The 69308-nt window shown below is 37.3% G+C and overlaps 1 protein-coding gene and 1 long non-coding RNA gene across 3 annotated transcripts; both read right to left on the bottom strand.

Moving 5' to 3' along the window:
- Positions 1 to 16332: 16332 nt before the first annotated feature.
- On the bottom strand, positions 16333 to 47811 carry sh3bp4a (SH3-domain binding protein 4a). Of its 2 annotated transcripts, none has more exons than XM_039682917.2 (5): positions 47683 to 47811; positions 34206 to 34402; positions 31744 to 34106; positions 18029 to 18217; positions 16333 to 17934 (listed from the first exon to the last, which is right to left on the bottom strand). In XM_039682917.2, exons 2-5 carry the CDS (start codon positions 34324 to 34326, stop codon positions 17710 to 17712), a joined length of 2898 nt encoding a protein of 965 aa, XP_039538851.2. In that variant the 5' UTR covers positions 34327 to 34402; positions 47683 to 47811; the 3' UTR covers positions 16333 to 17709. The 2 variants fall into 2 exon arrangements, with proteins under 2 accessions (XP_039538851.2, XP_039538852.2); XM_039682918.2 differs by having other exon boundaries at positions 34206 to 34399; positions 47683 to 47777.
- An 8077-nt stretch (positions 47812 to 55888) lies between these two features.
- LOC120466863 (uncharacterized) lies at positions 55889 to 58084 on the bottom strand. The gene is made up of 6 exons (XR_016169576.1): positions 57947 to 58084; positions 57404 to 57448; positions 57191 to 57246; positions 56780 to 56924; positions 56492 to 56562; positions 55889 to 56061 (listed from the first exon to the last, which is right to left on the bottom strand). It is a non-coding gene; the product is annotated as an uncharacterized LOC120466863 (long non-coding RNA).
- Positions 58085 to 69308: the final 11224 nt, after the last annotated feature.

Raw genomic sequence — 69308 nt, 5'->3', positions numbered from 1 at the left:
ATCAATGCGGACTCGATGCGCTGTGCGCTGTAACTCCATGTGGCTTTAAGCGCATCATTCTCCACTCGGGATGCGCATAAGCGTTTTGTGCCACACTGTACTGAGCCTTTCATATCATAATGCAATGACAGATTATTAATTGCCTTTCTTGTTCTGTTCTATCTATTATGTGTTGATAAAAGATAGGACAGAGCACTAAAAACCTCAAACAAAGCACTAAAAACTTAAGCTGTTTGCTGTGTAGTCTGAGAATGAGCTGTTTGATTTGCACCCTCTTCCTCTTCACTGTCCTCCATAAAAACCAGCTATCCAGGTCCATGTTGTTCTAGAAAGTTTGTATGTTGCTGCCTCATTTAACATCTCTGCTATACATTTAAAACATGTTGTCTCAATTTTATAGCAGCCATGGCTCTATCTAAAATAATTTATCTTTTTGATTTTTGTTATCTTGTTTTTCATGAATGTATTTTACAACAATACAAAGAGCAATGTGTATTTACCACTAATATAGTTTGTAATGGCTTTTTTTGTCATAGATTATAATCATATATTTTTTTGGATTTGTTATTTATCTTTATAATGAAGTTGTCTGTATTAAGTAGATTGTGTTTAACACACACAAGAGTGGCACCAAACACAGCTCTAAAAAAACTTGACACAATCCATCATTCAGCCATCCGTTTTGCCACTAATGCACCCTATCACACTCATCACTGCGACCTGTATAAACTGGTGGGTTGGCCCTCCCTTCATACCCGGCGGCTCCATCATTGGTTTCTCTTCATATATAAGACAATTCTGGGCAAGGCACCTCTCTATTTGTCATCCCTATTTCATGCCGCTCATAACACCTATCACACAAGATCAAGTAATTTGATTAAATTTAGTATCCCCCCTACTTCTACTACCTTTGGACATAATGCCTTCCGCTTTGCATCAGTACACGACTGGAACATACTACAAAATACCCTGAAACTTACATCTCTGATCCCAATCTCCACCTTTAAGCAAAACCTCGAAAATTACATAGTTGACTCTTGTTCCTGCTGACAATCATGAACCATATTTACACACTTATTTAAGCACTCTATTCGTTTTCTTTTTCCTCTTTGTTGTCTTTTTTATTTTTATTTAGCTGCTTGTTCTAAGTGTTATGTGTTTGACTATGTACAGCTGTACATTATGTTCTTAATTTTTCCTGTAGCCTCTTGGCCAGGTCATGTTTGTAAATGAGAAGTGGTTCTCAAACATTTTACCTGGATAAATAAAGGTTAAAAAAAAAGAAAAAAAAGAGTGATTTATCAGTTCAACACATAGTTATAGAAATTCTACTTTATCTAAAAAAAACCTGCACTTTATACACACACACACACACATACATAAATACATGTAAATAAAAATACAAAAAGAAACATCAAATGTGTTTTTAGTCAGAGTATTATTTTATACAGAAACAAATATTTGTAATTCAGAAAAGAATGAAGTTAGTGTTTTAAAATCTTAAGGAAAACAAATATATTGAAATATAGCACAAGAATTTTAAATTCATTCAGCTTCAATTACAAATACAATCTTACTTTTATTTAAAGCAAACTATACATTTAAAAGATGGGGGTTATATGCCTATTTTGTCATTTAAAAAAAATACAAAATTGTTATGCAAAAAGACAAGGACTTAGAGACAAGGACTTATAGGAAAAATCGCAGCCAGCCACACTGTGTGGTTCAAACATACATAAACACAGACAACAGCCCTCCCCTCCCCCTACACACACACGCACATGCACACACACACAAACACAGACAACAGCCCTCCCCTCCCCACACAGACACACACACCCACACACAGAGAGAGAGAGAGAGAGAGTGAATCGCAGGGGAAATAAATCCATTCAAACTACAATATCTGACTTTCTGTTGCTCAGAGCGAATGACTTTAAATTGGAAAGTTGATCGGCTTGACGAGAACAATATACGTGGAAAGTTTTGTAACTGTAGGTAAAATGAGCAAAGTTATAACACACTTTATGTGTCCTTTTTTAGTCATAAAATTCATTTCCTCGTCACGGCCAGACCGTTCGAGATATCAAAAATCCGTCCGGAATTGAGCATCCTCAATGTCTTGACTTCATGCACACCGAGTTTGGTTGTGATTGGTAAACACATGCGTTGTAATTTGATGTATTTCTCCTAGGAGAATTATTCAAACAACCCATAATTCCCAACTTCCTTCTTAAAACTTAGAGCACGAAAGTTGTTTGGCCTGATGTGATCTTTAATTGTACCGAGTTTCATATTAATTCATGCAAGTGTGTTTGATTTATGGACAAATTTTCGAATCCCAGTCCAGGGGGCGCTGTCGAGCCGCCCTGCCACGCCCGGTTACCAGCTTCAGCCCGGCCCTGATGGCCATGGGTTCTGACCCGTGTGCAAAGTTTCAAGAGTTTTAGAGGATGTTAAGGCCCCCGAAAATGCCAGAGAAGTTGCACACAGCAAATAAAGGGTTAAAATTAACCTGACAGGCGCCCCTCCTCTCACTCACACAGAGGGACACTGAGAGACTGGCAAAATTCTGAGATTTTCTCTACATTCAAACAAACATATCTGACTTTCTGTGGGTCCTAGCTAATGAGTGTCAATTAGAAAGTTGTCCGGCTCGAGGAGTACAATATACATACTGATTTTTGTAACTGTAGATAAAACTAACAACCCCACTTTTGTCAAAAGGTGGCGCTACTGAGCCCTCACCACACCCGTTTCTGAAACGTTGCACATGTCTACTGGCTAATAAATGTGATGTGTCTGTCGAGTTTCATGCAATTTGAAGCATGCTTAGAGTCTCAAAAGCATCCTAAAAGAATGGTAAAGTTTGATGCGTTGCCACGGCAACAGTTTCAAAGATATCAAGAATCCATTCACAGGTCTACATCTGCCGTATGTTTACATTATACAGATGAAGTTTGAAGCAAATCGGGTAAAAATAAAAGGGTGATATCAAAGCATTTTGAAAATGACACACTTCCTGCTACCAGTTGGTGGCGCTATAACTTTGACTCGCAATAGTCACATCCATGTGATCGTCCTCTTACAGCGAACACACTGCTGAAGTTTCATCAAGATCGGTTGATGTGTGCTGAAGTTATGATACACTTCCTGTTTCACGTTTCTCGCCATAATTTTGTTTCCTCGCCACGGCCAAACCGTTCCAGATATCAAAAATCCCCTCGCAAACTTTCATCCTCAATGTCTTGACTTCACGCTGACCGAGTTTCGTCGAATTTGGATCAAAGCTCTAGGAGGAGTATTAAAAATTCCATTGCGAGTGTTTTACGAACAACCCTCAATAGCCGACTTCCTGTTGGGCTGGGGTAAAAAGTAAAAGCGCGAGGTATAGATGAAACGATGAGATCAACATGTGTACCGAGTTTCATATTATTACATGCAAGCGTGTTTGATTTATGGACCAAGTGTTCGGACCCCGTTCCAGGGGGCGCTGTCGAGCCCCCCTGCCACGCCCGGGTACCAGCTTCAGCCCGGCCCTGATGGCCGCGGGTTCTGACCCGTGTGCAAAGTTTCAAGAGTTTTCGAGCATGTTAAGGGCCCCAAAAGTGCCCGAATAGTCGTTAGAAAAATAAAAGAAAAAAAAAAAAAAAAAATATAGCTGCGAGCAGCGATGGCGGGCCCAAGCCGGTGGCACCGCAACCGCGGCTCCTTTAGTTACCTAAAGGCACCGGGGTGGCGGTGCCAAAGGCTTTGGCCCTTTCATGATTAAATGTTAAAACGGCTTGCCATAGTCTGTCATTTTGACTAGTCACAATTATGTTACAGATATCTTAAATGATAATACAAACTATCCAAAATGTAATTACGACTAGACAGAAAGACATTGTTGATATCTAGAATGTTAATTTCCGGATAGGCAAACTTAGCTTTTAAATGTTAAAAGGGCTTGCCATACACGGACGTAGGCTCAGAGAGAGTCTCACCATATTCAAACCAAAATATCTGACTTCCTCTTGGTCTGAGCTAATGACTATGAATTAGAAAGTTGTCTGGCTTGAGGAGTACAATGTATATAACGATTTTTGTAACTGTAGATAAAAATAACAACCCCACTTTTGTCAAAAGGTGGCGCTATTTAGTCCCTGCACCATGCCCGTTTCTGAAACTTTGCACATGTCTACTGGCTAATAAATGTGATGTGTCTGTTGAGTTTCATGCAATTTCAAGCATGCTAAGAGTCTCAAAAGCATCCTAAAATAATTTCAAAGTTTGAAGCTTTGCCACGGCAACAGTTTAAAAGATATCAAGAATCCATTCACAGGTCTACATCTACCGTATGTTTACATTATACAGATGAAGTTTTTCATCTGTTTTTCATCGTTATACAGATGAAGTTTTTCATCTGTTTACATTATACAGATGAAGTTTTTAATTCATATTATTACATGCAAGCGTGTTTGATTTATGGACCAAGTTTTCGGACCCCGTTCCAGGGGGCGCTGTCTAGCCCCCCTGCCACGCCTAGGTACCATCTTCAGCCCAGGCCTGATGGCTGTGGGATATGACCTGTGTGCAAAGTTTCAAGAGTTTTCAAACCCGTTAAGGGCCTCAAAAGCCATTAAGAGTCTCAAAATCATCAAAAAAAAAGAATTTTAAAGTTTGATGCGTTGCCACGGCAACAGTATCAAAGATATCAAGAATCCATTCACAGGTCTTCATCTGCCATGTATTTACATTATACAGATGAAGTTTGAAGCAAATTGGGAAAAATAAGAGGTTGATTTCAAAGCATTTTGAAAGTGACACACTTCCTGCTGCCAGTTGGTGGCGCTATAACTTTGACTCAAAATAGTCACATCCATGTGATCATCCTCTTACAGCGAACACACTGATGAAGTTTTATCAAGATATCTTAATGTATGCTGAAGTTATAACACACTTCCTGTTTCACGTTTCTCGCCATAATTTCGTTTCCTCGCCACGGCCAAACCGTTTGAGATATCAAAAATCCCCTCACAAACTTTCATCCTCAATGTCTTGACTTCTTGCACACCGAGTTTGGTTGTGATTGGTAAACACATGCGTTGTAATTTGATGTATTTCTCCTAGGACAACTATTCAAACAACCCATAATTCTCAACTTCCATTTTAATTGTCGTAAAACTTAGAGCACGAAAGTTGTTTGGCCTGATGTGATCTATAATTGTACCGAGTTTAATATTAATTCACGCAAGTGTGTTTGATTTATGGACAAATGTTCGAATCCCAGTCCAGGGGGCGCTGTCGAGCCGCCCTGCCACGCCCGATGACCAGCTTCAGCCCGGCCCTGATGGCCATGGGTTCTGACCCGTGTGCAAAGTTTCAAGAGTTTTAGAGGATGTTAAGGCCCCCGAAAATGCCAGAGAAGTCGCACACAGCAAATAAAGGGTTAAAATTAACCTGACAGGCGCCCCTCCTCTCACTCACACAGAGAGACACTGAGAGACTGGCAAAATTCTAAGATTTTCTCTACATTCAAACAAAGATATCTGACTTTCTGTGGGTCCTAGCTAATGAGTGTCAATTAGAAAGTTGTCCGGCTCGAGGAGTACAATATACATACCGATTTTTGTAACTCTAGTTAAAACTAACAACCCCACTTTTGTCAAAAGGTGGTGCTACTGAGCCCTCACCACGCCCGTTTCTGAAACTTTGCACGTGTCTACTGGCTAATAAATGTGATGTGTCTGTCGAGTTTCATGCATTTTGAAGCATGCTAAGGGTCTCAAAAGCATCCTAAAAGCATCCTAAAAGAAGGTAAAGTTTGATGCGTCGCCACAGCAACAGTTTCAAAGATATCAAGAATCCATTCACAGGTCTACATCTGCCGTATGTTTACATTATACAAATGAAGTTTGAAGCAAATCGGGTAAAAATAAAAGGGTGATATCAAAGCATTTTGAAAGTGACACACTTCCTGCTGCCAGTTGGTGGCGCTATAACTTTGACTCACAATCGTCACATCCATGTGATCGTCCTCTTACAGTGAACACACTGCTGAAGTTTCATCAAGATCAGTTAATGTATGCTGAAGTTATAACACACTTCCTGTTTCATGTTTCTCGCCATAATTTCGTTTCCTCGCCACGGCCAAACCGTTCGAGATATCAAAAATCCCCTCGCAAACTTTCATCCTCAATGCCTTGACTACATGCTGACCGAGTTTCGTGCCGTGTGTTTGAATTCTCTAGGAGGAGTATTGCACATTCCATTGCGAGCGTTTTACAAACAAACCTCAATAGCCGACTTCCTGTTGGGCTGGGGTAAAAAGTAAGAGTGTGAGGTATAGATGAAACGATGAGATCAACATGTGTACCGAGTTTCATATTATTACATTCAAGCGTGTTTGATTTATGGACCAAGTGTTCGGACCCCGTTCCAGGGGGCGCTGTCTAGCCCCCCTGCCACACCCAGGTACCATCTTCAGCCCGGCTCTGATGGCTGTGGGATCTGACCTGTGTGCAAAGTTTCAAGAGTTTTCAAACCCGTTAAGGGCCCCAAAAGCCGCTAAGAGTCTCAAAATCATCAAAAAAAAGAATTTTAAAGTTTGATGCGTTGCCACGGCAACAGTATCAAAGATATCAAGAATCCATTCACAGGTCTTCATCTGCTATGTATTTACATTATACAGATTAAGTTTGAAGCAAATCGGGTAAAAATAAGAGGGTGATTTCAAAGCATTTTGAAAGTGACACACTTCCTGCTACCAGTTGGTGGCGCTATAACTTTGACTCACAATATTCACATCCATGTGATCGTCCTCTTACAGCAAACAAACTGCTGAAGTTTCATCAAGATCAGTTAATGTATGCTGAAGTTCTGACACACTTCCTGTTTCACGATTCTCGCCATAATTTCGTTTCCTCGCCACGGCCTAACCGTTCGAGATATCAAAAATCCCCTCGCAAACTTTCATCCTCAATGCCTTGACTTCATGCTGACCGAGTTTCGTGCCGTGTGTTTGAATTCTCTAGGAGGAGTACTTCAAATTCCATTGCGAGTGTTTTATGAACAACCCTAAATAACCGACTTCCTGTTGGGCTGGGGTAAAAAGTAATAGTTTGAGGTATATATGAACGATGAGATCAACATGTGCACCGAGTTTCATATTATTACATGCAAGCGTGTTTGATTTATGGACCAAGTTTTCGGACCCCGTTCCAGGGGGCGCTGTCTAGCCCCCCTGCCACGCCCGGGTACCATCTTCAGCCCGGCCCTGATGGCCGCGGATTCTGACCCGTGTGCAAAGTTTCAAGAGTTTTTGAGCATGTTAAGGGCCCCAAAAGTGCCCGAATAGTCGTATAAATAATAATAATAATAATAATAATAATAATCCTTAGGAAAACAATAGGGCCTTCGCCCTTTCAGGGCTTGGGCCCTAATAATCGGAAGGAAAACAATAGGGCCTTCGCCCTTTCAGGGCTTGGGCCCTAAATATCATAAAATTACTTATAAAATATCCAGAAGGCTAATAATAAATTAGAAACAGACTGAAATTTGAACAAGTGTTTTTGTTTCATAGCTGTTATTATAATGTTTAATCTAGCACAGCTGCAATGCTGTTTCGACCAATCCGCATCCAGGACTGGATCTACCCATTTCTGGAAAAAGGGTACAGCATTTGCCGCTGTGTTTTTATGTGTTTACTTTGCTCGGCATTTATGTCTTTATGATTCAAATCATTGTACTTTTTCCTCGTTAATTATGAATGTAATAAAACAATCTTGATTTTATAGTGCCCATTCAACTTTCTGCAAGCTGGTAATTAATTTAGCAATTTAAATATAGTGTTAATTGATTTTTCACAGTCAGCTCTATTGAAGTGCTTAGGGATGCAGAAAGCTGCAGACAGACTGGGAAGAGGTCAGACACAAAAACCGCAACACACACACACACACACACACACACACACACTCTCTCTCTCTCTCTAAAGGGCATGTACTCTTTAAATGCATTAAAACTCAAACCACAATCTTAGTCAGGTGTTGTAACAGGGTGGATGATATAAGCAAATCTTTGTCAATTTATGTTAAGTGCTATTATGAAAACTTGCCATAGAGATAGTTTTGAAATTAATTTTTGATATGTTTTAGCTTACCTCAAGGGCATCCAAGATAGGTGTCTTTGTGTCCACAGTATTTTCAATTTGGATATTTTTCGGTCAAACCGTTGTTGTCCGTCAGTCATATAATGGAGGTTTTAGGGGCTCCACCCTGGGTTCACCTCAGAGAGCATGCACAGAGAAGTCAAAATTAAACATGATTGAATTAGGCCCACTCGTAAATGTAAGTACACATTGATGGCCTAAGCCTGTAAAAAATAAGATACGCGGTTTGTGTGAGAAAACGAACAGTATTTATATCGTTTTTACCTCGTGCTGCCACAACGATGTCAAACCGTGTCTTTATCTGATCTGACGGGACACGACACGAGTCAGGCGCTGCGGTCTGCGCATGCGCCAGAAGTGATCGCTTGCGCGCCCACCTCACTCTTTGTTTATACAGAGATTTCGGAAGTTTTATCTTTCACTAAACATATTTAGATATACAGGAAATCGCAATGGAAGACGATTTCGGTATATCTAAATATGTTTAAAGAAGGTAAAACTTCCGAAATCTCCGTGTGAATATTGAGTGACGTAGGCCTACACACGCAAGCGATCACTTGTTTCGGCAAGCGATGACTTTCGGTTCAGTTGGACGTTGCACAACTGATTCATATCACTTGGACATGAATTTGATTGTGCGAGGTAAAACGATATAAATACTGTTTGTTTTCTCACACAAACCCGTTTCGTGTCTTAGGCCATCAATGTCAAATCATGTTTAATTTGGACTTCTCTGTGCATGCTCTGTGACGTGGACCCCTTTATATGACTGACAGACAAAGGTTGGACCGAAAAATGTCAAAATTGAAAATACTGCGGAAACAAAGACACCTACATCTTGGATGCCCTTGAGTTAAGCTAAAGCATATCAAAAATAATTTCAAAGTGAATTATCCCTTCAACAGAGGATTAGCATTTCTAATTTCTAATTTAAGATTTTGACCTGTTTCTGCCTCAGAGTAAAACAAGTAAAAGGTAATTGTGAGATATTTGTAACCAAACTCCATCGCACACCTGCAGGTGATAGGTGCGTCAGATAATAAGACCAGCTAGTCATTCAAGCAGATAAGGAACTCCCGCACACTATCATTACTTGCACTTTTTAATCAAGTTTATTCACACACAACGTTTCGGTCACACGACCTTCGTCAGGAGTATACAAAATGTTCTATAACATCTCTTTTTAAATGTGTACATGACCACTCCACAGAACTCCATCTGTAAACAATTAAGCTCATTAGGAGTACATAATTAGCCCCACATCACAGACAACTACAAATTGTAATAGATAACAAAATTAGTTAAAGTCACCCTGTAGACATAAAAAAAAAAAAAAAAAAAAAAAAAAAAACACACATAATTATCCAACAATATCAAGTTGTACTTCCAAACAATTGTAACAGTCGGGCTCCTTAGCCACTAAAACTCATAACAAATACATAATATATATATATATAAAAAAAAAAAAAAAAAAAAAAAAAAAAAAAAGAAAATACACTATAACATTACATTAAACAATGCTTCGTCATTCATACCCTTAGGTGATAAAGTTTGAAGAGTGTAGATCCAGAACAACTCACGTCTCTGTAGAAGTAATTCTATGTCGCCCCCTCTAGGTGGCAAAGTCACTTTCTCAATCCCACAAAACCGCAAAGAAGCAACATCGTGATTCAAAGTCACAAAATGTGCCGCAACTGGATAGTTCATATCTTTTCTTCTGATCGAACTTTTATGTTCGCTAATTCTTTGTTTCAATTGTCGTGACGTTTTCCCCACATAGCCGATACCACACGGACAACGAATCAAATAAACCACATGAGTGGAAACACAAGTGATCACAGATTTAATGCTATACTTTCTGCCAGTTCTAGGGTGACAGAAAAATGATGTTTTGAAAGTATTGTTACACTGGGCGCAATTACCACAACGATAGTTGCCCTTCTGTATAGGGCTTAGTAGGCTCTGAGATGTACGAGGACTAGTACTCTGAAAACGAGCATGTACTAAGCTGTCTTTTAAATTCCTAGCCCGTTTGTATACAATCAAAGGAGGATGTTTAAAGATATCACTCAACTCCGGGTCAGATGACAGCAAATGCCAGTGTTTTTTAAAAATTGATTTAATCATAAAGGACTTAGGTGAATGTGTTGTAATACAGGAAAAAGAGTACTTTTTAGATTTTTTTGTCTTCTTTCTTAACAGTTCAGAGCGTGTCTTTTTAAAGGCTGTATCGAATGCTTCCTCAACCCAATCTAAAGGGTAACCTCTGCTCAAAAAATTATTTTTCATGATTTTCGATTTCTCTACAAAATCGGAGTCAGAATGACAAATTCTCCTCAATCTGTAGAACTGACTCTTAGGCAGTCCTTTTTTCAGAAAAATAGGATGAAAACTGGTAGCGAGTAACAGTGTGTTACGATCAGTCTCTTTAGTAAACAGAGTAGTAATCAAACAACCTTCGTTCTTCTGTACCCACATATCAAGGAAGTGTACTTTAACAGAATTGATTTCAGAGGTGAATTCCAAATCATCAACCAAGTTGTTCAAAAATGTAACAAATTCTCGAGCTTCTTCGTGGTCACCCAAAAAAATACAAAATATGTCGTCGATGTATCTGTACCATTTGATGATCTGTGAATGAAAAGGATTCTTCTCTGTATTAAATATATAGCTTTCTTCAAAAAAACCCATAAATAGATTGGCATAGTTAGGGGCAAAGTTTGAGCCCATTGCTGTCCCACTTATCTGAAGAAAAAAATCATTATCAAAACTAAAATAATTATATTTCAAAAGGTAGGAAGCCATCTGGATAATAAAGTCCGAGGGAGGGCTAGAGTCCTCACGTAACGAAAGATAATGTCTAAGGGCAATAAGTCCTTTTTCATGCGAAATGTTAGTATATAAACTTGTTATGTCTAAAGTTAACAATACAGAGGCATCTGATAAATCATGTAACTCAGAGATCTTATTGATAAAATCGGTAGAGTCTCGAATGTAAGATGGTAACGAATGAACAAAAGGTTTTATAAAAAAATCAACGTACTGCGATAAAGGGGATAAGAGAGAATTGGTCTGTGCCACAATCGGACGACCTGGAGGGTCAATAAGTCTCTTATGAATTTTAGGAAGAGTGTAAAAAACTGGTCTAATCGGATGTTGACAATACAAGAATTTAAAATCCGATTGAGATATCCAACCCTCCGTTTTAGCATTTGTTAAAAATGACAATATCTCTAATCGATAGGTATTGGTAGGATCCCCAGGGAGTTTTTTATAAAACTTAATATTCTGTAATTGTGCAAGAATTTCATGTTGGTATTTTTCCGAATCTTGGACTACAATTGCCCCTCCTTTATCTGCTGGTTTTATAATGATACTTGGGTCACTTGTCAATTCGGTCAAAGCTTTTTTCTCATTCAATGAAAGATTATGGGAGATATTATTACTAGAAGAACAAGTTCCCATCACATCTTGTTCGACCAAACGACAAAAGGTATGAATGGTGTGATTAGACACATTAGGGCAGAAATTACTTTTAGGTCTAAAGGGTGTCCTAGATGCACCAGACTCTGATTTAGAGAAAAAGTACCGTAGTTTCATTTGTCTAAAACATTTGAACAGATCCACTTTTAGCCCAAAACAATTAACACCAACAGTAGGCACAAAAGATAGTCCTTTCGATAAAATCCCTATTTGGTCATCAGATAGTTCTTTTTGAGAAATATTGATTACCGTCTCTTTGAGTAGCTGCGGGTCCACGGTCGTGAACTTCTTTGAGGCTCTTGAACCTCTTCGACATTTCTTCTTTGCGGTCTCCGTGGATGGACTCGTCTGTCCAAAAAAGAGGTCGAAGTATGTGCACTTGAATCACTGTCGATGGTAAACTCACTTTCAGTAGAGTCACTCTGTCCATTAAAAAAGGGTGCTCCATTTCTCCTCGTCCGATTGCGAAAAGATGATCCACGGACTGGTGCGTTGGTCTCTCGGGTCGCGCTGTCTCTCATTTCAGGCACGGTAGCTGGTCTCTTATCCCATGGATAAACTTCATTCCGAAGGTAATCCTCTGTATCTCGTTTATACTTCTTCAGCTTAATATCTTTCAAGTAATCTCTGTATTTCTCAGTGGACGACTTGATGGAGGAAAGAAAGGAATCGAAGTCAATGTGGGAATTGGATTTAATCTTTTCTTCAAGTAGGACGATTTTTTCATGGGTTTCATGTACATCAGCAGATACTTGTTCCACAATCAGAAGCATCAAATCCATAGAACACTTATTAAGAATCTCGCTCCATCTCTTTAAAAGACTGTTTTTAAAGAGATGGAGCGAGATTCTTAATAAGTGTTCTATGGATTTGATGCTTCTGATTGTGGAACAAGTATCTGCTGATGTACATGAAACCCATGAAAAAATCGTCCTACTTGAAGAAAAGATTAAATCCAATTCCCACATTGACTTCGATTCCTTTCTTTCCTCCATCAAGTCGTCCACTGAGAAATACAGAGATTACTTGAAAGATATTAAGCTGAAGAAGTATAAACGAGATACAGAGGATTACCTTCGGAATGAAGTTTATCCATGGGATAAGAGACCAGCTACCGTGCCTGAAATGAGAGACAGCGCGACCCGAGAGACCAACGCACCAGTCCGTGGATCATCTTTTCGCAATCGGACGAGGAGAAATGGAGCACCCTTTTTTAATGGACAGAGTGACTCTACTGAAAGTGAGTTTACCATCGACAGTGATTCAAGTGCACATACTTCGACCTCTTTTTTGGACAGACGAGTCCATCCACGGAGACCGCAAAGAAGAAATGTCGAAGAGGTTCAAGAGCCTCAAAGAAGTTCACGACCGTGGACCCGCAGCTACTCAAAGAGACGGTAATCAATATTTCTCAAAAAGAACTATCTGATGACCAAATAGGGATTTTATCGAAAGGACTATCTTTTGTGCCTACTGTTGGTGTTAATTGTTTTGGGCTAAAAGTGGATCTGTTCAAATGTTTTAGACAAATGAAACTACGGTACTTTTTCTCTAAATCAGAGTCTGGTGCATCTAGGACACCCTTTAGACCTAAAAGTAATTTCTGCCCTAATGTGTCTAATCACACCATTCATACCTTTTGTCGTTTGGTCGAACAAGATGTGATGGGAACTTGTTCTTCTAGTAATAATATCTCCCATAATCTTTCATTGAATGAGAAAAAAGCTTTGACCGAATTGACAAGTGACCCAAGTATCATTATAAAACCAGCAGATAAAGGAGGGGCAATTGTAGTCCAAGATTCGGAAAAATACCAACATGAAATTCTTGCACAATTACAGAATATTAAGTTTTATAAAAAACTCCCTGGGGATCCTACCAATACCTATCGATTAGAGATATTGTCATTTTTAACAAATGCTAAAACGGAGGGTTGGATATCTCAATCGGATTTTAAATTCTTGTATTGTCAACATCCGATTAGACCAGTTTTTTACACTCTTCCTAAAATTCATAAGAGACTTATTGACCCTCCAGGTCGTCCGATTGTGGCACAGACCAATTCTCTCTTATCCCCTTTATCGCAGTACGTTGATTTTTTTATAAAACCTTTTGTTCATTCGTTACCATCTTACATTCGAGACTCTACCGATTTTATCAATAAGATCTCTGAGTTACATGATTTATCAGATGCCTCTGTATTGTTAACTTTAGACATAACAAGTTTATATACTAACATTTCGCATGAAAAAGGACTTATTGCCCTTAGACATTATCTTTCGTTACGTGAGGACTCTAGCCCTCCCTCGGACTTTATTATCCAGATGGCTTCCTACCTTTTGAAATATAATTATTTTAGTTTTGATAATGATTTTTTTCTTCAGATAAGTGGGACAGCAATGGGCTCAAACTTTGCCCCTAACTATGCCAATCTATTTATGGGTTTTTTTGAAGAAAGCTATATATTTAATACAGAGAAGAATCCTTTTCATTCACAGATCATCAAATGGTACAGATACATCGACGACATATTTTGTATTTTTTTGGGTGACCACGAAGAAGCTCGAGAATTTGTTACATTTTTGAACAACTTGGTTGATGATTTGGAATTCACCTCTGAAATCAATTCTGTTAAAGTACACTTCCTTGATATGTGGGTACAGAAGAACGAAGGTTGTTTGATTACTACTCTGTTTACTAAAGAGACTGATCGTAACACACTGTTACTCGCTACCAGTTTTCATCCTATTTTTCTGAAAAAAGGACTGCCTAAGAGTCAGTTCTACAGATTGAGGAGAATTTGTCATTCTGACTCCGATTTTGTAGAGAAATCGAAAATCATGAAAAATAATTTTTTGAGCAGAGGTTACCCTTTAGATTGGGTTGAGGAAGCATTCGATACAGCCTTTAAAAAGACACGCTCTGAACTGTTAAGAAAGAAGACAAAAAAATCTAAAAAGTACTCTTTTTCCTGTATTACAACACATTCACCTAAGTCCTTTATGATTAAATCAATTTTTAAAAAACACTGGCATTTGCTGTCATCTGACCCGGAGTTGAGTGATATCTTTAAACATCCTCCTTTGATTGTATACAAACGGGCTAGGAATTTAAAAGACAGCTTAGTACATGCTCGTTTTCAGAGTACTAGTCCTCGTACATCTCAGAGCCTACTAAGCCCTATACAGAAGGGCAACTATCGTTGTGGTAATTGCGCCCAGTGTAACAATACTTTCAAAACATCATTTTTCTGTCACCCTAGAACTGGCAGAAAGTATAGCATTAAATCTGTGATCACTTGTGTTTCCACTCATGTGGTTTATTTGATTCGTTGTCCGTGTGGTATCGGCTATGTGGGGAAAACGTCACGACAATTGAAACAAAGAATTAGCGAACATAAAAGTTCGATCAGAAGAAAAGATATGAACTATCCAGTTGCGGCACATTTTGTGACTTTGAATCACGATGTTGCTTCTTTGCGGTTTTGTGGGATTGAGAAAGTGACTTTGCCACCTAGAGGGGGCGACATAGAATTACTTCTACAGAGACGTGAGTTGTTCTGGATCTACACTCTTCAAACTTTATCACCTAAGGGTATGAATGACGAAGCATTGTTTAATGTAATGTTATAGTGTATTTTCTTTTTTTTTTTTTTTTTTTTTTTATATATATATTATGTATTTGTTATGAGTTTTAGTGGCTAAGGAGCCCGACTGTTACAATTGTTTGGAAGTACAACTTGATATTGTTGGATAATTATGTGTGTTTTTTTTTTTTTTTTTTTTTTTTTTTTATGTCTACAGGGTGACTTTAACTAATTTTGTTATCTATTACAATTTGTAGTTGTCTGTGATGTGGGGCTAATTATGTACTCCTAATGAGCTTAATTGTTTACAGATGGAGTTCTGTGGAGTGGTCATGTACACATTTAAAAAGAGATGTTATAGAACATTTTGTATACTCCTGACGAAGGTCGTGTGACCGAAACGTTGTGTGTGAATAAACTTGATTAAAAAGTGCAAGTAATGATAGTGTGCGGGAGTTCCTTATCTGCTTGAATTGTGAGATATTTAAAATAACTTCTCAATAGTTGATTTTGCTATTGTGATATATAATCAATAACAGGAAATGAAGTCACAATTGTGAGATATACTGTCGCAATTATGAGAAATTGTCACTATAACAAAATTTAGTCGCAATTGTGACAAATAGTCAAATTTATCAACCGTTTTATGAGCACTTAACGAGAAATAAATAGTTGCAATATTGCAAAATGATGTTGCAATTGTGTGATGTATAGTAGCAATAACAGGAAATAAGGTCATATTTGTGAGACATACTGTCGCTATTGGGATATAGATATGCAATGACAAAATTTAGTCAGAATTGTGACAAATAGTCGAATTTATAAACTGTTTTATGCATTAATGAGAAATAAAATCACAATTGAGTGATATTTGCAAGAACAAAATGATGTTGCAATTGTGATATATAGTCAATAACAGGAAATGAAGTCAGAATTATGAGAAACAGTTGCAATAATAAAAAAACTAAGTCAGTTTTATGAATAGTAACAAGAAGTAAAGTCCTTATTGTGAGGTAGTTTCAATATTGCAAAAACAAAACCAAAAAACTTTGCAATTGTGAGATATACTGTCCTAATCATAACAAAATTGACGCAATAACAAGATATGAAGTCATAATCGTCAATAAAGTTGTATCAAGAACCAGTTGTAATAACTATAAATGACAAATTTGCAGTTATGATAAATAGTCACAATAAAGAGGGAGCTGACAAACCTAACAACATTCTCTCATGTACAGCTGCTTTATTGAATCCATGGGAACAACATGGGACAGCATGTTTAATTTGCTTCGTGCTAAACATTTGGCTGCAACTAAGACAATGTGTGAATTATAGCTATTCAAACAGTCACTCTCAAAGAGCTAACACAAAAACAAGTTATAAATGTGACCGAATATATATATATATATATATATATATATATATATATATATATATATATATATATTGCATACACATTCACTTCTTTTCCCTACATGCTGTTAAAATAACCAGCACAAAATCTCCTTGACATGTGCAGGTCCGTGAAATGATTATTATTCAAAACAAATAAACCGGCAAACATAAAAATGTCTAAAATTGGAAAAATTGTATATCAGGTACAAAAAAATATAGAACACAAAAGAAAAAAAATCATCAGTCATAAATAAAATCACGCTATGATCTATTCATTTATTCATCTGACTGCATTTGTTTCTCGACAAAAACACTGAATGAATGACTCACGATTGAAACTAAAGCAACACTGCAATCCAATACCAAGTACATGATGCGATAGCTGGTCTCTCAAAAGCAAACTTTGCAAAAGCTTAAACAAGATCCAGTCTGAACCTTTCCTTTTTTTTCCCACAGTCTCTTCCCATCTCATTAACACACCATACGCTTCTTCCTCTCACGTAACCAGTTTGTGTTGTTTCATGTGTCTAGTAATACTAATCCGTCTTCTTCGTCGTATAGAGCTACCGATCAAATATGACGCAACAAATAAAGATTGTGGAAAAATTTTTTAAAAATCACAAATGTGGAAGGCTCGACCATTTGGCAACAAATTACAGAACTGCAAGACCAAGACAAACGTGGGTAAATGTGACATCACAAAATAGACCTTCGTTTTTAGTAACGAACCAAGATTAAATCGGCTTCTTTTTTTTTTCAGAAAAAAATCGTCCTTGAAAAATGTGATTGTATAAATTTCCTTTGTGCCATCCGATATAAAAAATATAGATATCGCAAAGAACAAAACTGATAAAAACAGCTTCAGAACTCTAAAAACAATTGCTACACTTAAAACACTCAGTGTTTTGGCTTCATTGGCTTTCCGCATGCCCTTATTTGGACGTGGGCGGGTACAGGACGTCCTCGCGGTTATTGGATTGAGGTAAACTCACAGCTGACGGTGAAATAGAAAAGTTTATATCCGTTAGAATTTAGCATTCTCCCGAGGTGATGTCGAAACAGAAATTCTGAGGTGTTGCTTTGTGAGGAGGTGGAGCTAAATGGCAAAGTCATCCTGAGGGGCGGGGCTAAAGGCGGAGCTTCGAAGCAATTCGAGGCAATTGACTAGGATAAGGGTGCCGGTGAGGTGTTTCCAGCGTTTGGTGATGGGATTCTTCATCCGGTCCAGCCCCATGTGCAGTTCGTGGATGACATCGCGGTAACTGTCGCCAATCTGAGCGGCCCACGTCAACAGGAAGTCGTAGGCTGGTTTCCACATGGCCTGAAATTATGAGATACATGTAAATGGCTATATCTTGCGATTGAACTCACAAATGTAAACTGTACTTTTCCATATTGAAAGGAGGTGTCCTTACTTCACTATCCACCATCCCGGTTTTGTCTCTGTGCGGAGCCTCATAGGCCTCCATTTGTTGTTTGGATACATGGGCGAGTTTTTCAGCAAGTTCCCTCCAGCGAGGAGCCACTTCCACTGCCGTCGTCAGCAACACAAAGTCCATGATGAGTCGGGCCACTAAACCCTGACAATCTATTTTCAGAAGAGCCTGGGAAAGAGAGAGAGAGAGATAAATGAAGAAACATTATATTAAAGACGTCCAATTATGTCGGTTTCAGGGTTTAATGTTGCTGCAAAGTTACAAAGCACAAAGTCACTCTATATCAGCAACCACTGTTTCTGAACTCCCTGAAACGCCTCGATTTTTCTTGAGTTTTCTTTTGGGAACGAACATGTCACGATATTCCTCATTTAAATAATTCCCATCCGAGATATACGCAAAAAAATCAAATAAAGGGGCAAGGCCTGGTTGAGTTGAGTTAGTTGGTTGAAACTCGCGGTTATGGAAAGGGGCGTGACATTTCTAAAACACTCTCGAAGCGGTTGACCAATCACAACACACTGGTCCAGCCGACCAATCAGATCACACCGCGCATTTTGGAAAGAGGGGCTTCATAGAGACAGTGTTACTGACAGCCTGGGAAGCTGCAATAATGTCAAATATGTGAAAAATAATGTTTTTTTGTTGTTGTTTTGGACATTCAAGCATAAAAGATCTAGTAGACCTCAAAACTAATGTCAAGGCTTTTTAAAAGGGCATAATAGGTCCTCTTTAATTTATGTACCATAATCAAAGTTATTAAAAAATCTAATTCTTTAGAAGTGTTTAAATGTCTAAAAATGTATAATTGAAACAGGCCAAAATTATAATCTTTATGACCTTCATACAGAGATTGAAATATGTATCTGCAATTTTGCAGTCACATTTTACCCTAAAGATTTGTGTTCTTTTAATTTAATGTTTCACAAGCAACACTAATAACATTAGTCCTGCCCTCTGGTCCTGCTTAAAATGTTCATAATATCTTATAATGACACCATAGAGTTTCATTAGAAGTAATTAGGACGTCTCTAGTTTATATAAGGTGATATTTTGAGTTCTGCAAAACATGACTAGAAATCTTTCTACACAATAATGTACTATTGACTCATAGGGCTGGCAGGTATGAGGTTATATATCATGTAATTGTCAATGTTGTTGTTTGTTTGTTTTTTACATTTTCCAGATTTGGCAATCATTTTATTTTATAAATAATTATATATTTTTGTTTGCGTTTAAATTTTTCTTCATTGAATTTGTCTTCAAATTCCCAATCAAGAGAGAAATTAAGAGATACCTTTCCAATTAGTTTTTTAAACGATTAAAAATAGGCATTAAAATATGGTTATGATAGAAATGTATTATAAGTTTTGATATATATAACAGGCATATATAATAACAATATACACTACTTTGGGTCTTTGGGATGGCAAGCTTTTTGAATGTTTTCAGAAGACATCTCTAATTTATTTCATGAAAAATATCAAATGAAAAAGTCTAATTTTAGTCTCACAGTATATTGCAAAATGTAATTTATTCTTGTAATGGCAAAGCTGGTCTTCAGTGTCACATGATCCTTCAGAAATCACACATATATATATATTTACTATATAAATAATAAGTGAAAATAAATGCCAAGCATATTCAAGCATTAAAAGAAACCACACAGCCAACAATCCCACAGACACACACATATACATAGTGTGAGAGATTAGACACTCTTCTCCATGACAGCCGTATTTCTAAATCCAATTGTGTGTGAGACATGATCCTCCCAGCACACAAACTATAGAGAGTGATCTGGCCTCCCTTAGAAGAGGAAATTAAACTAATGTGAAGTTAAATGCGTCTTAAAACAATGGCCAGGTGTGGCAGAACTACAACAGTGTAAACAGTCATAAAGACAGAATGGATAAGGTTAGACAAAAATGCAAGGTCGGGAATTTGTACTCTTCTCTATGCAGCCCTCCATGGATGAGTGACTGAAACCTTCATTGGACCCGACCGACCCCGTTTCCTGCCACACACACACACACACACACACACACACAAACAAACACACACAGCAATGTTTGGAATGAGACGGGACCCCTGGGGTCCAGCAGAATGGAGTGGTAATCCCCTCTCTCTTCCACGTTTGCTGCCGAAGAAGGGAAGAGAGGAAAGAAAAGCACGACTAGAGACGGGGGAGAATCTCAGTGAGACGATAACTTAAGATGTATACAATCATGAGTAATGTCGCACGTACCCCGTCTCCCTGTTGGCTAAATAAAGTCAATGACTTCCTTTTTATTGCTTGATGGAGAGACACTGTACATGTGTAAAGGAGACGAGGGAGGTGGAAACTTCCGGAACTGGGGAGTAACGCTTCAATAGCATGATAAAGCTGTGAGGAGACTTTAGATTTATTCCCCTGCAGAGCTGAGAGTTCTTTTGTTTAAAGGACGCATTAATATTCTCAATATGAAACAACTACAGAACGCTTTAGTAAATCTAAACCTAAAGGACAGACACTTTAGTTTGAGGGACAAAAAACAAGCGAATACCAACAAAAACTTTTTTTTAAATAATAACCACAAAATAAAAAAACTTTTTTTTTTTATAATAACCACAAAATAGTTAACTATATACTTCATAGTATAACTAAATTTTTATTAGTTTTTAGTATAACTAGATTTTTTCTTTCTAGTTTTTATATAACTAGATTTGTATCCAGAAATCCTGTAAATATATATTTATGTGTATATAATGCATCGAAGACTCACACTGACCTTTTATAAATATGATAATGAATGTGAAAATATTGAAAATATATTTTTTAAATAATTATAAAAAATATATATTTTTATATAATTAAATAAATAATAATTTTTTTATATTTTTTAAATAATTAAATCTATATACTCTGTGTGTATACATAATGTAAATTGTGTACAAATTAAATTATATATTAAACATGTAAATTTCGTTAGTTTTAATCTATTTTTTATATTTTTTACATTATATATATATATATATAACTAATCATATAAAAATGAAAATCTATAGAAAATTCTGAATGTTTATTATATAATGCAACAAAAATATATTCCATTGCAAGTGTGTGCGGTGTATGTACACACTTTGTTTTATTCAGAATAGATGGAGACTCATAAGAGATGCACATCTTGTAGTTATATGCTTGTATACATATATATTGCTTTGACAGTATCTCACGCCACAGGATGCAAATAGCCTTTTATATGAATGCGGTAATGCTTTTCTGAAAAAGCAATTTCCATCTATCCTCCCCCATCTTTCTTTCTCGCTTTCTTTTAGCACGCTTTAATTGATTGCGGGCCGATCCACGCCTGATCTTCCAGACAAACGCCCTCGCTGCGTTCCTGGCCAGATTCTCGTTTGGGATCTATTGAAAGCACTCAAGAGGTCTGCTGATTCCTGACATTTAGGATGAGATGGCAAAATGTCACAGTCATTAGAGGGAAAAATACGTTCAGCTGAACAGCCTGGGTAATTTTCTTTCTAGCCAAATGGCCCTGTAATTTATTCTTTTTGGAAGGCTCAACTCGTGTATATGTTCTCAAGAAATGCACAGAGTTGCATTCCTGCTCCTAACAACACCTCCAGCTAACCTTTAATGAAAGACTGATGAGTCTTTCAGCTATTAACTTGCAGAGATCTTAAATTTCCAGTTGTATTTGCATTTGCATTGTCTCTACAACATATAGTAAAACAGAATGCTTCAGAAGTAAGGGCTGGGTGTTTTTGATTTGCTAAAAAGAACCGATTCCTAAGAGTCATTGGTTGGGAATCAAAATGCACTGGCCTCACAGTACTGCACATTTGATAAGAGTCATTCGTTCAGGAATCAGACTAAACGGGTAGCGCTGTATGTTTTTTTTTTTATTAACTACACAAGAGTAATTCATTGGGGAGTATACTACACCGGAATCAAACTACATACATGGTGTATGTTTTAAATTCGCCCAAAATAATTGCCTCCTAAGAGTCGGACTACACCGGTTACGCTTTTATGCTTCGTTTCCACAGAGCGGTACAATATAGTTTAGTATGGAATGCATTTTTGTCGTTTCCACTGTCAGAAGTTGTGAATGAATTCCCAACTGTACCGTACCACTTTTTTGGGACTCTTCCGTTGGGGTACCTAGCACAGTAGTCCGGTATTAAGGGTGGAGCTAGACTCAATGCAGAACACTGATTGGTTGACTGAGAATCGTTACTTGCGCGTAATGACAACACAATTTTTAAAATACGCCATTTTTTTAAATACAGTTGAAACACAATACCGTTTGTTCTTGTAACAAAAAGCCACATGCCAAGAAGAAAGAACAAAATTTGCTGTATGTCCTCCATTGCTGTTTCCTATGTCACTTTCTTCATTGCGCGATAATGACATTGATCGCTACTTTCCGGCAAACACCACGCCTATCAAGTAAGATCAGGGTTTACCGTCTCGAATTGTACTGTACAGTACCGGTTTGTTAGCCTGGCAAGCCAGACCTACATCAAGATGTTAGGTCTGGGAACTCACAATTGGCATACCTCAATCCGAGGGGCGGGATAAAAGGTTGTCTTTCAATATCCCTCGGCACGCCATAGGATAACGCTAACTAACCAGAGCAACGAACGGCTGAGGCTGAGTGAGTCCCATGCGTTTTCCCACCAGCGGAGCTTTTGATATATTAAACTTTTGCCGTATCCGGTCGTCAAAACTCCGAACAAATCTTCCTTTTTTTAAGAATGACTTAAGTGACGTTCTCTTAACTCCAATTCATCCAGAGTCGCGGCCAAAGCCGAATCGAAAGACCGCTGTTCGCCAGAAGCATCTTGTTTGTTTTCAAGTCGCAGGGAAATCAACTATGGAAATCACGGCGCAGAACCGTCTGCCGTCATTGTGTTAAGCCCGCCCACCAACTCTATACGATGTGATTGGCCTGACCAGAGTTTGGTTTTTCCATTTCGAAAGCTAATGGAGAGTTGCTAGACCACACTGGCAGCAAAATAAGTTTTGCTGCCGCTAGGGTGCATCTAGATTTCTAGGTTACCGGTTTGTGGAAATGAGCCAAAACATGAGCAATTCAGTCATTAGTTTGGGAATCAAACTACAGTTGCGACTCTGTATATTATTGGTTCTGTAAAAAAGGATCTTGCTCATTGTGCTGTCAAAAAGTTGAAGCACATGGGACCATTTCTGGATCTGAACAGTAATGTGAAGGACTGTAGGTGGTATTTATTACTAGGGATGTCCCGATCCGATCCACGGCATCGGTATCGCGCCGATACCGGCCCAGAACGCTAGATCGGAGATCGGAGGGGAGAAAAAAATATGAGCGATATCCAGTTTAGCGGCGCAGCCTGTCACGTGATGATTGTTGTGTTTAAGCACACGCGCGCAGAGAATCACTCTCGCTGTTGCGCACGGATTCTAATGTAATCGGATGATTCCACCCACAAAAGCTGCATTTCAGTCTTTTCAGAAATTCATTGGCTATCAGAAAATAGCGTCATTTCATTCTCTATTGCAACTGGATAGATAAACTGTCACTCAAAGAGAGAGCGAAACTGGCGCGCGTAAAGTTTGAAGCGAAATTTACGCGCGTCAGAATCAAAATCCGTTGGCGGTCATTGTTTTTATGTCGACCGAGCATTCATCAAGAGAGTTACCGCTCTGTATTTACTCTGGATAGCAGAACAGCGGCGTGGGGATCATCGTCGCCGGATATTTGTGTCCACCGGACCCTTCGGAGCCGAACCGTTTGGCGAGTTTCACCATTTGCTCGCTCCAGGAGCTGCGCTGGATGACGGCCGCTGTCAGCGGTACTTCCGCCTGTCACGCGCCCAGTTTGATGACATGTTGTCCCGCATCTGAGCGAGGATCACCCTCGCCCGGCCCCTCATCCATCTAATCTAGCTGTCATTTATTTTTGTTTTGATGATAAATAGAGCCAGCCTTCAAAAGTTATTAACCTGTCCTGTGATTTTTTTTCTCTCTCTCACGTCCAGACACGAATTTATGCACATATGTTGATATATATAGCGCGCTATGTATGTTATGCGCGCAGTATGTCTCGCTCTAGATTCCGGGAGATTTGAACTAATTTGCGGGCATCAGGGAGACGCTATCAATATGCGGGAGACTCCCGGAACTTCCGGGAGACTTGGGATGTCTGTCTTTACAACATAATACTATTTCTAGATATGGAATGAATAACATTCAATACAAAATGAACATGTCTCCATATAGAAATAATGTTTTAAGTGATGAAACATTTGCTTTGTTGTGCATAATCCCACCATGCATTTAGTCATATTAACAAAATAATTTATTGAAGCATCCAGACACTTCACCACGTGAGCAAGCAGCTAGGCTCCTGATTGGTTAACGCGGCGCGAATTCACGCAAAGTTCAGATTTTTCAACTCGGGCGGCAGACGCGAATTCGCGTCAAACGCGTGAATGCACAACGCTCAATTCACGCCATTCGCGCCAACTTGACGCGCGAATGAGGCGTATTCGCGTCTTCCGCGCCGCGCTCCACGCCTCATTCGCGCCGCAGGAATTTTTCTTGCATTGACTTAACATTGAAATCATTCGCGCCTGACGCCCTATTCGCGTCCGGTGTGAACGTAGCATTAGTGCGTCGAAGTTGTGATAGCGCTGTCGGCTAACGCGAAATGCTACTATTTACATTCCATGGATGTTTATTCATATATACAATTGTTTTGGACTAAAAACTTCTTCAAATTGGATTGTATGGACGCTTTACAGTGAAACCAAACCATTTTTGTTGGAATGTGGACTAACAGATGGCTAATTGGTGAGTTTCTTCCAGTTTGTGTTGGTTTGTTTTGGCTGTTGGTGGTCTGACAAAGAGACAGATTGTGCCCGCTGTGTTGATTGTATCTTAAAATGGTTTACGTCGTTCGAATCACGAGTTTCTCAGCTTTCCAAAGATATGTATTATGTTTACTTTTGTGTTTGTTTTGTTTTGTCTTTCACAAAGTTAAACCTATAAACCACCCTGTGGGCCGTATACGGCACGTCGGACCACGAAAAAAAAAATATCGGACTAATATCGGTATCGGCAAAAGCCAAAGGTGCGGCATCGGTATCGGTATCGGAAGTGAAAAAGTGGTATCGGGACATCCCTATTTATTACCTAACCCTTGTCAAAGAACAACTGATAGAATTCCCACTATAAATGAGTCTCCAATGGTTCTTTACTCCAAGTCAGAAAGAAATGGATGGCTTTTAAATGGATGGTTTATTTATTGTTTTAATGTTTCTAGTCAGTCCAGGGTCGAGCGTCTATTTTCAGAGATGGTTTGGTGAACTGGCACTGTCTGTATACTTGTATTTATGTATTCACATCCTGAGCTTTTTCAAGTCTTTCCGAAATTAACTCTATACACAATGGGAAAAATGTTTGTTTTACTAACAAGACTATAAAGAGTATACACACACAGAGTACTCGAGCCCAAAGGTTAAAAAAAAAGAAAATAGGTACAAAACACCATGGAAGCATAATTGATTGGATGTTTTGGTTTAAAGGCCTGGGAAAAACAAATATGCAAATTCAATTAGATGTCTACTAAGCATAAATGGCTTCCTATCCGTCTTTCTGATTAAAATCTGACTTGAAAATGCAGAGCCTGAATTACAACATCACCTCGCTAGAATACATATCCAGATTCCAGACTCACAGGAATGTAAAGTCCCCACTGGAGTGCGGTTGGAATGTAACAAAAGCATTACAGATGCATCAAATTGGACCAGAATACCTCCTGAATTACCTGGTTAATAAGAAAATTATGAATCGTAAAGGAATGGGACCACAGGCATGATCAGAATTCTTCTGCCTAACCATTACAAAGGAATGTTCCGGAATTAGAACACACAACATTCCGTAGGCCAGCAGGCCACCTGTTCGGAATGTGACCATTTTAATGAGGTTAAAATGACTGATGCCGTTTGGAATTGAGTAAATATCAGAACTCTAAGTAAACTTATGAATAAACTGCCTTGTTGCCACTGCCACAACGTTATCAAAGTCAAACAATATCAGAGTGTAGATGCCAAGCTCAATACGGTGCTTCAATGTACAAACAAGAAGACAATTGGATTTGGGGAGGTGTAGTTATGTAGGCAAATATCTGAGGTAAAATTCAAAGGTTTGTCAATACAAAGAGTACACGTTTTTTAATGCTTTTTCGAATATTATTACCTTTCGTGTAGTGTGTGATATAGCGGTTTGTAAATGTAAAAGTTCTGCAAAGGTTTAAAGATCAAAATTCACGACTAGCGATTTGATTAGCATATTCTGTCATGGTAATCTATAAAATCGCTCGTGTTCTCGGGGGTGGGGTTTATGTAAATTTTAGGGTTAGTGATGTCACTAACACCAGAGGAATCTCGTCCCTACCAGTCATTTGTTGTAGTCCAAATATATTCCTTAGCCTCGAACTTTGAGCGTTGTAACTTTGCAGATGTTGTTTATGCTCAAACAGCAATATGACACAATAACTAAAGTTAGAAATGTGAAATCATAATCAACCACCCCTTGTTGGAATAGCATACTACCCTTCCTATTTCTGCCATATAACAGACTGATCTCATGAAATGGCGTATGTATGACACGCCAATTAGTATTTCCATTTTTGGCACGCTATAATCGCTTTTCAGCGTGTTTATGAATGCCGTTGACTTAACGTTAAATTACTGTATATATAAATATTGTTTATATATACAGTGTTCCCCAACCATCCTAGAAAAAAAAATATCGCTCCCCAGATGTAGATCTACATTTTGCTTCGTTTCGCTCGGACATTTAACGGCGTGTACAGACACGCGGAATCACTCGGACATTTAACGGCGTAGACATACACGCATACATGCGGATAGCTAAAAATGTGTATAGATAACACGCCACTTGACTTGAAAGTGGCGTGTATGTTTACGCAAAAGTCATGATGTCATGTTGCATATAAATATCTATTAACACTGAGATTGTGCACAAACATGCTGGAACACTACAATGCTCTACACCACATGCAAAGTAAAAGTATGCTAGCATGAGATTCCAAAGATATTTAGCCATGTTTGCTAAATCTAACTCACTTTAAAAAGCTCAAGGACTTGGCTGAACTTCTCACAGACTTGCATTGTCAGATATACAGATATGAAAATCTCCGGTTTAGCTATATGAATGAAAACACTACATCAACGGCTGAAGTAGCCTTCTGGTCTTCAGGGACTCAGAACTGAAAGTGGGATTGAAACCAATTTCAGGTTACAGGAAAGTTCCAATCACTTTAAAAAAAAACATTAATGGTGTCGAAATAGAGGCTGACCGGTTGACTATAAGAGACATGCTCTCAAATGGGATTGCTGAGCCACTCGTCCTCTGCACAATTTCATCCACTTTCATCTGAGACAACCTGATGGGAATGATGGACAGATGAAATTGAACTGTGAGCTTAGGAACGGTGGCATCTCGTTTTCTACAGTTTAGATGCCTGCTGTGGCATCCTGCATTTCGGTAGTTTAGAAAGGGATGGGAAGCAAAAAAGATGGAAAGAAAAGAAACAGCAGGGGGGGAGGCAAGCTGATGAGTGGGAGGAAGACGAAAGATTTTCTTTCTTCATTGTAAAACTGAATAAAATGAACCCGCCAAGGATTTTCTATCTCTCTTGTGACAAGAATAATGAGCAGAGTTTTATTTTCTAGTTGAAAGGCTTTTTGCCTGTGCGGGAGAATGTTTAATATCAGATTTGTTCTGCATTCCGGCCAACATATTACAGGAATAGCTCACCCAAAAATGACAATTCATCACTTACTCACCCTCATGTCTTTCTGTATGACTTTCTTTCTTTTGTGGAAGACGCAATAAAAAAAAGTGAACGAGGACCTCGGTGCTCAAGCATGATTTTAAAAGCAATAACAGCAAAAATCTGAGACCATATTGAAAATATTAATTTAAACAAATCATTTAAGAATTTCTTTTTGCCAGATTTCTAAATTATGCCAATAATATAATTTGTAATGAACACAACTGGAGGATTAGAAAAATGCATTACTCTTAAAATTTTTAATAACTTCCAGAACTTTTTTCAGGTCTAGAATTTAACTATATAATATTTGTTATCAATCTTTCCAAAATTTGATCTATCTTTGCATTTTACTTTCGGGTCCAGCAGCTGACTCCCTCGCATTAAGTTTAATTTCAGGGAATGATGGGATGATATCTCAAGCAATCAATTACCAAGTGATTCATCCACCGTCACGGAAAAACGAATTATAGCTGTTGGATTTATCTTGACCTCCCTTGGCATCCTCCCACAACCTGGTTTGCCACATCATCAGATAGATTACACCTGCCAAGATCAACCGTTGGCACCATACGACACAGATCTGACTGAGAGCCGTGATGTAAACGTGGTTTGCAGGGTTAAGGAAATAAATTGATGGCAAATGTCTGCTGTCAGAACTCACTGTGCAGAGGGAAAGAGTAACTCTTCTGTCAACAAGACCATTGTCTTGTTGTAAGTTGTAAGACGTTATTTATTAGGTAAGGTCTTGATAACAGAGTGCAATATTTTAGTAATAATTCCAACTGATTCTGAATCGTTCATGCAGAAGTGCAGTTAGCATAAGTCAAAGTCTTGGAATGCGGTTCTGAAAAGGTTACTGTGATGAATGCTATTAGCTATGAGACTGAGACAATGGATACTTATATGAGGCATTTAAAAGTACGAACAGCGAACCACTCGAGCAAATATGTATATAGCCAAATAAAGCCAATTGCCTTAAGATATAATTTTTCTTTTCTCTAGAAAGTGCAAATGCACTAGTTGGATCAATGTAATGTAGCATGATTTGAGCATTTCCACCAAGCTAAAAATCGAATACCACTTTAGTGTTAATATTTAAATGTTCTAGCATCTTGCTAAATTCCTTTCATTTTTATTATTTCATTAAAGTTAAGAAATAAACATTTTAGCTTGTTGCGAACGCAAGACGCTAATGATCAAATCAAGCTAGAAATGTATAATACATTTTATTTAGGTATACACAAACATAAACACACATTTATACATATAGCATGAGTTGAGCATTAGCATTTAGCTAAAATCTAAAAAAAACTTCAGTGTTAACGTTTTCTACTAGCTAAACCTCTTTCATTTGTATTATTTCTTAACATTTAGGTTTATATAATACAAACATCTGTCAATGCGTACAGATAGTATGCAAATTAGAATGCGAGTAGGTAGGTGAGAGCGAGTGCAAAGTTTCAGCTTTTCCCTTTGAAACTCAATAGAGCTAAACGATACTGCTGAATACAGCAACAGGCACATAATGCGTCAATATACTACTCACAATAATGACTGTAAAATGAGTTTTGCGGTTATGGTCGAACAGCCACAGAAAAATAATCTAATTTTGGCTATGCTACCAGAGGGCAGGGAGAGGTGAAGGTCATGTTTCACACTGATTTCTAAAGAAGCATGTAAAATGTGTCCCACTACACCATGGCTATTTGAGAAAATGTCAGGGCTCAGCCAGTCCTCAGGCACAAGCTGTTGGAAATCTCTTAAATGCATTATTTAACCCTTAAGGGCAGAGATAGCCAGTTTAAACCAGACAGACAGACAAAACTGTCAGCAAACTGAGATAAAATACGCTATTTAGAAATAGCTAGATCTCTCCAGAATTATACAAGAGCTAAAAAGACAATTCTACAAATATAAATGCTATCTTACAACACTTTGGCTATTGTAACTACAGTGACATTTACACAAAGAAGCTGCATCAAGCCCAAAGCAGGTGGCTGACTGTGAGGTGGCGATAACCCCAGCTTTGTCCACTCCAAATATTTAAACCAAGCTCTTTTAAAATGGCTAAGTTTAGCTTACTAGCCTGGTTGCCTTGGAGTGCTATTTTTATTTTATTTTTTTATTTTTAGGAGTGTTTATATATGGCTAAGGCAACTGCCAAGCTCTTTCAGTCTTTGGAAGCTTCCAGAAGGCCTAGCCAACCACCTACCATACAAGCTTTGAAAACGTACCACTTGCTGAGTAAAGGGGGCAAACTGCCATTTGACTTAATAAAACTTGGCTTAATAGTAAAAGTCATATATTTATGGATTTAGGCAAAGCACATTTGTGTTTGTGGAATGCTAACTTGTTAGTTAGGATACTGAGGCAACATACAGAATTGTTAAATCACAATAGCGACGGGAATTAGCTTGAAAGACTTAAAAATTGCTCTGCTAAGCTTAATAGTTGGCCTGTCAGACTTAACGCTGAGCAAAATTTCTTCCATCTCATTGTTTGCACAGCTCAAAATGTCACCAGACTCAGAAGCATTGGGCGTAATTACCAAACTCAAAAAGACAAATCACTAAATAATATCAAGAGCGAGGCAAGGAAAGGCCGTGTGTCCATCAGGGACTAAAGGCTGCAATTTCAAAATCGATTCACAACCACGAAAGACAATCGGCTAGCCTCTGACGTCAGGCCTTGAGAATAATAGCCTCATCTCCACTTGATAAATGTGTCAGCACTAGAAGCACGGCAGGGAAACAATGATGAAGCTCCCTCTCAGCCAGCAGAACACTATGAAAGAGACGCTAATGATTGTTGAGGTATAACAGACGCATACGGTCCACTCAAGTCTTGAATAATTTAACTTTAACAAAAGCTCTGTCTGTTGTGGAAGAAAAAATAAAAATGATGATTCCAGCTAGGGATATATCACTTTAACACTGAGGTCAGAGAATAGCCGGAATCTCTATTTGGACCTTCAAAACGAACTAGAAATTTCGCCAGATACAGCCAGTATTTTGCTAAAGATAAGACTGGACTTACTACATCTGTTCTCTGGTGAAAACACATCTTTCTAAATGTGTCGTCTCCTCAGATCTGCAAGACCCAAGCTGACAAAAGTGGGGTGCTAACATGTTTACTTATAAATGGGATATTGGTCAGTGCTAGTAAAAAGTATGTAAATGTCTACTGTGACGTGCTGTTCTGACAGTAACTCAACCCTAGTGTTGACAGTAACACAATAGTGTAAAAAAGCAGTAACTAACTAAAGGAGTAGTTCACCCCAAACTCACCCACTAATGTCTTTCCAATCTAGTACAACTTTTAGAAAGCCATAAAGAAATGTAACAACATGAGCATGAGTGGTGAGTAAAAGAAGACAGTTTTCTTTTTTAGATTAACTAATCTTTTAAGGACACCAAAGAGTTTTTATTTCTGGACATTGTGGGGATTTAACCATGGTAGTTTGTCCTGCACATACCAACCATGGACATCCTGTGCCCAGTGATAAAAAACTAATAAGAGCAATCTTTCTTTTAGTCAGAATATGAGTGAGCCAAGAAGGGATCTGGCTGCTGTACTTGCAGGTTTCCACAGCAGTAGATAAGAAAGGCAGCACAGAGCAGCTAAGTGCACTCTCATCAGAATTAGCCCCAAGCATTAATAAGAGAAAAGGCAGATAAGCAGAACTGCATAAAATAGGTTTAAATCAAGTATTTTGTGGCCAAATTTCCAATAGCTCTCCATTTAGACCAGGGCTTTTACTGTATTCAAAAAGCAAACACAGCCACAATAGTTTGAAAACTACGCAGTAGTTTTGGACAAACCAACACACACACATAGGCTTACCATCATCAGTTCCTTCTGAAAAGATTTCTTCTCTTTGGTCTCCATGTTGAGGCAATCTTCCTTTAGTTTCTCCAGCACTGAGGCAACCCTCTCTGGTTCACTATCCAGATCTGCTCTGCAAAAATACGTCAAAGGAAGATTCACGTAGCCCAGAGCATCAGCAAATGCTCGCCAGTTTCCCAGATTTTCCATAAGTATTGTCCTCACAGAGGCATAAATGTAAGTTAGAAACTTGCAGGGCTTCAGGATTTGTTCCATCAGCATTGTGGTTGTTAGGTCTGGCCCACAAAAGTATATAGGCTTGACCTTTCCCAAGACAAGCACATTTTTTACATGTACAAGCCCAATCTTTCCCTGATAGTATCCAATGTACCACTCTTTGGTCCATAGTTGTCCTTTGAGTTTGATCTTCTCCTCGCTGAGTAGGGCGATAATATCCCCTTTTTTATATTCCAGCAAGTACTGATTCTTGGTCTGCCTGATAACAGTTTTGATCAGTTTGCCAAATTTCAAGTTGGTAATGCAGCGCTCTTGAAACTGTGGGTATTTGGTGGTGATGGCCAGAGGAGACAAAATAATTTTATCAACTTCCTTTTTCTTTAGGAACCGCCTCTGGCCGCTGTTCCGTACCCCAGTTTTAGGGGGCGGCTGTGGTGTCTGAACGCAAAATTGTGCAAGGATGCAATCCTGATCATCTTTTACCTGGACACGTAACGTGAAGTCGGAAATCTCATCAGCGTTCCGAGACGTAATCATGTAGATGAGCCGGCTCACCTTGCCTAGTTTGATCTGAAACCCGCGAACAACCCTAGCCTGATCATTTGCCTTGACATCATAATTTGACATGTTAGAGTACATACCTATCAGCAAGTCCTGAGGCCTGCCAAGGACAAACTGGTGCTTTCCCCACAGTTGTAGTGAAACCGGAGGGGCAGACTTTGCTTGCTTCCCAACCTCACTGACAAGTAGAGTCTTGGGAGCGCAGTCATGGCCAAAAATGGCCACCACAGTCTTAAAAGATGGATGAATGTGTTTGGGCCCGTAGAGGCCCAATGTAACTTTCTTCACCATATGATCCCAAACAGATGAATTGAAGGAAACATGTTGGGTCTGGACAACAACGGCTACATACATGCAGGGCTCCAAGTTGTCCAGCTGAACCTGAATCGTATCACCATAAATGTATGCTTGTGGAACAGGAGAATATGGACCCTCTTTACAGTCACTTCTGACACACAAAACCTCAGCCATTGGACTTTCTGTCCTAGCCGTGACGGATACCTTCATCTCTAAGGTAATGAATGACTTTATCTCCATGTTACTCAGTTTGATTTCAACCACTGGACTGACAGTCGAGCATCTGTCATTGTTCAGCTCCAAAGGAGGATCCAGTAGAGCCTTCATAGAGATTTGCTGAGTGTCTCCCACTACAACATGGCCTTCGGGAACATGAATACTGATATGCGTATCTGGGAGCTGGACTGCCCCTCCAAAGCTGTCCAACTTGCAGACAATGTTAGTCTCTACTGGTTGCGTTTGACCCCAGCCTGGGTTCTGCCCAAGGGACTCAAGGTCATGGCAAGAGCGTGCCAACTTTCGATGGTTTAGCCAGGCTGTCCTAAAGTCCTCTCTGTTCTGAAACTGCTCCGGTGAGGGTGCTTTAAGTCCTGTAAAAAACCCTGATGAAGGCAATGGAGGATTTGACTGAGCTTGTAAGATTGATAACTCTGATAAACTGTAAGATCTTTTGCTTCGAAAAAAGGGATTGTCCTTGCGAAGCATCTGCGAGGCCTCAAGATCAGCGCTGGTGGATGTCCCATCAAAAACACTATTGCTGTACCCTTTTGTGTTGCTGTTGGTGGAGATGGGGTCTGAAGGCAAGTCAAAGAAAAGCAAATCCATGCTGTTGCATTGGTTAGGCTTCTCATTACTGTTCTGATCGAGGACATCATCCATGGACCCATTTAGGAATGGGTTGGTTGAGGAGAGCATGGAGAAGGGGTTGTTGTTGTCATAAGGCATGGGGGGCTTCAGCAACATTCCAGTCCACTCCCCCAGCAGGTCCAGCTCTTTTGCTCCCTCCTCCGAGCAGTCCCCAATATTGTCAATCATCCCACTGTCACTTAGAGATGAGTTCCTGTAGTTGATCGGTTGGACATACGTCGAAGGAATGTATCCCATTTCTCGGTTGTTGTGGGCGTACCACCATTCCCCACCAGATGTGTCCAACACATAGAGATGTTCGCCTTTGGAGAACTTTAGAGTGGTAAAACTGGATGGACAGTAATCCTTTATGGCGACCACTTCCCGGGCAGTCCCAAATGACGTTGAGGGGGCCAAACGCAAGGCACTGGGTGAAGGCACTGTAAAGATAAACATTAATAATAATTACTGATTTGCGATGTACATGACACAACCATATTAGATGTCCCTTTTATTTATTTGCAGTGCAATAAACTGACCTTTGACATCTATGAGACTCGCCTCAGTCAGTCCCTCATCAAGGTCAATAAGAGTGCCCTCTGATTTACATCTAGGGAGCACATTGTTGTTGTTGGTTACTCTGATCCTGTGGGCGGCCATCTTGGATTGGTCAAGCTATTTTACCATTGCTCCAATACTGACAATCACACACTGGCCGTTTTTAATTTTTTTCCTGCTGGGAAAACAAAAAGGACAGGGAAAATCTTGATTAGCTTTGTGTGGCAACAAACGCTTGATGCACTGAGAATAATGAGACATACTGCAATCAGATTATTGGATCACAAAACTCTTCTGAGAGATTGTTCCCAGAGATTAGTGTGGTATAGCTAAAGGGACAAACTGGGACTAGATGTAACTCAAAATGTACTGCAGGAGATAAAAGATCTTTAAAGTTGATTACTTTAATCTCTCTTGGAAGAGACTAATGCATTGTTGTCTAGTTTGTAGATGAAAACTTGAGTCAGAAAACGTTAGTTCAAAACTCAAACAAAAGATCCTGATAGAATCTCAATATTTTGAATGCTCTTCATGGTTAAAGGTCACATCGTTTTTAATGCTCTTCATGGTTTAATGTCACATCATGGTTTAACTGATGGAATATCTATTGCAAAGGGATGACAAAGAAGGAGGTGAACAATCAATAAAACACCCATTACAAGGTGCTGCCACCTCCAGATATGACAATATATGTTTAATCTTTGACCTTCATTTGAACTTTTTTTGAAAATGTCTTAGTGATGAACATTCCTGGTATTATTGTGTACGTTACCCCAAACAACATAAAAAAATATCGTCTTTTATTCAAATTTAATGCCTTGCTGCATTTCAGAGACAACATTTTCAGCTAATGAAACTAATCCCGCTTTTACTGTTTTTTTTTTCATCTTGAATATTATTTTTCATTTGTGAATATGAAGCAAATGACGTAAAAAATACATTTCAGAAAAATATAGCCTACTATAATTCATTTCAGCATAAAAGGCACTTATTGTAGCTTTTAAAGATCCATAAGACTTTATGGAACAACATTATTGCACATTTACCACACAATAACAATGTAATAAAATCCCTTAAAGATTTTACATTGACAACATCAATAAACAACAACAATGTAAAATGTACTAATTTATAGACCTGATATCTGGATGAAACAGTCTTTTATCACTGGTAGAGCGTTTGATTTGCCAGGTTCAGAAAGAAAGATATCAAAGCACCATATCAAAGGACACCTTGAACTAAAAATCACATGCATATGGTGCAGCAGGGGTTCCATCAATTAAACAAACTAAAACACCGCTGGGTGATGAAACTGAATAAATACCATCCTAAAAGTGAATGCATTGCCTTTAGTGTCAGCATGGTATTTTTTGCTAACTCCCATAATAGTGCTGTATAAAAATGATCATTATTTGCAGTTTGTTGTGGATTAGAGCCTGTTATGATTTATGCTCTCTTAAGATGAGCAAAAGTTTGGCTTTGGGGGTAGAGGAAACAGACCCAATTTCCATGCATGATTGCCTCAACTTCTGTCTGAGATGATGAGCGCTATTAATCTGCTCTTGACGTGACAGACATGCAAAACAACGCACAGATGTAAAACAAGCTATAATTAGTTGGACTAAATAATCACAGAAGCATGAAAAGAATATCAAACAAGACCAAAGGGCCAAGTAACTGCACTCCAAGTAGATGATAATAAAGCCATTTCTACACAAAAGTTAGCCTCAGAAGGTAATATCCTAAATGAGGTTGAAATGACAACTACTTCTACTTATATGAATGCACAATTTTGTGGTAAAAAATGCTTTAGAAATACTTTCAAAAGGCTCTTTGGAAGGAAATCCAATCCATGAAGGCCATGGAAGGAACTTTCATGTCTGTTACTTAAAAGCTTAATGATCCCTTCAAAAGAAGGAAAGCATCTCTGGCATGAATGTTTTAAAAGTCTTTCACACAAAAGACCCGTGGAAAGATTCAAACCCTTTTAAACGTCCATTTCTTTTTATCATAAGATGCTGAAGTAGACTTGTCTTTCTTCAGTCCAACCCTCAAGAAATCTCCCCCATGCTTTTATTTCATTCATAATTCAGGCCATCAGAAGTTGATGGAGAAGCGCATTCCTCGATGACATGAAATTGTAAAAAAATGATGGCACTGACCTCCACCAACTCTCTCAGGGCTGGAGAAGTGCTTCAAGGTCTATGGTTCTTCCAATACTAGGAGCACCGACAAATAAAGTTGATTAGAAACCTAGTGAACTGACAAGGATGTAATCATGGTTGCTGATAACAGCACCTGGGGCACTTCAATGACTGAAGACTAGTGTCTACTTCCTATAATCCCTCTATCTTCCAACCGTCCCATGTCTATTTTCGCAGACTTTGGTGATAAAACTAGCCTATTTAGTCACTGATCTGACAATTTCAGACTCAAATTGCTATTATGAATTACGGTCTAAGTGTACACTTATAGTTTGGTGCAATTTCGTGGGCAATATCCAGACATTTATATAGGAATCCACACAACCAGGAGTTTCACAAGGATGGGGGCGACAAACTTCCGTAGATTACTCTTATGTAAAAATTGGTCTGAAGAAACTGAGTTTGAAAGTGACTTTTTTGTGAGAAGTGCTTCATACATTACTACACTTTTTTTGTAGGGATAATTTCAGCCGCCAAAAATTATCGAAAGTTGCAGTTTTGGTTTTTGGTCGAAAGTTAATAGTTCCATTAAGGCCGTTTGTCCACCAAAGCGTTTTTATCCAGCTGAAAACGCTAGACGCTCTGCTGAAGACGCCGTGCTTTGGGCGCTTGAGAGCGTTTTGGCAGCGCAGCGTTTTTTCCGTTGAGACGTTTCGTTGCTATGATACAGAATATCCGCTGCAGTTGAATGTTGTGACAGTTGGTCGGTGTGGTATTAGTCCCGCCCCTCCTCCACTGTGATTGCACGGCTGGATAAAAAGTGACAGTGATGACGAGCGCTGCGTTTTATCCAAAGTTGAACATTTTTCAACTCCCAGCGACCAGTAAAAAACGCTGGGCGCTCGGCGCTTCAGCGTGAAAAAAGCGCTCAGTGCTCATGGCGTTTAAAAAACGCGGCGCTCTCATTGACAACAATTGAAAACATACGCCAGGAGCGTGGAAAAACGCTTTGGTGGACACACGGCCTAACTCTTAAAAACATGCTAATTTTTCTGCCAACGTGGATGGAATGGTGCCGTGCAATACAAAACAACACTCAATACTTCCTCAAAAGTACTAGAAGAACCATTAATGGAACTGAAATCGAGAAAAACAAAACCTTGCAATTCCCCAGTAGTCGCAACCCCATAACATTCAGCCACAGAGACATTTGTACCCATCCGTCTACAACATGAAACACTTGTAAACCACGACTCTCGGGTGTCCCATAAGACAAGAGAACAATTATCTCAGATGCAGCACGTAACTCACTGAAGATGAGTCGAAAGCACTTCAAGATGGAGGCCAGGGAATTAAGATGCTCTTAGATACATTGTTAGCTCTACAGAAACCTCATGGGTTTAAATTCAAGCACTCCTTAATTATCGCCCTTCAGATAGCTTCATATTGATAAAACAGTGTTGATTTATTCAAATAGAGCGGCATTATCTTTCCACCTCGCATTAACACACCTGTCATTTCAAATGAATTATTATAATTACATTTCCAAAAACGTGGCGTTGGGGCAGTAACTGAGATAACATGGCACATTACAGTCTGCGGTAATTAAATTTTATAATTTTTTTTCTATTGATGATAGGGAGGAATTTCATATTACGTTGAGCTAATTGGGTGAATATGACCACCTCGTGTTTATAGCAGAGGACAAAGCAATTTCTCACTCCACTGCCCCACCGGTCCATACTTCACCACTGACTCTAAAACAAAAGGTTTACTCAGGTAAAGTGCAGAGGGGTGTGGGTGGAAGATAATATTTCAAAGTGCCCATGAGAGGCTAATTTCAGGAGTCCATTAAATGACAGACTTCATTTATCGTCTCTACGTGAATAGGTCATTCTACCTGACAAGGATCAGCTAAGCTAACGCAAATGAGTCTGACATTACAAACCTCTTTATCAAACATATTCCTCAGTACAAACTGGATCATTCTGAGATCTAGGGACTAACAACAGGCCACTACTTATTTTGCAAAGTTTACACACTCACACATATATAAATATTTCATAAAATGTTTTAGAACATCATAGAGTCATTGTGCTGAAGCGTGTGCACTAATTTTATTTCTGGCGTCCCAAAAAGTCAAAGGAGAACACATCACATTGTTGTTCCAATTACACTCAGAATTGTATTTGCATACATGAATACACAAAAAGAAAGAATTCACGTGTGTTCCCAACTGTATCCCTCCAAAGAGAGAAGAAAACGATGCCAAGCTTCATTCCTGTTGGGAGGTCTGGATTAGCAGAGGCTTAAACAAAGTCCTCTGTAAATGAACTGTGTTGTTTCGCATCAGGTCGGGCCGTCTCTCGAGAAACGCTCTACATATCAATGAAGACTTTTCAGAGCATTCCTCACCCCTGTCCATCTTCATAAACACCACCACACACTTTGAAGGACACATAAACCTCAGTGCATTCACCATAAGCCAGTGCAGATTTACCTCAGGACGGAGGCACGCCGACTGACAACAAGAGTACAGTGGCATTTAGGGGATTACAAGGACTGAATTTGTGCTGAGTCTCCATTAATTATGAAACACAATGCAACACTACTGTGCTTGTGGGAAACTGATGACAATTGGGCTTTTTAAGGTTTGTTCTATTCCTGAGGGATTCGCGAGGTATAGATCGCAATGCTGCAGAAGTCACGCTTTCAGCCACTAAGAATCTGATTCAGGAGATTTGCTAATTGTTATTGCACTGCTGTCAGTAGCTATTTCAACTACCTTTGGTTAAAAATGTAGGTGTGTTCATCATTTGAGTGTCAATGTTAGGACTCTGAATGCTAAATTTCTAGCTAGCTATGCTTCAATATAGTCTGAAATGTCATTAGCATTTATTGTCTTCTTCAGTCAGTTTATCTTTCAGGTCAACTGCTGTTGTGGCAGGGCAACAGTTAGAAAAGAATACAATGAAGAAAGCTAGCCAAAATCCCATTATACATAGCAAGCTTAGCTAACTGATTAAGCTAACGCTAAGAGCTAAAGCATGGCAGGCTAATTAATCCCTGGCTCAACAACAACAACAACAACGTAAGGAACAAAATCTAGTCAACATGAATGTTGTTTTGCAACTAGTCGACTAGTTAACCATCACAACCTACCCAGAACGTACTTTGTAGAGTATTTGTTTAGTTTCTATATTAGTTACACAAGGCCCCCATACAGAATGTGATGCCAGCGCTTCAGCAAGAGCATAATCATTTATTTTCTGAGTTAAGCGCACACATGTGTTTGGGAGAGAGTGAAGTCCTTGGAGGGAGAAGAAACCCTGCAGAGACTAACCGGAGTAAAACCATGGAGTCAAACCTAATTATTATACACGCACACACTTCTCTGGAGAGTGGAGCTGACAGGAAGCCAGCATCCCAGCACATTCATCATTTAACATGTTCATGGTGCAATGGAATCATATTTTACATTACACACCAAATGTGGCCTGAAATTAAATAAAACCTGAAGCGCAGGATGTGTGTGAATTTTCTCACGAGTGTCTGTTTGGCTAGTGGGGTGGTGCAGTCTTCACATCAGAGGTCTTGCGTCATCACATGGTTTCATGACGCAAACACAGTTTGTGATAAGAGGATATCAGGTGTCTAACGCAATGAAAAAGTGTCAAAAACGACACTTTCTCAATTTTAAGATAATAGTGTATTTTGTTATGTCTATGAAATGTTATGAGATTAAGAACAATCTAACTTGCGTTACTTAAATACTTATTTAATTTACATAATTTCTTAATTATTTACAGAATTATATATGAAATAGAAAATATTTGTGAATATTTTATGATTCATTATATATGTATTTCAATATTTATATACATATATTGTTCATATTTTATATTCACAAACGTTTACATTATTCATACAATTACAAAATTATTTCTATTTTTATATAATTATATTTCATAGCATAATTGTATTAAATAAATAATTTAGTTTAGTTTAAATTAGTCATATTTTAACATTTTAAGAAATTACATTGATATATTAATTATTACTGAACTATGTAATATAACTTTAAATAATAATCCTTATAAATAATACAAAATTAAATATAAACAAGTAAGCATAATTACTTATAATCATATTAATAATTGCATATTTTACATTAATATATTTAAACAATTCTGTTGATATTTTATTTTAATTATACATTTCATACAAAATGATTTATATTTTTAAGAATTATTATATAAAATTAATTAATATAGCTTAAATATAATTATTTAGTAGTACATATATTTATAACATTTTATGTTAGAATATTATTAGTTTTATTTGGATATTTCATTTACATTAATATAGATATTTAATTTTATTATAATTGTTACAAGAGTTAGAATTATTAATAACAAAACAATTATTAATTATTAATAATTATAATTTATAATAAATGATTTCGATGTATAATGTTTATTTTATATTAATATTTAAGCATTCAAATATTATTAATTGCATTTATTATATCAAATTAATAATTTAGTATGATTATTTAGAATAAATTATATTCATAATTCATAATAATTCATAATCATAACATTTGTTTATATTTTATATTAATATTCAATCATCCACATATTAATACATTGTTTTTAATATAATTTAGTTACCATATATAATTATTAAATAAGTAATTTAACAAACAAAACAAAAATATATATATATATATATATATATATATATATATTTACTATACTAATTTTGTATATTAAATTGTTTTAAAAAATCCTGGAAAGCCAAACTCAAAACTATGCATCACCAGGAACAGGAAGTGACAAAGGTAATGATGACCATCTGCAATTCCAGATTTGCCATTTAGAAATCCACATCGGTCAACCACAAACTTGGATACTTAAACACTCGAGGGTGTATCAGGCCCTGAAATTTACAAATAAATTGTGTTTTCACTCTAGCATTATTGAAACTCAAGCTGACTTCATTCTCTCAGTCATTCAGACAGAATCAAACACCCGATTGGCCAAACTCCAGAATAGCAACGGCCAATCAGATTCCTCGTCTCAGATATCAGACAGCCAGCATCTCAAATGCATCATGTATTGTACGGAGCGTCTGCATTTCAGTTGCAGAGTCTTTCTCAGATGTCAATACTTCCCTGAAGACCCTTTTGGCAAGAAAACAAATGGAACCAAAAAGGCTAATGACTAAATCTTTCGACTTAAAGAAAATCATTCAGAAATTGACTAAGGAATTTCTACATCTCTGACTGTTTGCTGTGACTTTATCTATGAAACACTTCATTAAATGAGACTTAACATGTACTTAGTCTGGTAAGACACTCCAAAGCTTTCATTAACTAAATTAACTATTATCAAAGAACAAAAAAAGAACAGTCCTTTCTCCTGAAGAAAGTTGGAAGTAACCAATGCTCTTGATTATAACAGGATTAAGGGTGAATATCTCAAAATCTGTCTAAAATTTCACAACTTAACCTAAAAATCAAAGAACTAAAAGAAATTATATATTTGCCTATAAAATATAAGCCATTTGGGAAGGGTCAAGCCTTCTCCGGGACAACGACTTTGTTTACAGAAACAGGAAAGTGGCCGAACTATGACAGGAAGTGCTCTGGAGAGACTGACATAGTAAAGGAGAAACAGCAAGAGAGGAAAAGAGAAAAAGAAAGAGAGGAAATGCTTGGCTGATGAGTAGCTCGCGTCCCTCCCCGTCTCCTTCTCTCGTTCTCCTCATGCTGTGTGTGTCTGAAGCCCTCCAGCTGGAAATGGGCTGCCACAGACTGGAATTTAATATCATTCCTCAGCTGATAGAACATAAACAGCACAAAAATCTCACTCATAACCCTGAGCTTCCTCTGGGCCAAATATAGGATGTAGAAACACCAAAGAACGCAGACAAACTACAGATGGCAAGCAGAACATGTCCGTCCGCTGTGAATCTATACGCTCTATTTTACATATAACGAACACATGAAAACATCACACTTCATCATTTTCATATATATATATATATATATATATATATATATATATATATATATATATATATATATGTGTGTGTGTATTTCTCATTAACATCCTCATTGTCCAGACATTTTAGGGGGTTTTTTTTGTAACCAAGTTATTCTCAGAGGACATTGTCATTAGATGCTTATTAGTGTCATTTAAATATTAAGACAATACATATTTCATGATTTAAAAATCACAATTAAATTAGAAAATAACTGATATCAATAAATGTCATGAAAAGTTCAAAGACCCCGGGTTGAAAATCCTAACCCACACACACTACTGAGAATGAAATTTTGTTTCTGCGACTGTAAAAAAAAGTTGCTGCCTTAAATTTAAGTACAGTCAACATGGATGTTAAAGTCAATCTGAATTAAATAACATTAAACTGACTTTAAAAATGAGTCGAATCTTGTATAACTTACAATAATATAATAAATAGAGTTGAAAATTGCTTAACTTATTTTGAACGATAAATCGCGATTAATCGCATCCAAAATAAAAATTTGTGTTTACATAATATATGTGTGTATATTGTGTATAATTATTTTGTATATATATATATATATATATATATATATATATAAATACACACACATGCATGTATATTTAAGAGAAAATATTAATTGTATATAAAATATTTATATTTATACATACCGGTAATATTAATTATATATAAATATACATGAAAATACTTCTTAAATATATACAAGCATGTGTGTGTATTTATATATTTAAAATAATTATACACAGTGCACCCACATATATTATGTAAACACAAACTTTTATTTTGGAAGCGATTAATCACGATTAATCGCCCAAGTAAAAAACATACGTCATCATAACTTTTTTTTTTTTTTTACAGTGTATGATAATGAGAATTTTGCAGAAAATGTGTTTAATTGTCACAATGCAATAAATAACTTTAAAGACCATTTTCTTCTCCAAGAAACCAATGTCCTACCCTTTATTTAGATTTTAGGTTTAAAATAAGAGCCACGTTTCATGCTTCTACTTGAGCAAAGTTTATATATAAACACGTCTGCGGCCGATGAATCACCAGGAATCAGAGAGTTAGACAACAGGCTTTAATAGGAGGCTCAGACCGTTGAGCGTCTCATGAGTCCCGAAAACAAACCGCCCAGGTCTTGGTCCTGATCCCAGCTAAAGACACCCACTGATACCATCAACAATACACTCCCTCATCCTGACACGCAGAAAAAAGCAAAAGAGAGTATATAATTCTAGGTTATTCTGAGTAATACTTACCCTTAGTTGAACTGAAACTAGTGGCTTTCTTTAAACGTAGCATCATAACGCAGGCCGTCTATAATAGTCGCATTTGCATTGGAAGAGCAGTCAAAGGCTACGGGAATGGAAAGGCCATTTGGATGGTAGTTGGAGCACAGCATTTCTAGACCAGGGCTGCTTACGCTGTAAAAGCCACAATATACTTACAATGTAATCTCTCCTGATGGCCAACTCTGAAACATTAAATCCTCGTAAAACGATCTGCCATTTTATGCCCTGTCTTTCACAGTCTACTGCCATCTGACTCGAGGGGGATTTTAACACTGCTGTTCTAAGCTGGACTAACATGGCTTTATGCACAGTGGACACGACACAAATAATAGAAAGTGTGTTTTCTGGCTGATAGGCATTTCTGTGAAAGGAATGTTCCAGCTTTGATCCAAATTAAGCTGTATGGTCAACATCTGTGGCATGTTGTTGTTTATTTGATTTATTGTATCATTTATTTAGCAGGTTAGATACGTATTTTTATGTAGTTTTGGCTTAGTGGTGATTCTTAAATTTGTGAATCCGTGCACTGTGCTAGGAGTTGCCTAAGGCCGTGTGTCCACCAAAGCGTTTTTCCACGCGCCTGGCGTATGTTTTCAATTGTTTTCAATGGGAGCGCCGCAGTTTTTAAACGCCATGCCCATGAGTGTGACGAGGTGCTGAGCGGTTTTTTGTTTTTTTTCACGCTGAAGCGTTGAGCGCCCGGCGTTTTTTACTGGTTGCCGAGCCGAGAGTTGAAAAATGTTCAACTTTAGGTAAAACGCAGCGCTCATCACTGTCACTTTTTGCCCAGCCGTCCAATCACAGTGGAGGAGGGGCGGGACTAAACTACACTGACCAACTTTCACAACATTCTTTCTGTACAACGACATCAACCAACAGAGCAAACCGAACAAAATGGATGAAAAATACATTTTTAGTATGAAAAATATGATCTGCAAAATCAGTTACAAGTAAACTGTGCTGCTGATAATCTATATCAAGGTAACGAAACCTCACAACGGAGAAACGCTCTCAAGCGCCAAAAGCATGGCGTCTGGCGTTTTCAGCTGGCTAAAAACGCTTTGGTGGACACACGACCTTAGGGTGTGTTCACACTTGTCTGGTTTGGTTTGATTCAAAGGAACCCTGGTGCGATTGCTTTAGTATTGCGGCTCATTTGAATAAGGTCCCGCCCACACTACTGCGTTTTGGTTTAAAAACGGAGAATTAAAACGACTGAAAACGCAGATCACGTGACCATTCACCAACACTGGCCATGCGCAGATTGACTATTCCTCAGATTTGATGAAGAAGAAAGTAAAGTTAGCTACCTCTGCAAAGATTAGAAAGGTGGAAGACCAGAGTTTTCTTTTCATGGAACGACGACTAGGTGGAACTTATACGGGGACGGGTCATGTGATGGGTGGCTGACGAATCAGGGAAGGACACGTCATGACTGATGACACCCAATCATAGAATCGAGCGTGAGCCTCTGCGTTTCAAAAGTCCTCCGTTTTGTCCCGTTGTCACTGGAACGCAAAATTCAAAACGCAAAACGGAGCAACAGCGTTTCTAAACTTCTCCGTTTTAGGTCTTCGTTTTTTCCGTTTTAGTCTGGACGGGAGGTGCAAACGTAGCAAAAGGTCTTCATTTTTAAACGAAAACGCACTCAGTAGTGTGGACGGGGCCTAAGTGTGAACGCTGCCATCTGAACCCTGTTGCACACCAAACAAGCGGACCTAGAACCCTGAAAGATGGGTCTCGGTCAACTTCCAAATGAACTCCGGTGCGGTTCAACTTAAACATGAATGCAACGCGAACCAAAGACATGCCGATGAATGAAAAACAGGACGTGATGTCAAGATGCGACCCTAAAAAGGACAGAATGCTCAACCCTGTACCAACACCTGTTTTTTTCTCGTCATATTCACATCACAGTTCAGTACAGGCGTCAGAAACGTCTAATCTTTAGGTTCAGTGTTAAAAATGACAGCGAGAACGCTAGCGGACCAGGACTAAATGTACCAATTGGTTTTTTGGACCCAACTACAAGTGTGAACACAACCTTAAAGGTTGTCATTAAATGTATCGCTTTTAGGGTGTGTTCACACTTGGCATGTTTGGTTTGGTTAAAACAAACCCTGGTGCGATCGCTCTGTTAGTGAAATAAATGTGAACACTGCCAGTCAAATCTTAGTGCGCACCAAACAAGCAGACCGAGACCCCTGAAAAGTGTTGCCAACTTTTTCGATGGAAAGTAGCTAAAACTTGCACAAAAAGTCGCTTAATGAAACGCCAACTATCATCATTGGTTTCTTCTAGAGGAGCATTCGACTTTTGGTAACCAGACAGTTGATGGGCCCCATTTTTTTTTCCTACTATGGAAAACAATGGTTACCGTCAACTGTCTGGTTACTAACATTCTTCGTTTATGTTCAGCAGAAGAAAGAAACTCATACAGGTTCGAAAAAAACATGAGGGTGAGTAAATAATGACAGATTTTCATTTATTGGGTGAACTATGCCTTTAAGAATGATTAATCTAATAGTGTTAGAGAATAGAATAGTGTTTCAGTCAATCCACCAATTAAAATACATAGTTTATCTGTTGTTTGTGTGGACAAGCTCCTTAAATTGATCTTTTCTAGATCCATACATTAGAACATAAAAGGTTAGTAAGTTATGTTATTCACATTAGTTTCACGTTAACACATTTAATGGTTTAAAACTCATGACTTTACTTGTCATATTGAAGCCAAGCTGAAGCTCCATTGTAGAAGTGTTACTGTAAAAGCATTTTTTGTTTATTTATATTAACCGAATTATAAATCCTAATCAAATAAGACCAATTTTTGACGACAACGACGGGGACACATTTTCTGAAACATTCCTTGAAGGAAAGGCTCTTATTAACTTTGTTAAGCAAAATACACAAGCGCATACACACACACACACAACCATACACATCTAAAGTGGCAGCCATTTGTTCTGCGATACATGAATATTTAATACACCACCTAACTTGACAATAAATTGTTAATATAACAGGGGGAAGCTGAGGTCTTGTAGGAAAACGAGGCTGAGTTATGCCACAGGTCAATCCTGTTCCATTCAAAGTCTGAAAGGAATGTGGGAAGGGGAGGGAGGAAGAGGAGAGAGGGGATCGACGGAGAGCGGAGAGGGAGGGGGGATGTATAGGATGTCCTCCTTACCATTAGAAATGACCACCGGGGTGGTCGTGACTATCAAACACTGATAACCACGTTAACAAATAACCAACTGTCAAACAAGAACAAGTCGTTCCTAATGAAACTGTTGTAACCATAGTTTCAGTAGTTTAGTACTTAAAATTAGACAGTTACCAAATTCATAAGGCTATTTTTTTTTAGTATTTTTGAATAAACTGGTGTATTTTAAACTGGTTTTAAATCAAAATTATCGAAATTACGACATTACAAGAAATCCCTATAGTTATTCAAAAAATAAAGACATTTTTTTTCTGGCAGACATGGGCTATATCTCAATGAATGGCTACATTACAACAATAATTGATGGTTCACAAAGGGAATTCTGGGAATATCAATTATAAGACAGTTTAAGCTTTTTAATAGCCTACTACTTAGTTCAAGTAGCTTAAATATAGGCAAATGAAGTGTACACACACGTAAAATTAGTTAATTAAAATAATATATCCATCATTTTTAGTTCTGAAAACCTTTTTATACGTAATGTATATAGAGTCCGTGTTGTCTTTTTAATATATCCAACTTAAGTTTATGCATTTAAAATTTGAATACACCTGATATGTGTGCATCATTGCAACTTCAGGCTTGTAAAAGCAGCAGAAATGTTACAAGAAACGCATGTTCTACTTAACACTGAGCACTGACACAAACATTTCGGAGGTTTTGGAAACATAATCCGAATCATTTCAAAAGCAGTCAGAAGGATTAACAGCACAAAAGCGCACACATGGCATACACTCACCTCTGCATTCCAGTTATGTTTATCCAAGCAGCGCGCAGTTGTAGTGTTGAGTTGGTTACTTTGTGCTCCTTTGTGGTTCTTGGGCAAAAGCGTCTCGCATCGCATCTGGGCGGGGCTGGAGCGCTGGTGATGTCACAGAAAGGGGCGGGGAATATGAGACGACTGGGCGGAGACTGGACCACTGTGGTGGTTTCGCCATCTGTCACCTCAGGAAAATCACTTTTCCCCTGGTGTATAGAGTTTGCCTGATCAATTTTTTTTTTTTTTGAATGATGATGCGGATTATATTTATTCTATAGCCTACCCTGCATCGAGCTTATCTCTTTCTTACATAGACTACTTCTACCCCCAAGAACAGACTAAATATCCAGTAACTTTTATTTTACGTCCTTGTTACATATGTCACATGTAGTTACTAGAGTAATAACAGTAAATTATGCATAATTACATGCAACTAACCCTCAACCAAATCCTATACCCTAATCCTAAAGTATTTATTTACCTATATAAGTTTATTCAGTACTTAAATGTATAATTACATTGTAACAAGGACACCTTCAAATGAACTGTACCCAAATATTCTATTAATTTCTAACATAACATAACAATATAATGCATAATTAATGACTATTTTTTGTATTTATTTAAAAGTACATAAAAAAAATTAGCCTAATTAACAAAGACTTACCTGTTCAATGCCGAACGTGTTTTCAATTTCAAAATTTAAACATTTATTTATTCATTTATTTTGTTGAACATACAGCCATGGGAACAAATTAAAAGGATTTAAAAAAAGTCAGTGTGGTTCTATAAAGTGGTCAAAAGCTTTCCGGGCACTATTCAGTAATTCTGGACGGGGCCGTCGCTAGAGGGGAGAAAGGTGGTGAGGCTACGATTTCAAACTAAGGGCGACAAAGGAAAGCAAATTTTAATTGAGTCAAACAAGTGTGATTGAGATGAAAAGGAAAAAATAGCTTTATAGGTAGGCTATAGAGCTCCAAGACTAACAGGAAGTGATAGACATCCTGACTGTTATGCCATCCTGACAGATCCGAATAAGCATACTTTAGTAGATGAAAAACTGACACAGGAGCTGGTCAATACTGACCCGCCATATACTGTAGACAGCACTCAGTGTCGAAATTCACTTAGTCGTTTTGCATTCACTCAAGTTAACTATTTTAGTGGACAAATGTAGGGAATAGTGAATGAGGGTATAGGCAATAGGGGGCGATTTTGAAACATAACACACACCCTAAAATTTGATTGAGGTTGATTTAGTGACCCAACTTATAATAACGATTCATTCAAGAATCAAATGTCACTAGTAAGTTCACAGTATTTATAAAACAGTAGGCAAAAAGTATAGTTGGTGGAACACCCACCAAGAAGAAAAGAACTACATGTAGAAACAGCCTTCAACTTAGAGTTTGAAGTTCTAGAAAGCTACAAAAACCTTTATAAATATCCACAAAAAAATCCGTGGGGGTCTGTGGGATGACGCTCAAGGGGACGGTGCAATAATATGATAGCAGTCTCGAGGAGGGAGAGAGAGCCGCTGCTATCTTTGAGACTGCAACAAAGAGACTCCTCTTCACCGGGAGCATCATGCCCTGCGTACTCTGGGGGTGGTGAGGGCTTGTCTGTTTTGTGAGAGAGGGACAAAAAATATATTGAAAGGCAAAACAAAGATAGAAAGATAGGCTATGAAAAGCCACATGATATAAGCTTTCATGGTGCTTGGACAAAAAAAAAAACTTTCTGGCATAGAAGCAAGCAGCACATAAACGAAATACAATCATTAGATGGTGATGCACTCTGTTCAGACAAATCGGATTGACAGTTGAGGTGCATGTTGATTTGACAGACTCCTGTTGTTATACGCATTAGTTCATTAGTCTCGACACGTTGTCAAAGTTTGAGCTTTGCTCTCAGAGGCCCGCGTTTGAAAGGCAATAATCTAAAAGCTGACTCAAATGCGCAAAAATACACTGTCGTTCAGGTTTAAAGGTTGTGCGGAATTAGCATACAGCCGTGCAAGCAGAGAGTTCATTATTTGAGAAGTTCCCCGTGTGCGCGTCCTTTTGTTGACATTTGTACGGTCTCCGCACAACCCTGTTTACACTTATTCTGAATTTTAGCCTGAGGTGCATGCCGACAAAATGAAAAATATGGCATGCCAAATATGTTTGTATAATAGGCTACCTTGCGTGTGCTTTATGTCATCTCCATAATTCAGACGTGGACGTAACAGTAATGGCATCTTATATAAGCACACGTAAAAAAATATATTTCCTAAATGAATCTTTTAGCCTACTTTTGAGGATTAAAAATAAAATAAAAAATAACCAAGGTACATGTACAAAAACATATTATTACCACCATTTATGTCCAAAATGCTTGGCTCACAAACTCAGAAGTCATCTTCGATCTGTTTACTTTGGTCTTAAAGGGACAGTTCACCCAAACATTAGGTTACTATTTTGTCATGTATGACCTGATATGGAACCTTGTTTCCACCACAGAATAAAAATAAAAAGGTAATTGCAACTTTTTATCTAACAACTCTGACTTTTTCTCACAATTTGTGAGTTACATCTGACTTTGTGGGACAAAAAGTCAGAATTGTGTGATATAAAGTCGTAATTGCGAGATAATTGACATTCAGATTCAATGTGAATAAATGTCAGAAATTTGAATGATCTGAAAATGAATAGTTCTGGGTTTATTACAAGCTATTATCAGACAGTAAATTGCATTGTTAGCATAGCAACATGCTAGTGTTTCACACTGGCTACTTAATAGTCCTGGAGCTTAAGGATGTTTTAGCACAACTTATCAAATTTTATAGTGTTTAAACAAAAAATTTATTAGCACATTTTTTGACTTCCATTGTAAGTGAATTAATGTAAACATGATGGTTTGTTTTTGAAATGGAGGGAGGAGTTTTTTCTGTTTTTCTGTGGTTACTGACAGCTTGTCACGTCTTGTATTTAACCCAGTACGTTCCTTTAAAAGTGGCTATGCATACGTGTCTCTGTAAACCAGCGAGAATGATTCAGGCTGTTTCTGTTATTATCTGCATGTATCGTCACAGTCACACAGAGGGTTTGTGCAGGCTGCAGTAGTTTTCACTGCATTCTTAGGCATTGACTCAGAGGTTTTTCTGTCTGGGAACTGAACTATGGGAAACACACAGGGGTATTCAAGTGGCCACATCCTTATCTGGACTTCTGTTTGAGCTCCAAGGTCATGCGAGGGTAGCATGTTGTAGCACCTGGCTACAAAATAAAAAAAAATAAATAAAAAAAAATTGAAAGTAAGTAAAGACATTTGAGAATAAAAGTATCACAGTTTGACTCTCAGGAGATCACATGATAATATTCAGACCAATTTCTGTGTAAGTGTCGAGCTGGAAATGTATCCGCAGCCAGCATAATCTGTAAAACATGTCACAGTGGGCAGCTCTTCTCAAGGGTTTGGGCCATTTCCAACGTTCTGTTAACATAAAAACCCAAGCGCAACTGCAAATGTATAAAATGGGCTGGCACAGACACACACAATGATGCAAGGCTTTGTAATCAACAATTTAAACAGAACCATTGCTGCTTAGCAAGGGTGTGTGCTTCAAAAAACATGTGTGTGCTGTGGCATGGCACACATGGAGAACAGTGTCACGTCTGTGTACAATTAAAAAGAAGAAAGAGAATGAAAGATGGCTTTACTGTACAGACATTATGCACCAGAGAAACATAATTATATTGTCTTTGAACTTCCGTTTTTTTTTTTTTTTTTTTTTTTGTGGTCGCTCTGTATATCTCTATGGCATTGCTGCCCAGGAGTAATTAGCTTTTGAAGTGGAGTTACTTACTTTAAAGTTAACGAAAGTTATCATGAGGAGTGTAATGTTTAAAGCAGACGTCTTAACAAATGTCATTAGACCTGGAAGATTTTAAAACGAGTCGTTCATTCATAAATAGGCAAGATCGCTGTGAAAATACAGACTACTAGCGCGGAAAAGGGGCGGGGCTTCATAAGGTCTATAGGGAATCACAACTCTGACTGAATCCAACATGGCTGCTTTATCAGCGCATCAACCATAGTGAAACAATTGTAATATATTGTTTATTACACTTTTGTCTCCAACTCTGTACACAGTAACCTCTATCAGCGGACAATATACATGTGGACATTCCCCCCAAAACTAGGTGCTTCCCTAAACGTTCTCTCGTTAAATGTAAAGCATTCAGAAATACATCACATGAGAGAAGTAAAATGAGTTTTGATTCCTTATTTCGGCCAAAATGTAAGTCAGAATTTCAATCATCCTTAATGAATGAGAAGTAATCCCAGAATGCATTGCATGCTTAATGAAAAATATTTCAATATGTCATAAGTCAATATGTAACGCATTTTGTTAGAGTATTACCAACCTGCCCAGATACCAAACTGACATTTAATCAACGTGGAAACGACGTCTCTCATGACATTGAAACAACGTTGATTTGCTCATCGAATTAACGTTGAACCAACGTCAGACGCGGCATTCTTCAAAGCTAAATGAAATCGAAAGTTGGTTTGCTTTCATAACGTTGAAACAACGCGTTGATTTCAAGTTGATTTTCCGTTAGTTTTGAAAGAATGACGCATCTGACGTTGGTTCAACGTTAATTCGATGAGCAAAACAATGTCAGATCAACGTTGTTTCGATGTCATATTTCCACGTTGATTCAATGTCAGTTTGCTATCTGGGTGGTCTTCTGAGAAAAATGAAGCTATTTTTTTTACGAGTTGGCAATTCTTCGCAGTTGTGATTCAAACTGAAATGTGGTTTTTAGAAAAAAGTTAGTATGAAGGTCCACCCTAAAACCTAACCGTCAGGAGATCCTATGAAATGAGATTGCACAAATTCATATGACTTCAAATGTAAATTCTGCGTTAGCTTAGCAACATGTTAGCATCTAGCACTGGTCAATTGAGTTTGTGTGAGTTGTAAATCTGTAACTTGTGGGTTTCCACTTCAGATAGGACATTGTTTGGCAGTTATTAAGGTTTTTAAAAGAGCTTAAGCCTCAGAATCTGAATGCTTAGAGTAAAAAAGTGCCTATTTAGAATTAAAAAAACAATTGCACAGGGCTGAAATGCATTGCGCAAGCTGGGGAATGAACATGCTGATTTATTCGACTGCCCTCAGTGCAATTTCATTTCCCTTTGTCAGAGAGGCACACACACTTCTGATAGATATGAGCCTCCATCTCAGCGGCCATGACTTCAGATATAGCGTCTGGAAAATGGCCTAATCCCTGCAGCCAACGTCTTTTCTGGTACTTTAAATTTAGTTGCCTTCTTGAGAGCAATAAGCCAACCAGAATGTAATTGATTTCCATGAAATGTGACATTCAACTTGACGCATTTAAAAAAAAAATCAATCTCTGGCTATCAGGTTTTTTACTTTAGATCTGTGGGCCTCAAGCTGGGAAACTGCGTGAAAATATTGAGCTTAGTGTCGTCCTTTTGCATTCGTGATATGCGCTGACATTTTGAAAGCTTCCTGGGAGCCGTGAACTCTCAGCGGAAGCAAGGTTATAGTGAAGCGAAATGAATTGCCTTTCCGCATTGCTCATTCTCCTTCAGGGTGTCCACAAACACATAAGAATAACTGTCAATGTTATTTTTTTTGTTGTTGTTATCGAGTCCTGAAATACTTTTTTTTAAACCTCCTTTAGTGTGTGATGTTGCTGTTTGAGGATGAAAAAGTCTGCAAGGTTACAAAGCACAAAGTCACTCCAATGGCAGTTATTTTCTACATCAGCAAACACTGTTTCTGAACTCCCTAAAACGCCTCGATTGTAGTCTTGAGTTTTCTTTTCGTAACGTACGCGTCACAATATTGCTCATTTAAATAAATCCCACCCAAGCCATACACAAAAAAGGAGGCAAGGCCTGTTTGAGTTAGAGATAGTTAGTAGTGTGTTGAAACTCACGGTTATGGTAAGGAGCATTACATTTCCCAAACCAACTCAACGAACACATTCTCATCCCAAGACGTCATCTAACTGACGCTTTTGACCATACGTCAACATCCGACGTTTTAGGGTACCCTTTAACGTCAGTTATACGTAAGACGATCCTAGGGCGTCATCCAACTGACACTTTACTTTTAGCGTCAGTTAGATGACCGGGGTAGGTTTAGGTCTGGGGTAGGGTTAGGATTAGGCCCCGCCCACACTACTACGTTTTCGTTTAAAAACAGAGAATTAAAACGAATACGATCTCCGTCCACACCAGCGTTTTATCTGTGTATTAGAAATGATCTCCGTCCACATTAAAACGACTGAAAACGCGGATCACGTGACCATTCACCAACACTGGGCATGCGCGTGCCGGTGTAAACAGTGATTGACGAATCAGGGAAGGATACGTCATGACTGATGACACCCAATCATAGAGTCGAGCGTCAGCCCCTGCATCAGCGTTTCTGAAGTCGTACGTTTTGTCTCGTCTACACTAAAACGCCCTCCGGAGATTCAAAACGCAAAACGGAGCTGCAGCGTTTCTAAACTTCTCCGTTTTAGGTCTTCGTTTTTCCCGTTTTAGTCTGGATGGGAGGTGCAAACATAGCAAAAGGTCTCCGTTTTTAAACGAAAACGCGATAGTGTGGACGGGGCCGTCATATAACTGACGTTAAAGGGTACCCTAAAACGCCGGATGTTGACGTATGGTCAAAAGCGTCAGTTATATGACGTCTTGGGATGAGAACGGGCTGGCTCAACATTGTCAATCATAACACAGTCCAGCCAACCAATCAGAGCACATTGCGCTTTTCAGCTTCATAGAGAGCGGCACTAAACAGAGCGTTACTGACAGAATGTGAAGATTATTTTATGTGAAAATTAATGGGTTTTTTTTAAACAATCAAGCAAGAAAACCTATTCTAGACCTCAAAAACAAAATCAAGACTTTGAAAAAAGGGGATAACAGGTCCCATTTTACCATCAAAATAATAAACAACACTTTTAAGACTAGCCTAGGAGCGATTTACTTCAAATACTGTAAGAAGTCATCAACCATAGTGAAACAATAGTAATATATTGTTTATTACACTTTTGTCTCCAACTCTGTAGTACACACAGTACCTCTATCAGTAGACATTATACTTTGAAAATACTGTTTTTTTATGTGTTTGTATTCCAAAAGAGCAATTACAACAAATATTTGTCTTTTAAAACTAGCCTAGGAGGAGTGATTTACTTCAACTAGCCTACTGTAAGAAGTCGGCACAACCACATGCTGTTCTTTGGCACGTAAAATGACCGCTTCATCAGCCTAAAACAGTGGCCACAAAGCTGCTCTAAACATGGAGCCTGAGCCTCTTGTTCAATCTGTTGGCTAATTAGCGCTTGAGTCGCTATTCGTCCAGGGACGTTCAAAAGACCATTGACTGCCATGGCAACGTGAATATGTCATGATACTGAGCCTTTGTCTCTTTGCTAAAGCGTCAGTGGGACTGTCTCAATCTTAATTAGACACAGGGATGAGTCAGATGCAACTTTAGATTCAGAGTTTAAGCCCAACTCGCTCATAAAACTTGCTAAAAATAGCTAAACATTTCACATTCATACTCCAAGCTAATTTTCTACTCTGACCTTTTGATGAGATGTCAAACCACATTAAGAATAAGTGGACTCTACTGTATGAGTGGTGTCAGATCTGATTAGATTAGCATAATGCTAGCTAGCTGATGGTTTCCACATGGAAAAAACCTATATAAACATATATGTTTTAATATAGGTTTTGATATATGTTTTTAATATATGTGACATATATAAAATTGGCCGTTTTCCTATATTATATGTACATATATGCACATATATGTACATATATACGTGCATATATGTACACATATATACGCACCTATAAAGGTACATGTATGCACACATATATGTACACATATAGGTGCATATATGTACACATATAGGTGCATATATTTGTGCATATATGAACCTATATATGTACATGTATGCATGCATATATGTACACATATAGGTGCATATATACATGCATACATGTACCTATATATGTACATGTATGTACGCATATATGTGCACATATAGGTGCATTTATACATGCACCAACATGTTTACCTATATTAGAATAATTATTAAAATCCATAGCTACTAGGCAACATAAATAATAGTCCAAAATGTATGCATTTAGATTATTTATTTACTTAAGATCAAATAGTACAAAAACAAAAATAAGACAAAAAAACTGGATAGAAAAAAAATCTTTTTGATATTCTCAGCTCCATGAGCTTTGAATTGATAGACGTGCCCATCTCCCCTCGGCTGGCTGACGGACACTTCTTCAATGTAGCATCTAGAGAAGACAAAAATAATAATAATTATAATAATAATAATAATAACAAGAAGAAGAAGAAGAAGAAGAAGAATATAGTACTTCATCAGGAACCCAAAGTGCTTACAGTACAGATGTGATCGGACACATATTTTTTGATAAAAGGTTGATCATTTTAAAAAATGCGTCATGTAAACATGTCAATTGGAAGATTCTGAAGATTCTGAAAAATCTGAAACGTGGCTTAAGAAAAGGAAAGTTAGGATCAAGAACTGAGCAAGCGATGAATTAGTATTATAGGTTCCAAGTAGATATAGTAACAATAATCCCTTATACAGTCTCAATTGATGCCTAATAAACATTGATACAAGTAGGCTATGGTTAAAGTGGTGAACTTATAAAATCCTAATGCGTTGAGAAGGGAAAACAAAACTTTTATACATTTACTCACCAATAATGATGCCTTTTTAATTTGGTCAAGGGCGACCAGCTGCTCCCCATCCCCTCTGGTTGGCTTCCCACCTTAAAGTAAAATTTCAAAATTATTATAAAAGGGGGTTAAATTAAAGCTTGTGAAAGCAATACTTTTTTTATATACACATCACATTTTCTTGAGGTGCAAGGAAATACAAAAATGGCAAGTAAAAAAGCGATGGTATGCCCGCACACAAACATAATTTATTCCACAGAATATTAATTGTTTTTTACGGACAGAAGAGATTAGGAGAATGTTTTGTACCATTCAGGTTGTTTTTCAGCAAAGTCTCCAGATCAAATGTGCCCAGCAGCAGATTCCACACCATGGCAGTAGCAGAGGTGGCAAGGAGGGCTGCTTTCCACACTTCTGCCTGGCAAAACACCCCAGAGCCCTTTATAACTTCAATCTGAAAAATAATTTATTCATTTATTGGCATTGTTTCATATTTATTCTTATGCTTAGCTTCCCAATAGTTTATATGTTTTTATGTATGAATGCAGATTAATGATAAAGAAACAAAATAATAATATTACACAAAATAATAATATGAAACAAATTAATAATTGCCCTAAATGTTCTTAAAGGAGAGGAGGAGGAGGATAGGGTGTCGGGGTGGGGATGGGGATATTTATTAATAAATAAATAAAAATTCAAGGGGGTTAACTTACTCACCGGTTGCACTTTTCAAAAGAGGAGGAATCTAAATCCTCAACAGGACTCCTTTCAGTCTTGTTCATGGAAGAAAAATAAAAGTTATTCTCTTCAATAAATTGAAGTGCAAATAACTTAAATCAAATAATTAACACTATCAATCAGCCCAACATCACAAGTCTCTACAGCTCTGCTAGAGAAACAATTTTAAAAAGCAAAATCAGAGGAACTTACCTTTTTGAGCAATAATGGCGAGGTAACTTTTCATTTGAGGTAATTCTAGAAAGAGGTTATATAAAGAAAAAAAAAACAATTACAATCACTTAATCAAAATAGTAATGCCCTAACGTTAATGTTTACTATTTGAAAGACATTTCCTGCAACTGTAAAGGCAAGCCCATTGATACGGCTCTTTCTTTCACCAATTTCGACCAAATTCAAACTCCACAGGTATTTTTTTTTTTCTGGAGCCGATTGCCTTCTTGAGCCGTTGGCAGAGAAGTATCATTTATTCTCATGACGTTATGTTCTCTTGTTAACCCTCGACGAAATCCTCCAGAAATAAACAAATAAATACACGTTAATTCTAAATTGAATCTTATCAACGGCTAAGTTATTTTAGCACCCACAGTAACGTTACGTTACCTCACCAGCTAACAACATAGGAAGTGTATGGGCTGAAACAGGTGTGTTTGGCAAAAAATAAATGCTAAGTTTATACTTCTCTGCCACCGCAATTTCCACCCTGCAAATAAATATAAAATTAGGAATACTTACAATTGGTGATAAGTAGGACTTAGAGGATCTCCAATGCTGAAATCGCAATTTTTACTCCCAGCCGTTATCTTCCGGCGCGAAACTTGACTTCATCTCATCGGATACGGATAACGTCAAGCGTTAGGCGGGTGACGTCATCAACTACGGAGCGCTGTAGCGGCCAATCGGCAGTGCAGCAGCATTCGAATTTATTAACCACTGTGAATTGCTCAGATAGATGGTGGGATGATGATGATTATTTGAATGTACGTTCTATTCACTTTTTTTTTTTTTTTTTTTTTGCTACATTTTGACTGTAATGACCTTTCAGCCAGAAAAAAAAACTGCATTCAGACAATACAGAAAACATTGCAATTTGCATTGCATTTGGTGGATGTATCGGTGAATGTGTGGATGTGTATGGGAAAGTGACTTGAAATTGGAAAAAGGGCTTTTTGGTAAAATGAAAAAACAACAAACCCTTTTGTTATACATTTCCTTCTTTTCCACTAAGTCATTCTGATATGTATATAAATATTTATTTATTTATTTGAGCAATATAGTGACATATACATACACTCTAAAAATGCTTTGGGTCAAACATGGACAAACCCAAATGTTGGGTTAAAAATGCAATTAAAAAAATGTACAGTTGAAAAAGTGAAAGTTGAATTTGGGTTAAAATTTGAAATTACATTTTTAACCAAACATTTGGGTTTGTCCATATTTCACCCAAATTTGGGTTCAAACAACCCAGCATTGTTTAGAGTGGATGAGCTACAAATGACCAGATCCTGCCATGAGCTACAGTATAGGATACTCTTGTAGGCTATATAGCACTTATGTGTGGATTTAAAGAAGCAATGCAGGAGATATGGCCTGTATATGCACATATATGCACCTAAAATTGCCTATATGTGTCATATATACACACATATGCAGCATATATCTTATCATATATGTGCATATATGCACCTAAAATTGCCTATATGTGTCATATATACACACATATGCAGCATATATATTATCATATATGTGCATATATGCTGTATATATGCAGCATATATGTGCATATAAACTGCATATAGGTTTCATATATGCGCATATATCCTCATATAGTTTCTTTCCATGTGGAGCTACCACTACTACAAAAGTGTAAGAAATGCTATAGAAAATATCAATGTGATTGATTAGCTTGATTAGTAGAAACGTCAAGCTAATTTACGAGCATGTCTCTCGGACACCATGTTTTAACGAGACAGTAAAGCTGGCCACAGATCAATGTCTGGAAAGACTCTGTGAAAGATTAGAGACTGGAGACGGTAACAATTACTGGATGACAAAAGCTCTTCCGATCACTGCATTGTGCGTGTGGCCCAGATGATTTCCACATGCTGAGTCCATCTGCTCGTCGTTAGATAGTGAAGTACTTACAGATCATTGCTGTAAAAAACATAAATGGAGAGTTAATTGTGTTAAAAAAGTGTATTGTAGAAGTTCAAAACTTTAACAGTTGGACCAAATTGGGGATCAAATTAGTATTTGAGTTTTGAGAAACCTATCACCTCAACAATCTGTTTTCCGCAAATTCACACAGTAATTAAATGCAATGAAATACATTTTAAATATACAAACAATGGCCACAAATATATTGCGATAATATTATATATATATATATATATATATATATATATATATATATATATATATATATAGTATATATATATGTTTTATATATATATATATATATATATGTTTTTTTGTTTTTTATTGTATAATATTCAGTGTTTTTCTTAGAAATCCTACAAAATCATTGTTTATAAAATGATAAAATTGTATTATTTAAATATATAAAATGTATTTATTTTATGTTTTTATTCTTTGTATGTTTAATCACATGCAATATTGTTTAAATGTTTAATATATACACACCATAATGTATTTACATGTATGGTGTATATATATATATATATATATATATATATATATATATGGCACATACAATATTATATTTGATGGTTAGTTGACCATTTTAGCAAACTGTTGGCTGATTAGCCGGAAAGCAGTGTTATTTTTTTAGTATCATTGCTACTATTATAGTTAATATTTCATTTATAATAGATAATTTGCAAAATGATAATATATAATTTGTTCATATTTTGAAAATATATTGTGCTTGCTAGGCTGTTGCTGTGCAGTTACAGTACTAAGGTCCGCGGGGTGGTTACTACAGTGTTGCTATGCGGTTGCTAGGGCATTCTGGGGGGTTTCTATGGTGTTTCTAATTGGTTGCTGGGTACTCAGGTAGTTGGGTGTCGCTATGTGGTTGCTAAGGTACTTAGGGTGGTTGCTACGTATAATCACACTGCTAGCATGTTTCAGATAGACACCATGCAAGTTGATAGGTAACATAATAACGCTGCCTGCTAGCTGTAGGTAACTCTGCTTTTCAGATAGGCATTACAAATAGCTTTTGGGGTCCATCCAAGTCGCATATTTCCAGTTCGTAATTTCCCATTGAGATGAATGTGAATGCTAACAGTTAGCTTTTTTCTGAGCTATTAGAAATCATTAGCAGAACCTATTAGGACTCTTGAATTCTTATTAAATGGCCCCTGCTGGCCGGTTCTCTCTATTAGCAAATAGTGAGCCATTCAGTATAGTTGACAAATTTTGTTTACCGAAGCATCATTACACGTTGTTTATTAATGGTTTCTCGCAACAGACTATTTATACTCAGCCGGCACGCAGAGAAGATAATAAAACAGATTTGCTTGCAAATCTGCGTGCTGTAATCGAAAAATCACTCAAGCATTGCTACCTAGTTTAATGTAGTCTTTTAATATTAAAGAACAACATTTATTCGCAGCGAGATATATTCACACTTACTGGAGTTTATCTGGTCCATTTCACAAGCCACGGTACATGCCCGGCAAAGCAGTCTTTCTCTCTCTCTCTCTCTCTCTCTCTGGACCGTTTTATCAGTTGTTTGATGGAGGGAAGTGGCCTGAAACCACGGCTCAGAGCAAGAAGGACCCTTCAGAAATCACTGCTCATATGCAGGAGAGGAGAGAGAGAGAAAGACCGAGAGACACTGAGACAAAGCATTCCATCCTATCAGGTTGCCACAGTAACATCCATAATCCATGACAATGTGACCTGATAAAACAGGCCTTACTGACAGGTCTGGCAGACGCAGGGTATGAAGCTTGTATATCTTTTTCCTCAGAAAGATGAGAAGTCTTTTCTCTGCATGACACTGTTGGTTTATTTCAGGCTCTTTCTGCAGCTGAGGCCCTACAGCAAGCAAACAAACAAACAAACAAAACAAAAATTTGTCTGTCTGTCCATACGTCTATACTGTAAAAAATATCTATCTATCTATCTATCTATCTATCTATCTATCTATCTATCTATCTATCTATCTATCTATCTATCTATCTATCTATCTATCTATCTATCTATCTATCTATCTATCTATCTATCTATCTATCTATCTATCTATCTCTAATGTAATATAAAATAAAATAATGGCATATATACCATAACAAATGGCCAATAAAATAAATACATATAATTAATTTATAATCAAAATAATTGTATATATTTTATATTAAAATTATTGCAGTTTAGTATCAAATAATGAAATAAGTCATATAACATAGTAGCAAATATTATAAGTAAATTAGATATAAAATAACAATACAAAAATATTTTAATATAAATTAAAAATTCATAAAAATTAAATATAAATGTTAATAATCTTAATAATAATATTATACATGCATTTGTGGACCACCTTATCACCTCACAGTAAAAAAAAAAATAATAATAAACTATTTATCAGTTAAAATGTTACTTCAAACATGTTCTCTTTATAAAATAACAATAGTGAGATAAAAATAATATTTTTGCTGTATGTGCAAGCAAGCTTCCAAACAAAGAAAATCCAGACATCTGGTGCAGTTACATCACATTCATTGTGATTAAAATAGAAAGATTCCCTCTCTGTTTCTCTCTCTCTGTGTGTGTGTGTAGGGCTGAATAAAGATGAAAGGCTAATCTTATGAAGTTATGGTGCACTTTCCCGCCATTTCGACACAGACGGGAAGTGACACGCTGACATGCCCCACGGTGATACATCTTTCTCTCAGATGTGATATATACCCATATATCACTTCATTATGTGGATGGATTTATGACAAGTGGCCAATATTATATCTCAGTACAGTAATTATGATGAAGTCAGCTGTCTTACATTTTGTCTTGCAAGGCATATTTCCTTCATTATGGCTTTGTAAACTCATCAAGCATTTGGACAGATTTCAAAAGGTGTACAATATGTCCGGCCAATTCTTTTTTTTTTTTAACGACGGGCCATTAAACAAGCATAACGAAATTAAATTAGCCAAATTAAAATCCCGTCATCCACCGCAGCACTTATGAAGTTAAGCTAAAAGAAAACGAACACAAATGAGAATAAACGGGTAACAGGTTAAATCCTTGGCTTACACCATGACACTACAAATTTACTACTGTACTATTGGGGAAAAAAGGATGTTATTTATATGGTAACTGCTAGATTAATGTTTAATTAAATATATTAGATTAAGATAGATTATATAGATAGATATATTATATATTTAACTATATTAAATATATATATATATATATATATATATATATATATATATACATTGTATACACACAGCTTGAGAGTTTTTACATTGGCTCATAATAATGGAAACCTTTCATTCTTTATTTATTTCTCTCTCTCTTTTTTTTTTGAAACCGGAAACTTTTTAATTAAAAATGATGAGAGGAATAACAATAAACAAACCCAAACAGAAAATAAATAAAAATCCAAAACCTCATCTACCTCCTGAACAATTCCCCCCCCCCCCAACACAACTAATTCCAAACAAATGAGTTTTTTTTTCTGAGATCAAAAATCCTTTCTGCCATTGTGCTTCTGTTTAAACATGTTCTGCTGTTAAATGATAAATTACAGTTATGTTTTGATAAAGTTTCCAAGGTTGATTAAATATCGACTTAATAAAGGATTACGCATTCTTGAACCGTTTCAACATTTGCTATTAGAACAAGAATGCTAATTCATTCATTGTGAGAGGAAACATGCCTGAACATGTCCTCTTCCCAGTGGAAACGTTTAATATTAAAGGAGAACTCCGGCGCAAAATGAACCTTTGGTCTAATAACACATTAATTAATTCAATAATCGAATGTAAAGAGTTTTATCTCTAAAAACTGTTTAGCTTATAATGCTAGTATATAGGGCATAGAGTAATGAAAAATAAAAATCACTAGTTAATACCACTAACAAGGCTCAAAATAGCCCCACACTAACTCAGTAGAATAATGAGGCTCCCTACATGCAAATCGAAGTATTATATAGATAGGTATAGGTTACATTTTGCGCCAGAGTAGTCCTTTAAGAGCATTTATCACTCAAAAATGAAGAATCACTCTTTATCATTTACATTGTAACAGTAGTAGCATGCTAGCTTTCTTTTCCAAGCAGATGTTTTTGCTAGCTCTTATTTTTCTTCCATAAACAACTGATTAGCATTAGCATCTCCGCTAAAGTCTGCGCAGAAAAAGGTTTTAAACATACTTTTCTTTAGGTGTACAACCTTTTTAAGCATAAAAATATAGAGGTCTCCTTTAATTTTACGCTGTGTTTTCTGTGAGTGGGAGAGCAGTCTGTGTCGCAGTGAGGTGAAACCTGGCTAAAGAGCTTATGTCCGTCCAGCATACTGACCTCACATTACAAGCAGCCTGGTGACCTGGATTTACTATTCCTGTTCCTGCCAATTACCCAAAGGAAAGGCTAACATGTGCCCCGGCTCTGTGACCCAGACACTGTCGCTGCGTCCGAAGTCGAATACTTCCCTACTATATAGTATGTGAAAAACAGTACACCAAAAGAGTGTTAAATGAACACTGAAGCAGTGTTAAAGTTAATGAGATAATTAAGTGATGGTGTCACCTTTTCTATTTATTCATCTGGGTGTTATAACTCATGTACAGCAGCCAAAAAAAAAAAAAAAAATTAAAGATTCAAGGGTCAAGAGCCCAACTAAAGTGAACACTGATCACCACAATGGTAACTTGAAATTATGGTTTTCTCCTTCGTTGATTCTGCTTGTTAGCTGTCTTCAACAATGCTCAATTATCACTCAATTATTCACTTAATTATCTCATTAACTTTAACACTGCTTCAGTGCTCATTTAGCATTCTGCTCAGAGTTTATATAATTCACACTCCCAGTGTCAATGGAGATGAGGCCATGCATCGTGGAGGATTTATGAATGGCAGATGTACTGTCGTACATGAAAAATTCATTCGTACATCCGAAATTCATTCATCCTTCCCATATTCATATAGAACACATTTTTTCTTGGAGCAAAAACGCACCGTTTTTGTGTCTGTCCCTTTAAATGAAATGAAGGTGAAACGTCTGTCATCTCTTGTACCTGTGTGAATTTCTTTCTTCTGCTGAACACAAAATATGTTTTAAAGAACAGTTGCTGGTCCCTTTAATACTTTTTTTCATCAAATAGTTATGAAGAGTTAGTTATGTTTATATTATGTTTAAATTTCAGAAAACACAAAAGTATATTTCAAAAGTGTGTGTGTCTATGTGTTTGTGTTTATGTGCGTCTTAGTGCGGGCTGACATAAGGTGAGGACAAGCCACACTGTTTTCCAGTGCCAAACTGCCAATTCATCACAAGAGCCACATAATCCACTTGATCCAGTTTAATTACTGCGCCTGCTTCTGCCAGATCGCAAAGCTTGTTTACTACAGGACAATAATGAGACGATGTCTAGTTAAATGTCCAAATACTACACACCTTGATCTTATTTTAGTAGCTGTCAGCAAGGTAATGAAGTCATGAGGGTAACATTTAAATTGTACATTGTACTTTTGTGAAACTGTCACGAAAGCATCGTTATTTATAGGTGAACATAAATGTTTGTTTGTGCAAAGGGATTCATGTTGAACTTCACCTGTTAATCTCAGGGAAGTTGAGCGGAAGTCTTACATCCGTTTCTAATTACCTCAGCAGGTGACTGACTCAAAGGCCGCTTACAAACATATGACCCTTGATATTGCCAAACCAATTCTATGCTATAGATCAAACCTCTTTTCACTAAGTAGCGCAAAAGGGCCAGATATTGATTCAGCTATTGCTGCCAATCGACCCGGCAGCCCTGTTTGGAACATTACAGGCTTCAATAGAACAAGTGCTTGATCCTAGCAAGTGGCTTCCCATTTCTCATTTCATTTTTATAGCAGCATGCCACCAAACCTGCTATGTGAAATATAGCCTGTTATAGCCACCATCACGGATGCTAACTAAATAACATTCAACAAAGTCTTGCTAACTCGCTAACAACAAGCAGTGTTGGGGAACCTGCTTTAAAACGGTTAACTTAACCAATAAAACATAGCTGGCTGCATTGAAGCTAAGCAATTAAGCTAAAATGTGCCTGTTTTTCTTCTGAAGAGAAACACATTTACCTCAGCGATACGATATGTGACACAAATAGCAATGCTAACTGCTACTAGCTGGGAAAAGTAGCTTTTTAATAGACAAGTTACACAGTTTTGAAAACAGCTACTGTTTGTAAAGTTAGCGTTGTTGCTAGCTTTTGAAAGTACTTTAGCTAGTTACTCACTAACTAACTATCACAACAACTTTGCAGCTAGTAAAATGCTAAAATGCTTTATTAGTTAAGGGTACAAAATTTAGACACACAACAGAGGTCACCATAGTGGTCAGCTATTCAAAAAGCCATTTATTGTATGGGTTTTGATTGCACAGTTGCACATCAAACTCTACATTGTACTTTAGTGCACTGCCACAAAGTGGCGAACCATTATGTGGATTTATTTTTCTTCAGAATGGCCAGTCAGAAATGCCTCTTAGAAATGGACTCACTCAAGTGAGCATATGAAAATTCCTCTTTGAAAAATAAATGTAAAAACAGACGTTCAGATCTTGTTTTTCATGCACTACAGAGCAATAAAAACACATAGGAGAAAAATTTTCTTGCTGATTATAGAGGAAAACCTGGAGAATTAAGCATGGTAAAAAGTTGCACGGCTGAGATGATCACATTACTATTGAGATATGTGATGTTTATATAATAAAACGTGACCATATAAAAATATTATAATATCAAATATAATAATTATAATGTCAATTATAATAATGTTAAAAAATAATACAATATCCTCCACAGCAGAGCAGTCCCTCATTTGGGGAGTCACATGACTTCTGAGTCGTAACACGGATGGTTTATCTGTGGAAACAGACCAGACAAAACACTGCAGGTGGGAAATAAGGGACAGATTAGAAACCTTTTGTATTAGTGAGCCTGCAGGACAGTAACAATCCACAAAAAAAGCCAAGTCTGACACCTAGTGGTTAAGCAAGAATGTGGTTGAGAAAATGGCGGCGTAAACAACACTTGAGATTACACAAATCAAGTGTATCCAAAAACAGTCCATAAAAATAAATAATTCTTAACAATCTATGCCTTGTAATGCGTTTTAAGCCGTGTTCTGAATAGTTTTAAAAGACGCTGGATGCATTTGCAATGTTTGCAATGCCACCACGTGGTCATATAAAACATTTTGAATTTCGACTCGTCTGTGTCAAATGTCAAGTTTTGATATTTTGGAAAAATATTTTCAAGTTCAAAAGCGTATGTATTTTTTTAAATCAGGCCTTAAGTACTTTGCACCTGGAGAGCTGCTGTTGTCCGTTGCCGTGGCGCGTTGCCAGGCGATGACTCAGCGTTTTTGGCGAACCTTTCTGGCAGCGCGAGATGGGAACGAAAACCCGCCACTGCAGCGCGGCAACAGGTCATCGCCATGGCAACAGCCAAAGCAACAGGAAGGCCAGTGAATCTCGCTGGGTGATTTGTATGGAGAGAAAAGTTCACCTGACTGAAAAATAACTCTAAAGACTTTCTTTCAGCGCCTTACACACGAATTAGGCCAAACATACTAAATTCTCTCTCGGATCAACCACCCGCAAACAGAACACACATTTCGTTCCTTAACGTTCAGAAGGTCAAGCGATGAAATATTAGGTCGTTATTGTCTTGTAAATCCTTGTTCCTCACCGTTTTCCTGTGAAAAGCAGTCTAAAACTCAGAAGAAAACGCATTTACCAGCTTATAGGCAGTCCAAATGACTGTTTCTTAATCATTCTATAATAATTATGTGCACAAATATGCAGTATAATTGGCATTAACTGACACTGGTTTGCTACAGACCCTGAGATGCTTTACAAAAAAAAAAAAAAGGGGGGGGGGGGGGGGCTTGGGGGTGTCCTTAACTGACCTTTCAAAAGGCTATTTTTATTTATTTTTGTGGATTTTTTTTTCTTTTGCAATTTCAATTCATGGATGGAAATTGAAGGCCACAAAAACATTAGATTAATATTTAACACAAAGATAAATATTGTCAGAAATTTAAAAACCGTTCAAAAGTTTGGGGTCGGTAAAAAAATCTTATTTTTAAAGAAATTAATACTTTTATTTGGCAAAGATGTGTTCAGTTTTGATAGTTTTGCATAGTTGGAAAATATTTCTATTTTGAATAAATGCTGTTCTTTTTAACTTTATTCGTCAAATAATCCTGAAAAATGTATCAAAGGTTATAAAACAAATTAAGCAGCACAACTTTTTCTGAAAGATCATGTGTCACTGAAGACTGACCAATCTGCTCCTGATGAAAATTCAGCTATGCATCACAGAAATGAATTATATTTGAAAGTATATTAAAATAGAAAAGCATTTGTATTGTGAATGGAGAAGAGGAGCGGTCCAAGGACTGAACCCTGGGGAACCCCTATGGTCAGTTGATGTGTTTTGGATACCTTTACTTCTTTCAAAAACATTAAAAATAATAACTTTTAGATGTGATCAGTTGCGATTAATCGATTTGTCAGCACTAAAATTATTCTTTTTATGTTTCAGAATATTTTCAAAGGCCATCTAAGTAGTAGCTCCACCAACTGTTAACCACTGGTCGGAAGTTCTTATAACTACTTTTAGATTTGATTGAAAAGACCAACTCAAAGATAAAAAATAAAAAGGATTTCTGAGCTTTTAAAAACTAACCTAAACAGGCAAGTAAATATTGGCAATAAAGACTTTTTTTATCATTTGTATTTTTTGTTTCTTTTAATTCATTTTAGTCGAGATTGAGAGAAGTGATAGACATAGCAGTAGTAAGAAAACAGTAGTCAATGAGAGCATGTGATCTTGAGCGTGGCTGGAGCTCAGAATGAGTCCTCTGTCAGGCCACCACCCGTATCCCAGAGTGCACTGGGCCGCCAATCATATGGCTGGCCTGGCACAGTACAGGGGGAGAACAGGTTCCTCAATCCAGCGGACAACAAAAGCTCATTTATTCTGTTGTTTTTTTACAGAGGTGATTGTTCACAGCCAGACAAGGACACCCACACACACGCAATTTAAAATCATGATGGAGAACACGATTAATATTAAAGTTTAACTGTTAAAGCACCATATTAGTGCACAATAAAGCACTCATATTATTTTCATATTTTAATTTAATTTGATTTCATAGTCTAATTGTTAAAGGATCTCATTATTTTGATTATTTTATACATTTATTTTGTTTATTTTATATTAATGTTTATATCAATGTTTAACTGTTAAAGCGCCTCATTTTATTAATTTATTTTAAGAATTCATTTAGTTTTAAAATGTGTTTTAATTTAATAGGATGTAATAGGCTATTAAGTTTAACTGTTAAAGGGTCTCATATTAGTGTATTTTACATTGATTTATTATAGATTTGATACATTTAATAATTATTTAATTTGATTTAATATCAAGATTTAATGTGAAATAGTCTCACTATTTTGTGATTTTATTTATGAATTTATTAGTTTATTAGTTAACCATCTAAAATGGTTTTATTTAATTTGATGTATTTATTTATTAAATATCAAGTTTAAAATAAAACTCTAATTAATCATTTTATTAATTTATTTAGTTTTTTTTTCATTTAATATTACAAATAAAATGGTGTCATTTTAATTTAATACATTTAATTTAATTTAATTATTAAAGTTAATGTTCAACTGTTAGTTCCAATAAAATACGCAACTGACACAGATTTAGGCAGACAGTTTACACACACACACACACACACACACTTGATACAAAGTAGAATGGACAGAGACTGACTGAACAGAAAGGAACTAAAAAGAAACACAGATGAACACTGGTTAACAGAAAACAAGCAAATGATGTGATGATCAGGTGATGGCCGATAGTGTGCAGGTGGAAAACATGAGGGATGCTGGGA

The sequence above is a fragment of the Pimephales promelas genome, chromosome 2, assembly GCF_988280905.1.
Source record: "Pimephales promelas chromosome 2, fPimPro1.hap1.1, whole genome shotgun sequence".
NCBI lineage: Eukaryota > Metazoa > Chordata > Actinopteri > Cypriniformes > Leuciscidae > Pimephales > Pimephales promelas.
This window is presented reverse-complemented; position numbering and strand designations above follow the sequence as displayed.

What these genes read in the sequence shown, in the direction of transcription:
- sh3bp4a (XM_039682917.2), bottom strand. Translation starts at nt 34,326, where the DNA reads ATGGCCGCCCACAGGATCAGAGTAACCAACAACAACAATGTGCTCCCT. An exon ending in GAGTCTCATAGATGTCAAAG is followed by an intron (nt 34,107 to 34,205) that starts GTCAGTTTATTG and finishes TTATCTTTACAG; the next exon opens with TGCCTTCACCCAGTGCCTTG. An exon ending in TTCAGAAGGAACTGATGATG is followed by an intron (nt 18,218 to 31,743) that starts GTAAGCCTATGT and finishes TCTCTTTCCCAG; the next exon opens with GCTCTTCTGAAAATAGATTG.